The following is a 72089-nucleotide window of genomic DNA, read 5'->3' as shown; positions in this document are numbered from 1 at the left end:
TTTTTCCTCAAAAAAAGAGGCTGAAAATCTGGGTGTGTCTTATATATTGAATACCGCATTTTTTGCCTCCCAAAGCCTTGCCTCCTTCACCAAAATGGCCGTGCATACACTTATGGAGGCTTTCAGAGACCTCCTGGGGGCTGGGGAGGGCAGAAATGAGCAAAAGACAGTCTGTTTTTGCCCCCCCCCAGCTCCCAGCAGCACTTTTTAAGCTTCCATAAGGCTGTGCATGCAATTATTTTGACAAAAAACAGGCCTGTTTTTGTGAAAAATGGGCCATTTTTTGCTCATTTATGCCCCCTTCGAGCTCTCTATTCATGCCTTTTTTTAAAAAATGGGCCCGTTTTTGCAAAAAATGGGCCATTTTGGGGAGGTTTGCAGAGTGCAAAAACTTTTGTTTTCCTTTTGGACAGATATTTAATTGATTGATGAGAATTACATTGATCAAGTGCTGTCCTAGCAGAAACAAAGTCTTAGGTGCTGCAGAATGTCAGTGATTTCCTTCTCCAGCACATGGATAAATACACCTGGAAACATCTACCTACCTACCTATTCTCTCTCTCTCCCTACCTATCTACTCTATTTCTCTATCTCTTCCATTTCTCTCTCTCCCTCTACCTACCTACCTACCAGGGGTGGGTTTCAACCGGTTCGCGGCGGTCCCTGCGAACCGGTTGGTCGCCGAACCCGGAAGTAAGTAACTTCCGGGAACGGCAAAGCCCCCCCCTGCGCCCGCGCGCGCCCGCGCGCCCACACCCACTCCTTACCCGGTTTTGATGAATTCTGCACTTCCACCCATGCGCAGGATGCATACAGCGCCTTCGCGATCCTCCAGGAGCAGCTGGAGCATCGCACAGACGCTAGTATGCATGTGTGCGCCGTGCGCGTGCACGCATGCACCGCACGCGTGCGCGAGGACGCCGCACACGTGCACGAGGACGCCGCCAGCCTCGTTCCAACCGAACCGGTTGGAACGGGGCGAGAAACCCACCCCTGCTACCTACCTACCTACCTACCTACCTACCTACCTACCTACCTACCTACCTACCTACTCTCTGTCTCTCCCTACCTACCTACTGTATTTCTCTCTCTTTCTCTCCCTCTCTATCCTTCTATCTACCTACCTACTGTTTTAAAAAAATTGCCTCTTCAAACCTTGGTGAGTCTTGTACTCTGGTGCGTCTTATACTCCAAAAAATACTGTATCTCTGGGTTCTCTCAATTGAATTAATGTCTGATATGCAGTGTGGGTTCCAGACAAATAAGCTGTATTCGACAATAGGTCTAGCGAAGGTTTTATGTGCCCTAATTTGCAATACAATATTACAGGACAAGAAGCTTCACAAGATTAGGTTAACAACTCTTAATGCCTTTTTGGCAATGCTATTACAGTGTTTATTTTAAAAATCCTCCCTCACCAGGCAAACACCCCGCAACTATTTTTATACCTTATTTTCTTCACCAGTGGATAATTATGATTCTGATCCAACTCACTGAAGGAATATCAAACCAAATAATTGAATTATGTATTCAATTACCTATTTGTATTCAATTAATGATTTTAAATTGACAAACAATTGATTGATAGAAACAGTAAACTTGGGTAGAACAGAGCATTTATTTATTATTATAAAGGACTTTTTAAAAGAGCTGAGCAAGATTAAAAATTCATATAAGATTTTCTAACTGGAAATTGACTTTGGTATCAGAATTACTCAGAGCTTAGGTGGTCGTTCATTCTCGATCTGACCTCATTTCTATTTTTATCAGAAATCTGTGAAGAAGCAATGCCATCTAGTGTACCAAGTCATTTTTTTCATTGGAAATAAAGGCCGAACTGGCTGTAAGAAATTGCAACCAAAATCATAATAATAATTCACAAGTCGTCTTCACTTTGGTATTTAATATGTTTTATGATTAAATTACATGGTAATTTAATTACATAGTAATCATGTAATTATTAAATATTAAATATATTAAAAACAGTTAATATAAAAAACAAGTCTTGAATGATGGGTGAAAAGGAGAAAAGAAAGAGGCAAATTCATGTGTAATATTCATGTAGAAAAAAGATCTGTCTGCAGGAGTGCCTAAGATATATTGTAGACTAGTGGTGGGTTCCTACCGGTTTGGACTGGTTCGGCCAAATCGGTAATGGTTTGGCAGCCTGGGCCACGCCCTGAACCGCCACCATCTTGTTTTTCACTTCTGCGTATGCTCAGAACACTTTTTATTGCACTGAGTGCACACGAGCAATCCAGTAGTAGTGCCACCCCTGTTGTAGACCCCTCATTGAGGAAATTATACAAGAGAGCAGGTTTCATCATAAAGAAGTTGTAGCATAAGGTAGACTTTTTTGAATGATCGTAGTGATCAGTGGTGAAAGAATGGTGGTTGCAAGTGATTTAGTAAGCTGATTGGCAAACATATAATGGGGTGTGTGGCCAGATGCTCTCTCAGTTTTCTGCATTCCACCCCAGCTGCAGCTTTTGGACATGATAGTCCTACATACAGTACATGACAGTAATCTAAAAGCCAGATTACCAATTTGCAAATAACTAGTAGCTAAGGTAATAACCACCAGCTAAGCCAGCCTTGTCCAGCAAGATAATGTTGGTAGCATTTACTTATTTACTTTGTAGTCTGCCATATCAAAAGACTAGGAAGCTGCTTTTGGATGACTAAATGATGCAACAAAAGTCCAGTTGTGGGTTTTTGGGGTGCTCTCTTAGCTTATTTTTTTCGTGCATTACTCAAACTAGGTAATATCATCAGTGGTAGTCCAGTTGGATTCCTACCAGTTGGTCCAGTGGACTCATACCAGTTGGGCTGTAGCTGTTTCCTAGTCTGTTCCATTACCCAGAGTTCTTCAGAAGACCAAAATTCACAGCACTGAACCGATCTGTTTCTGAATAAGACTCTAAGCACAATGTCAGGCCTGGAGGCCATCTTGGGCATTGGATCTTCAAGCCTGCCACATTTAGTCTGTGAGAAACTGGGAGGGGGGATTGTATGGAGCTGGGGATATATATAGTCATAATAACATCTCTTTCTCCGAGAATCAAGGACATTCTGCCCTGCACCTGGAGGGGTGTGATTGGGAGGCCAAGTCACACCAAGACAGATTTATCTGGAACAAAGCTTGAATATAAATTAAATGGAACCCAGAGAGATGATCGTTTCCCATATAATATTTCTTATATTTATATTAAATATGAATAAGAAACTTCCTTGAATATGGACAGATGAGAGAATGTAAGCTATACAGTTTGAAATAAAATAAACAATCTCAAGATGAATAATAATTCCCAGGTCATTTTCTATTTTACTTACTACATACCAGTGACGTGCGGTGAGGGATACCGTTGGTGAGGCAAGAGCGCGGCAGCGGCGAGAAGCAATGTCCCCGCCGCTGTGTCCGACAGGCATCTCTCGTTTACACATAAACGCGAGATGCCTGTCGGACACAGCGGTGGGGGTGTTGCTTCTCGCCGCTGCCGCGCTCTGCCGCCTCGCCCCCCGCCTCCTCCGTCCCCGCTGACATTCTTGGGAGCAGGTTGGGTGGCTGGCTGGCTGGGAGGAGAAGAGCGGTGAGTCTTTGTGCTGGCTGGCCGGCCAGGCAGGGAGCAGGTCGGGTGGGGGTGGGTGGCTGGCTGGCTGGGAGGAGAAGAGCGGTGAGTCTTTGTGCCGGCCGGCCAAGCAGGGAGCAGGTCGGGTGGGGGTGAGTGGCTGGCTGGCTGGGAGAAGAGCGGTGAGTCCCTCCCCAGCCAGCCACAAGGGCTCACCGCTCTTCTCCTCCTCCTCCTCCTCGTCCTCCCCGCTCGGTGCTGGGCTGGCTGCAGAAGAAATGGCGGCTGGTGAAAGAAAAACCTCTCCAGAATCACCCCTTGCACTTGCGCAGTCGCTCAAGTGCAAGACATGATTCGCTGCTCCCAGATCAGGATATTAAATCTTTTGCTTTTTAACTCCACCTTAACTTTTAAAAGGCGAAAAATTCCTTAAGCAAAAGAGGCCCCGAGTTCTCTGGCCTCCTCCTAGTTAACACTGAGAGCAGACACCAAGCCACTGTGACTTGAAATCTGGTAGCAACTATCCTGGCTTTTTCATTAAAAAAAATATTTAAAACTCTTTCCTTTCTCTCAGGAGACTGGGGAGGCTCCGCCTCCCTTGCCTCTAGTGACTGCACGTCCCTGCTACATACATACTGTATCTAGATGATATTTTCAAAAGTTCAGCTTCTATGGGGTTCTTCAATTCTGAACATTTCTTTGAAAATGATTAATTCTTTGTTATAAAGTTTTTGTTTCCCAAATCTTGCCACTGTAGCTATCTTTTGACTAGTATTAAATTTTGGGTGCCTTTTTTGTAGTATAAATTCTTCTTCCTGCTTTTTTGGAATAATCATACATAGCAACTTCAACTAACTGGACTGTTTGGGATCCAACAGGTCTGACACATTTTTTCTTAATATCAGTCTGAGTTTGATATCAGTATCAAACTCAAGTCAGTATACTTAATATCAGTATCAGTTTGAAAATTGCTGTATGCTATTTCTGGGAAATTGTATTTTCTCCTTTTTCTCATGTCCGACTGAAGTTATATGGAATATTTGGATGGATGCTGAAAATGTTACTTTAGAACATCTCTAAAGGATGACAAATGCTGAGTTTTCATTATTGCCCAATGTTAAAAGAAAAATACTATTTGTCTGTTGCCACCCACTGGCAGAATTTATAACTACAGCATTTACTGACATCTCAATTTAGATCTGAGCCATTTTCTGCATCAGACACACCTAATTTCTGAGAAGTGATCACTTACATACAAAAAACTCCCACAGTCACAGAGATCATAAAACCTATATGATACCTATTACAAAATAAATAAATTTGATAGGCAAATTAAAATGTCTGTATGGAATCAGAAACTGGAGATTCTCATTTTGTCTAAATACTAGAAAACTGTTTAATATACAAAGTTTTGATAAAAAAATTAATTGCAGATTATTCAACTGAAATTCAGACTTATTTGATTCTTTTGTGTTTATATAGAAAAGGGAATCAATAAATACATTACTGGTGAAGATGCAGTTTTATTATAACTTATCTCATGTCCTAAAAGAATTATATTCTAGGAGAATAAATTGCATATACATGTAGTCCTCAACCACAATTGAACCTAAAATTTCTGTTGCTAGGTAAGACACTTGTTAAGTGATTTTTGCCACATTTGATTACCTTTCTCACCATAGTTGTTAAATGAATCACTGCAGTTGTTAAGTTAGTAACATAGTTATTAAGTGAATCTGGCTTCCCCATTGACTTAGCTTGTTGGAAGATTGCAAAAGGTGATCACATGATCCTTGGACACTGCAAACGTCATAAATACATGCCAGTTGCCAAGAATCTGAATTTTGATCATGTGCCCATGGGGATGCTGCAATGGTTATAAGTGTAAGTCATAAGTCACTTTTTTCATTATTATTGTATGTTTGAATGGTCACTAAATGAATGGTTGTAAGTCAAAGACTACCATTATTTTTGAGTTTGATAGTTATGGCTTCAAATCTTCTAAATTACACACCTATTACTTGGAAATTGATGCTGGGACACAAAAGTGGTAGGTTGTATCCTTATTGCTAAGACAGTGATCCTTCAACAGTGAAGCATCCCACTGCGACCCTGCCCTGAATTTTAATACATAACATCAGCTTCAGCTCATCCTTAGTTCTAAAATGGATATGATTTACTTTGGCTGGCCTGATTTCAGATGGTACTTTCCCTCTACTTGTAGCAAAAATTGTATCATGCAAATGATCAATAATCAACTCAATTGTATAATTGAATTAAATCATCTCAGCCTGGGTAAATCTAGCATTCATGCCTGCAAAGCTGCAGCTTTTCTTTTTGATGCCATTCCTATAATATATAATGTATGTAGATTTATATATTTAAGTGTGCGTATGTATGTAAAACACTTAAGAGACAGGAATATGTAATATATTATAATATATTATATAATATATATTGTGCTTGAAGCTTGTTTCTGTCATACATCACTATCAATTAGATCGTTTTTAATGTTAGTGTCTATTCCAGAAATCCCAGCTTTATGGCAAAATGTAGTGCCTTAGCTGTGCCATCACTCTCTCTCAGCCCTACTCACCTCACAGGTTTTCTGTTGTGAGGAAAATAAGAAGAGGAAAGTATGTTGGATATGTTCTTTGCCTTGAGTTATTTGTAAAAATAATAAAACTGAGATACAAATAAATAAATAAATGAAAGCAAGCTGATTAGATGAATCAAATGATTTGATCGTATATATATTAGACTTTTTAAACGAAAGGGGTATGAAATATAACTTTGAAAGAGAATATGTCAAATAGAAAAAATATATTTTATTATGGAGTAAGTGTGCACTTAAACCTACATCTCTCCATCCCACTCACTCACCTTTGTTAATAAAGGTTGAAATATGTTTAGCGTAAAATAAATATGTATCTTTCAACAGATTTGCTTGTTTTTGTGAGAATTGATGGTGGGTGAAAGAAAGGAAATAAGCTCTTCCACATAAGTGATGTAGGTACATGCCCTTGCAGACTTTCTGATGTTCCCAGTGTCTGCATAGATAAAACCAGTCTTCATGACACAAAAATGACTCACTAAATGGACTTTCTAATAAAAATCAGACCTCTAAACACTAGAGGTGCTGCCATGAGATTAAACAGGCATTGTTATTTTGAAAAGTATCACCTTTGTTAATTGTTATAAACAGATAATCCATTCAGGTTTATGTTTGGACTATTTGCAATATTTTTATTGTTTGCATTTTTTTTATTTCTCTCTTCCTTAAGCAAAAAGTTGGAAACAAGGTGCAATGTAACATCAATTACTATTATTAATAGTAGAGCAGAGATTTTTCAGAATATGATCTTTGGAAGAAAGGCAGGATGGGAATTGTATAATCAATGGTAATCACTGTTCCCTCTAAGGTGCGCGGCCGCGCGGCCGCGCACATGGCAAGAAACCCCCGCACAGAGGTTTCTAACTCCCGCGCAGAGGTTTCTTTCAAAGCAAACGTGGGGGAGTCCTTTGCAGGCGGCTAGAACTGGCCGCCCGCAAAGGACCTTCCCAAACTTGTTTCAGCGGCAGCTCTCAGCCTGGCGGCAGCGTCACTCAAACTATGGAAGGAGGGGGAGGAGGAGGGAACTAAAGAGAGCTTTTACCGAGTCTGCGCCCCACAGCCAGGACCGTCCTTGCGCCCCTCAAGCCGCGTTTCTTCCTGCAAAGCCCTTCTGGCGTCAAGCGGGTTGCCCGAAGGGCTTTGCGGGAAGAAACGCGGCTTGAGGGGCGCAAGGACGGTCCTGGCTGTGGGGCGCAGACTCGGTAAAAGCCTCTCTTTGGTTCCCTCCTCCTCCTCCTTCTTTCTGGAGCCCCTTCCTCAAAGATTTGGTACCAAAGCAATGGCGGTGAGGAAGTTGTGTCTTTTGGATTTTGCACTGTTGTCTTTTCAATGGTTCTCAGACTGGTTGAACCTTTAGCAGCTGGAGTGATATTCTTTACTGTTAAGGTTACAATTGGATGTGTTGGACAAATCTTAAAAGATGAAACTTTTATTAAAACGTTTGACTTAACTAAAAACGTCTTCCTTTTTCTTCTTCTTCTTAAATATGATTTATTTATTTATTTTTACTTCAGAAGTTTGATGACCGTTGTACAAACTAATCCAACCTAAATGTAGAGGAGGAGAAGAAGAAGGGGGGGGATTTAAAAAGAGCAGAGGAAAAAGAAAAGAAAGCATGAAGAAAACATAAAGAAAGGGATGGGAGGGAGGGAAGGAAGGAAGGCACTTTATGTTGAAACAGAAAATATTATATAAGGAAGAAAATGGAAATAACTTAGGAAGGAAGGAAGGAAGGAAGGAAGGAAGGAAGGAAGGAAGGAAGGAAGAAAGGAAGGAAGGAAGGAAGGAATTGCACTTAATATTGAAGGAAAAGAGAATGAAGGAAAAAGTATTGGAAGGATTGAAAGAAGGAAGGAGGAACAAAGAATTACACTTAATATTGAAATGGAAAAGAAAATATAATGAATGAAAGAAGAAGTATAGGAAGGGAAGGAAGGAAGGAAGAAAGAAAGAAACAAAGACTGTTGAAACAGAAAAGATAATATAAGGAAGAAAATGGAAAGACGTATAGGAAGGAAGGAAGGAAAAAAAGGAAGACAATGTTGAAATGGAAAAGAATATAAGGAAGAAAATGGAAAAAAGTATAGGAAGAAAGGAAGAAATGTACTTAATATTGAAACAGACAAGGGAATGAAGGAAAAAATATTGGAAGGATTGAAAGAAGGAAGAAAGAATGGAAGGAACAAAGACAATGTTGAAATGGAAAAGAATATAAGGAAAAAAATGGAAAAGTTTGATGAAAAGAAGGACTAGGGGAGACATGATAGCAGTCTTCCAATATCTCAGGGCCCAGGGTTGCTCCAAAGAAGAGGGAGTCAAACTATTCTCCAAGGCACCTGAAGGCTGGACAAGAAGCAATGGATGGAAACTAATCAAGGAGAGAAGCAACCTAGAACTAAGGATAAATTTCCTGACAGTGAGAACAATTAACCAATGGACCAACTTGCCTCCAGAAGTTGGGAATGCTCCAACACTGGAAGTTTTAAAGAAGATTTTGGATAACCGTTTGTCTTAAGTAGTGTAGGGTTTCCTGCCTAGGCAGGGGGTTGGACTAGAAGACCTCCAAGGTCCCTTCTGTCATTCTATTCTACGATTAGGGGACTGGAGGCTAAAACATATGAAGAATGGTTGCAAGAACTGGGTATAATGAAAAGAAGGAATTGGGGAGACATGATAGCAGTCTTCCAATATCTCAGGGGTTGCCACAAAAAAAGAGGGAGTCAAGCTATTCTCCAAAGCACCTGAGGGCAGGACAAGAAGCAATGGGTGGAAACTAATCAAGGAGAGAAGAAACTTAGAACTAAGGAGAAAATTCCTAACAGTTAAAACAATTAACGGAACAGCTTGCCTCCAGAAGTTGTGAATGCCCCAACACTGGAAGTCTTTAAGAAGATGTGGGATAGCCATTTGTCTTAAGTGGTGTAGGGTTTCCTGCCTAAGCAGGGAGTTGGACTAGAAGACCTCCAAGGTCCCTTCCAATTCTATTTCTATTGTATTCTCTATATTCTATTCTTTCTCTGTTCTATTCTAATCTCTTCTGAACTAAATGTTTATCTAGAACTCAAATAAATAGCTGCTTTTTGGTTTTATTTTTTTAATATTTATCAGTCTCTCTTTTATTCCATACTTCTGGTTGAAAGACTATTCTATGTCATGCTAAACAAATGCATATTCTAGTGGCGGCGGGAGCTCGTTGGCATCTTCAGCAGCAGCCCTGCCTCCTGTGAAAAAACCGAAGATGGAGCAGATCCACGCAGATGACGTTGCTGCAACATGACTGGAGGAGGAATTCTGGGAGTTGAAGTCCACAAGGCTTAAAGCTGTCAGGTTTGAAGACCCCTGGGGTTTTTTTCCTAAAGGGTTAGGGGTGCGAGGGTCTTGTAACTTGACAGCTTTAAGACTTGCACGCTTCAATGCCAGAGTTTCTGAGCCAACATTTTGGTTGCCATGCAGGAGCGTTGTTAAGTGATACTGATATTATATAACATTTTTAATTAAGCGGGTACCTTGAATAAACATAACTTTGAGTTTCAAATAATACTGATTTCGTTGTTGTCTTAGGTGACATCTGTGAAAAAAATTCAGGTGCTCAGGCATGAAAATGTGCCGCTCAAACACTATACTTTTCCGCTCACACTGAAAAAAAATTAGAGGGAACATTGATGGTAATGATAATCAAATCCACTTCATAGGTATAATGAAAGTAGCTTCTGTTTTATTTATCATTAGTATTTAGTTAGCTAAAAAATATGAGCTAGATTAAATATTTAACTAAGAAAAGACTTCATATTCTCTTGATCCCAATATAATATTCTTTTTTAGTGATAGGTCTAGAATGGCTGGATGTCTGGATTTTTAAGCTTGACTTCTGTTCATTTCTGCCCACCGATGGACTCACTTTTGGTCTGACATTGTTTGCTGTGCTTCCATCTTCTTTCACATTATCATATCTACCATTGGAATTTTCTGTATCCCTTTGCTGCTATCTGGATTTTCCCAGCCTGTTATGGCAGTTCTACTGTGAGACCAAATGATTTAGGAGAGAAGGAAAGAAGTGAGGTAAATGACTGTCACTTGTAAGTCTCCCAGAAGCTCTGGAAATCTTTCCTGATACAGAGCACAGATGAAATCTTCAGAAAAGCAGTTGCTCTTTGTTCTTTACACACCTTGTATTTGCCATCTTAAATCTAACCACATTCAAGTATACACAACCTGGCAATGCCCAATAGGTGAATGGCCAGGGAAGCTCTGCTCCCTCTAGTGATGTCCTTGTAATATTATTTATGAGCAGGCATCTCACATATGGTATGTCCATATATGTACCATACGGATGTCTATTGAGAAGTCTTCATGCATCCAAGTATATAGGTTCTGGCTTCTGCATCTTCCTGAAAGATAATGACTTTAAACAGTCAATACACACTGAAGTACAGTTTTCACTACAGACACCCATTGGCTCATGTTTCTTTTTAAATGACATCATGGTGAACAAAATCACTGATGATGATGTACTGTAGAGAGTTTTGCCCTTTTTGAAATGAATACCTGACCAAGGCTTTTGCCTAATAGTATTACAAGTTAAAGGTGGCTCCGTGGCTAATACGCTGAGTTTGTCCATCAGAAAGGTCAGCAGTTTGGCGGTTTGAATTCCTAGTGCCACATAACAGAATGATCTCCCATTACTTGTTCCAGCTTCTGCCATCTTAGCAGTTCGAAAGCATGTAAAAATTCAAGTAGAAAAATAGGAACCACCTTTGGTGGGAAGGTAAACAGTGTTCTGTGTGCCTTCAGCATTTAGTCATGCTGGCCACATGACCATGGAGACGTCTTCAGACAGTGCTGGCTCTTCAGCTTTGGAAATGAGCACTGCTCCTGGAGTCAGGAACAACTAGCACATATGTGCAAGGGGAACCTTTACCTTACCTTTTTACAAGTTCATATTGTGTTATGGAAATCAGCAAATAAAGACGATGAAAGTGAATGTCTTCAGAGGGCTCCAGAGTTGAAGTTCAGATCCTGAAAGGCTTCTTTGTCTATCAGAATGCTGAAATAGCAGTACAACTAAGAGGAATGAGCAGTAGAATGGGAAATCTCATCTGAAATTTCATCATATAGAATTCACTTTAGGTAAGCCCCTTAGCCTTATTTTGCAGGATAGGGATATAAAAATTACAACTGTCTTATTATAATTAATCAGATCTTCAAACATCACATTTTGTAAAGCAATGCAAAAATATTAAACCATTTTAGTTTGCAAGATTTCTGCAATGTTTCTTTCTTAACACTCTTTAAAATCTCAAAACACAACTCCACTAGAAATCAGATGTTTCAGCCAACCACTTCTAGCATCTGACTGTATCTCTGCCCAACAAAACAACTTTATATCCTCTTATAATGATCTCCATTGTTCAATTCTTGTTCTTCACTGGACACAAAATTTTGAGAAGCAGCAGCAAGTGCTGCAATTAAAATATACACATCAAACTCCCCCGAAGATGGATGAAAACATACCTCAAAGTCAAATGCAGAACAGAAATCTGTGTTAAAGGGATTTTGTATAATAACGTTCCAAATGCCAAGGCTAATGTCCGCAAAGCTGAATGGGTTTTATATGTAGAAAATGGAATGGAGCTGTGTTGTTTCACTGTATGTTTTGTACTTGTGCACAGTTGCTTTAAGCCTGCCCCTCATTCAGAATATCACCAAAATTAGAGATCTTCTGAGCTTTGATGCTTGCTTCAACCAATAGCTAGAATAGATTTCCAAATGATGTTTTTTTTTTAAGGATGGGAATCAAGCACTGTAATTCTGGATTTTACACCAGTTGTGGAAGGATGGTTTTAATTACTCCACAGGGTTGCTGTACTGGTTGTCAGACTCCCTAATAAGCAGCTGGCTTTGTGCTCCCACCCACTGGGAGACTGTCAGTCAAAGCTCGTAGCAGTTATATAGCAATGAGAAGCTCAGTTAAGATCCATATGTAGCAAATTGAGACACCTCTCACAGAGGTTCTGTATTATATAAGGCATCACCGATTTGTCTTAGCCGCAGTTGAACAAAAGAGGCAGAGGAAAACAAGAAGAGGCACATCAAGACCCATCAACGCTTACCAGCACAAGGCTGCTTTCAACATCATGAACAGCTCTCTGACTGAACCTCTCCATTATGCGGGGGGCTACCAACCCCAGGACTCCAAGGAATGGAAGGTGATCATCCCGGCTTTCTTGGGGGTAATTTGCCTGGCAGGCTTTGCTGGGAATGTGTGCGTAATTGGAATCTTAATGTACAATACAAAGAAAGGGAAGCCTTCGATGATTCATTCTTTGATCTTCAACCTCAGCCTGGCAGATCTGCTCCTTGTTCTTTTTGTCCTGCCCTTCAGGGCAGCGGCTTATTCGCAAGGAGTCTGGTACTTGGGCTGGTTTCTTTGCAAAGCCTCTGACTGGTTCCAACAAGCTTGCATGACAGTGAAGAGTCTAACTATTGCTGTGGTGGCCAAGACATGCTTCATGTATGCAAATAACCCAGCGAAACAAGTGAATATTAAATGGCATGCCATCTGTGCAGTGCTGATGGTTATTTGGCTGGTCGCCTTGGGAATCCCACTACCTTTGTGGTTCTTCAACAGCCTTTGGGAGCCAGAGATAGGCTCATCTTCGTGCATTGTGATTATTCCAGCCCAAGCTCATGAGTTCATGTCAGCCTTTGTCAAATTGTATCCCTTTCTGGTATTTTGTGCCCCTCTCACCTTTGCTTTCTTTTATTTCTGGAGAGCGTATGGTAGATGCCAGAAGAGGGGGACCAAGACTCAAAACCTAAGGAATCAGATTCGATCCAGGTGTTTGACAATGATGCTTCTGAGCGTTACCATTACTTCTGCTGTGATGTGGTTTCCTGATTGGATATCTTGGTTCTGGCTCTGGCACCAGAAGAAGGATGGACCTGCTCTCCCACAAGGTTTCATGGCCACTACCCAGGTTTTGATGTTTGCCATCTCTTCAGCAAATCCTGTTATCTTTGTCCTCATGTCTGAAGAATTCAGAGAGGGTTTTAAAGGTCTATGGAAATGGTTTACACTGGAAAAGCCTCTACCTCCTACAGAAGATCTGGAGGAAGCAGCAGTTGATAACTTGGAGGGAATCTCAAGCAATGCTCCTTCACCAGAGGCAATGACTCCTAATCAAGAGGAAGAGCCCCATTCTGTCCCTGCTACCTCAGAAGACTTGGAGATGCCCGTTTTGCCAGATGTTGAACAATTCTGGCACGAAAGGGAAGCTCTTCCTGATGCTCAAGACAATGATCCTGTTCCTTGGGAAAATGAAGGACGAGAGATACCAGGTTGTGATCAACCAAAGTGCAATTAGGAAGCTGGATACCAAATTTTACTAGGTTGGATTCAGGCAGTCATGTTTAGGGTACATTCACTGAAATCATGGGATGTTTCTTGGATAACTTTAAACATCTATTAATGTTAGTGGATCTCATTCTAACATGCTTAAATCTGATTACAACACTACATTTCTTATTACTTAGGTGATGTTGAACTGGCAGTTGTAGCATGTAGAAGTTATTTTCATTACTGTAGTTTTTGTCTTTTCATGTGTCTTCACATTTGGAAGTTACTTCTTCAATTATTGTGTGATGCACAGATACAGCTGTCATTCTCATTACTCTGCTGTTAAAGAGCTTATTGTTTAAAAATTACGTTGCATTTCTGAATGCTAATTTAAAGTTTCAGAATATATTTTTTTTTGTTAAATTTGCAAAGTAACACTGCTTACAAGCTGGTTCTATGTGATCTATGTTTAAACATATATGTTTAAACATAAATATGTGATCTATGTTTAAACATTTGAACAAAGAATTGCAAAGGAAAAGGTATAATTTGATTTTCAGTAGTGAGAATATTCATTATACATTTTATCAGTACTACAGAAAATGTATATTAAATATACTGAAAGAAAAGGTGGATCAAGTTATTATATTAACTGATAACATTTCTGCTATTGCTGTACCTCAGTAATTGAACTGGATTTATATTTTAGTGTTCCAAGGAAGTCATTAAGATCATTTAGTAACATAAAGGTTGTAGCTGGCAGTATTCTATTAACTTGTATTTTAGTCATATCAAATAGACAAGAATTTCACATTATGCAATTTAGAAGTCCCCCCCCCAAAAAGCTGTATCGGTTACTGATGTATAGAAAATATATTGACTGTATGAAGTTGGCATTTTCATCTTACTGTTTTTATAACTTTTGAAACAAGTTAACTGATACAGGTTATTATTCAGATGTGACAAGCTGTGATATAACCATTTGTGATTTAGCAAGCCTTATTATGATGTCCAATCACATACACACAATATATAACAACTGTGGAGTCATACAAACACATTAAGCAAAATTAACGATTGACTTTTGTTTTCTAAACTGTTTTAATGAATCCCCCCCCCCCAATGAGCTACAAGTTGTATGTTTCATAATTTGGAAAATAATTAAATGAAGAGCAGGTGGTTGGGGTATGCATATTTATTTCATTTCAGACAAAACTCCCCCCCTTCCCCCGAGGAAACTCTTACCTTAATATTCTGATTTCACCTGTGTTGGTCATTTATTTGCGCAAAGCTTTGTAATTCAAGACGCTAAATTTGAATAACCACATGTTTTTGTTATTCTTTGAAATGCATTTTCTGCACAAATATCATGGAATCACAGTAACAATTTCTTGTCTTCATTTATTTTCTATTTGAGATATTACCCAGTCATGCCTTAATTTAACTTTACTCTATGAGCATTAATTGTATTGCATAAGTATGTCCTCACCATTTATATTGGAGATTTGTTGGCCAATACAATTAACTTAAGTTAAATTTACAAGATATTACATAGTCAGGCTGGTTAATTTTTTTTTAAGAAATAAGAAAACTGTGGTCAACCAATTGAACTGTTATAGAAATCACACAAACATATAAATTCATGTATAAACCCATCCAAGGATAAGCTCACACTTGACTTTTTAACCAAAATACCATGAAAAATATACCACCCAGAGAAGCTGGCGCACATTTTTCATGGTACTCTGGTTAAAATTATCTAAGGGTTTGCTTAGCCAGGAGTACAATACACACACACGGGCAAGTCCACCTGTGGATAAGCTGCACCAATTTTTAAGCTTTATTTTACCACCTAAATTATTGGATAGTTTCCAAGTTATATGGTTTTAAATATTTTAAAATAGTTAAAAATATTTTTTCTAAGACTATAAATTTGCATTGAGATGCATCTAAACTGTATGTATGTATGTATAATTAATGAATAAGTGAAAAACATTATTGCCATGATAAACAGCTCATTAAGAATCAGACATTGTTGGTATATTGCAAATTATGTGTTGTTCCATCTGTGAAATTCACGATATAAATGGATTCTGATTCATTTTGAATTCAAGAGATGTAGTTAAATTAAATTACAATTTTGGACTATTTGAATTTCTTCCGTTGTCCAGGTCCCAAGATAGTTAGAATTAGCCCTTCGAACTTAGTGAATTAGTGAAGTTGGTAACAACACAAAACAGTTCTATTCACCAACAATTGAGTTCCTGTTGGAACTTTAGATGCTGTTTTGTATCAAGTATTTTTCAAATATAGTCCCATATTTTGCAAATTATCACCATCTTCAGAAGTGGACCTGGTTCCAACCTAAGCAAGCATAGTCTAACCAAAAGTACAGCCTAACTATCCTGGAATATAAACACTGTCCACAAACAATTCTTGAGTGCTTATGGGATTCGTTTGAGAGGGTTGCAATGGCACTCAAAACATGCAGGACTCTCCAACAATACAAATGTTGTATTGTTGAATACAAATACAAAGAGAATTTTGTGTGGTTGTTATTGAATTTCAATCTTCTGACATCCAGCTTACTACTGATCTCAGACACAAAATTAAAATGGAGTAGAGAGGAGAGAAAGCAAAGCCAAAAAGAAAAAGAAAAGAGAGAGATGAGGGTGATTTTATTGAATGACACCCACTACCAAACATGTGGATAATTTTCTAAAGTAATGTGGAGCACTATGGGGGACAAAAAACATTGACGATAAACGGCAAACTAAAACTGGAAATATGGTGAAATGCTCAGCAAGTGTTTTCTGAAACTACTGTTCTGGAAGCACTAAAAAGATCAAGAAGCATCTTTCCAAGCTTCATTCTGGTTAGAAATATGAGAATATTGGTTGTTTGTACCAAAAGTCATAAGGATGGCTAGCCAAATCCAAAGGACACATGCTGCCAACCCATATATGAAGATAAAAAGAGGTCTCAAGCATTCATCAACTGTTTTAAAATGTTCAGAGACAAAATTAAATAGAATGCTTTACAGCTATACTATTAGCTATTAATATAAGGATTACATGATCTATAAAGCAAAAAATAAGTATATATATTCACAGCAGTTTCAAATATAATTGATTTCCTCCATTTTAATGGAATTTCAAGTGATTATATAATTATATCTTTAGAACGTAACACACAATTACTAATATGTACAATGCATATATAAAAAGGGTTGGTTTATTGTCGTTCAAATACATAAACTGAACAATCCCAACATTTCAAAATTAAACTATAGAAACACAAGTTTAACATTCAAAACAGAAACATAGTTTACAAGAAATATCCAGAAAAAAAATCCATATTCTAATCCAAAGCAGATAAGAGACATTTTAATAGTAAATAAAAATGTTTTTGTACAACCATGCTGTCCTGGCAATTTTTTCACCCCTGTGTATTTTCATTTCAGAGCAACACATTACCAAACTACCAGGGAAAGCCACTTGATTGTGCCTAACCGGGGGGGTGGGGGGTGGTGTGCAGGTGGGGGGGGGGGAGGGAAGGGGGACAGGGAAGAGAGCAGCCAATCAAGGCAGGCTTGTTAACTAGGTCAAATGGTGTTTATATAATTTGGTCACTGCACTTTTATTTTCCTCTCATGCTGTATTGGACATTAATGAATCGGACATTAGTCCTGATTTATGCAGGAAAAGTCACACATGAGTAAAAGATTAGGCCCTATCTTTCCAGGTTTACTGAAGGGCACTATCTCACTATGGTCTTCTGCACTCAATAGATTAATCCTGAGTGCATAACCTTAACTCTTCCATTAGGACATCTGGGGTATTTTTACAGTTCTCAACTTTAAGTCATATGTCAATCTTCCCATGGCTTTGACATGTAACACTATCAGCAAGAACACTTCCAAATGCTACCAATATCCAAGCCTTGTACATAGATATTGTATTATTCTAGGATTGAAAAATCACTGGAAATAGTTGCATGGTTAGAATATTTGTCAGTCATGCAACAAAGAGAAAAAGCATAAATAATGCAAATATTCTCTCTGTACAGAGACTGCTTAATGTTCATAAATGTTGCTTCCTGGATGGTTTTGCAATAGGTTCGTGGTAATGCATATGACTAGACCTGACAGATGGCTCATGCAATTTTCTTGATTTAACGTAAACCTTTTGTTCAAGAATATTTTATAATTATTTTGTTGTTCGCCTTGTAGGTTCTGAAGCTGTAGGTGGTGGAGGGGGACCTCTGCGATCTAAGTCATCAACATAGGATACGATGAGTTTTCGCCTTTCCTCTGGCACACAGTCTAGTACCAGATAACGTTTGTCATTCTGTAATATCTTTTCTATATCTTTCAGGTGTTGGTCAGATTCCTGGATTAATTTTTTGGATCTGCAATTAAGTATAAAGATTATCGTTATCATCAAATGAGTGAACGTTACACAAATGAACTAGAATTTGAGGGGGAAGAAATATTAGGTGGGTTCACTGCCTTGAGTTATTTATAAAAATAACAACATGAGGATTAAAAAATTATCTGGGTTTCATTTAGGTAGGACAAGTGCTGACAAAGACACAATATCTAAACTATCCTAAAAGACTACCTCTTCAGACCTGAAGTGAATTAAAGTATTAGGAGGGTAGGACTGTTTAAAAAATTGCTCTGTCATTGTTAATGCTCTATATACAGGATTAGGCTTCAGTTTTGACAGCTATAAGGTTTAACATTAGCACTAATTTAAGCTGTAAAAATGTAAATAGGGAAAAGATTTGTCACTTTGTAACCAAACAACACTGTAGGAAACACATTCTCATAACCGTTATAACCAACCCATAGCCTAGTCCAGGATAACCTTTAGGATCAAACTGATCTTATTAATATTTAGGCAGCATTAGGTTGATTTTTAGAACTGCTGATCTCTTAAACTTGAATGAAAGCAGAATACAATTTGTCTTGAGAAAGAGATTGTGTATTCCCATACAATGATGTCATAAGGAAGGTTTAAAAATCGTAATGCTTGAAGAAACTCTTTAGGTGTGGGGCCATTTTTTACTTACAAGATTGTTCTTCAGGAAGCAGAACACCTAGATCTAATTCAATGGTCACATATAAAGTACCTGCCTTTGTCTTCTATTAAGAAATAACTCCGTATCATGCTGAATATATATTCCTAAACTTTTGTATAATTAAAAGTGATTTAGTTCCCACAACACACACAGACACAGACACAAACAAGTTTCCTTGTGTTTCAAATGAAGTATTAAATTCAATTTTCAGAAATATCAATGTTAAACACTCAATAGTGAATCACTATCACTAACTCATAATCTGGTACTTTTTGGAAAAGAGGATAAACCAAAAGTCCTGTTCCCCAAAACTACAATATTAACTAAGTATAATCCCATATTAGTCATTTAAGATAAAAACAATACAGAAATGAAGAAAGCCATTCATGTACTGTATCTTATAACATACCTGTATGTTATAAATTTGGTCTCTTTCAAAAGTGTTCTGAAATCAGCTTTGGCTGTAATATATTTGTCTCTGATATATTCTTCAAACTCCCTTTGCTTTTTCTGCATTTAAAGAAATAGAAATAATCACTAGAAATTTCTGCCGGATTATATATTTTTTTCTTGAGGACAAAAAAAATACAAAGAGGAGGTTGTTATATTTACTTTTAAACAGTAAGATAAAAAGCCAGGGCAAACCAGTACAAGTTTCTTACTCTGTCACTGGAAGAGAATTTAATGCACCTCGGATCTTCTTTAATTATCTTCTTTACTTCTTTCCACGTTGACGTTAAGGTAATCTTTGAAAGAAAAAAACAGAAAATTGCAGGTTTAATGAACGAAGTATTTAAAATTTAAGTGTACGGGGCCATGAATAAAGGATTATCTGCAATTTAAAGCAGATGCATCCCCATCTACCCGCAATCACAAACCTGTCATGCATCCCAGGAAAAAGCATGACTCTTTTAAAAAGTTGTGAATAGGCACTACACTTGTTCCAAGTCCTTTTAGACTTAAGTCTGAACCAGCACTAGTACAGGACTAATAAATACTGACTATGGTGTCACAATAATAGAATATTTAAATAGTGCAAGATACAAGAACTCCCTGTTATGTGAAGCCAGCTTCCACTGCATGGCTTTTACTTTGATACATAGATGTGCTGCCTATTTTATTACCCAATGTTCCCTTTTTATATCTCCTCACTCCTTCATTGATGGAAAAACATAGATGGTTCTATTTCATTCAGGAAGAAATTACAGAAGGTACTAACGGAGCTCACAGATCTATGAATCTGGTAATTTGCATGTTGAGCTGAATTTTATTTTACTGTCCAAACCTTTTTAAAAGGATGATAATCTGGGATTATTCATTAACAGTATTTAAAATAAATAAAATGTGAGGCATTTACCTTGATACTATTTATATTAGTATATGCCACTGCACCTATTGGTAAGTTGTTTTAAGTATAGCGATACATACAGGATCAAATCTATTCCCTCTCTTGCCAGTGATTGGTTCATACATTCCTGAGATCTCCAGCCCTTAAAACACTAAAAGGGAACAAAAAAATGTTTACACAAATCCCTCAACTACCTTTTTCCTATGGTTTAGCTCTAGAAGTAGAAGTGAAGTATAGGCTTGTTCTAATCTATCAGCAATGGTTTCCAGATTTTGTGACTCTTAAAATAATGGTTAATTGGAAGACACTAATTTCTCTGAAGAATAACGTCATTAAGATACAAACATAAATTGAACTAAGGAACCACAAAATTATGACATTAACATTCGGGGAAAATATAAGATGTATTAGCCTTACTGATGAAGTTTCATCTAGAAGTTGCCGGAAATGTTCTTTTTTCTTCTTTGTAAGTGCCTCAATGTGTTCATTAAAAAGTTTTTCCTTCTCTTCTCTTTCCAAAAGGGAGCCAGATTCCCAACGATGATCTTTTCGAAGTGTTCGCCTTGTATCAGACCATGACACATCTGAAGATCGTACCTAGCAGAGTAAAACAAATATTTCCTTACCATATACTGAAAAGTGCTGATACTATATACTAAAGCAACAGCTAATCTAGATTTGTCCCCCATGCGATACAATTGAGGAATCCATGTTCACACCAGTGTTGTCAGCATTTCAAAAATTACTTTCAGTTAAAATTGCACAATCAATTTTAATGCAAAGAAACCTCACCATATCAGATAAGAGCGCTTTGAAATTCTGGATAGCCTCTTCTCGTTTGTGCTGTTCTCGTTCTCTATCAATCTCTTTTGTCTGCTCTGAACGAGCTTTTTGAACTTCTCTCTCTCGTTCACGCAAGCTTGCCTCAATTCGTGCTTGTCTTTCCATTTCCTTTTCTTTTTCAGAGTCTACATTCTGAAATACAATCCAAAGCACACATACTGCATTTATATTAGGCTAATAGATAAAAGTACTAACAAAAGTAAATTCAAGCAAAAAACCCAATATACTTAAAGTATGATACACAATGACAGAATTATGATATTTGTGTTGCATCTTCTACAATCTTTTTCTGACTTAAAAGAGAAAATATACACAAAAAATTAAAAAATACCCTAACATTAATATACTAAATTGATACAAATATATCAAATATTCATTAAATAATAATAATAATGCTTTACCCTTTCAGAATGCATTCTTTCATTTGAAATTGTTATTTATTCTAGCAAAAATAAGATAAAAACACTAGTCTGAGAATACAAACAATGCTGACCACTAATCAATTGATTTCTAAAAACAGCATTTCACAAAACCGTACTTCAAATTCTATACCAATTAATCCAACAATGAAATACTAAAAAAATGGCAACAGTGTTGTCATTGACATACATACTTTGGCTATTTTTTCAATATATTGTTTAAAAAGATCCTCTCTTTGCGAAGAACTATCCACGGCTTTGTAGCGAGGGTCAGTCTCTACTTTGTCCTTCACTTTACTCCAGCGAGACTGACTGTCCAAGTGATGATTAGATAGCAGTTCAAAGAACTCCATTTTAATCTATGATTTCAATTAAAAGACAAAAGAAAAAGGGGAGGAAAATAAAGTTACATTGCTTACCAAACATTCCAAAAAAATGTTAAAAAGCAACAAACTTACCGCAATGAAAAATTAGTTTAATTAGAAACTGAGTTATTAGAGTATTAAGGAACAGAAGTAATGGCTATGTTTACATGTATGTCAGAGAACTACTTCAATACTAGGATATTTCTTAACAAGTTTATACTATGCTGGTATACTTTACTATTCTGTATTAGCACTGGTACAATAACTGCACAAGCAAGCCAAGCTGTGAAGACAGGCCAGCTAATCTATATAATTACTGAAATAGGCCATATATGTGCATAAGAATAAATACAGTGGGGCAAAAAATTATTTAGTCAGCCCCCAATTGTGCAAGTTCTCCCACTTAAAAAGATGAGAGAGGCCTGTAATTGACATCATAGGTAGACCTCAACTATGAGAGACAGAATGAGAAAGCAAATCCAGACAATCACATTGTCTGATTTGGAAATAATTTTTTTTGCAAATTATGGAGGAAAATAAGTATTTGGTCAATTCATCTCAATACTTTGTTATATATCTTTTGTTGGCAATGACAGAAGTCAAACATTTTCTGTAAGTCTTCACAAGGTTGGCACACACTGTTGCTAGTATGTTGGCTCATTCCTCCATGCAGATCTCTTCTAGAGCAGTGATGTTTTGGGGCTGTCACTGGGCAACATGGACTTTCAACTCCCTCCAAAGGTTTTCTATGGGGTTGAGATCTGGAGACTGGCTAGGCCACTCCAGGACCTTGAAATGCTTCTTACGAAGCCACTCCTTCATTGCCCGGGCAATGTGTTTGGGATCATTGTCATGCTGACCCAGCCAAGTTTCATCTTCAATGCCCTTGCTGATGGAAGGAGGTTTGCACTCAAAATCTCACGATACATGGCCCCATTCATTCTTTCCTGTACACGGATCAGACGTCCTGGTGCCTTTGCAGAGAAACAGCCCCAAAGCATGATGTTGCCACCCCCGTGCTTCACAGTAGGGATGGTGTTCTTTGGATGCAACTCAGCATTCTCTCTCCTCCAAACACGACGAGTTGTGTTTCTACCAAACAGTTCTACTTTGGTTTCATCTGACCATATGACATTCTCCCAATCCTCTTCTGGATCATCCATATGCTCTCTAGCAAACTTCAGACAGGCCCGGACACGTACTGGCTTAAGCAGGGGGATACGTCTGGCACTGCAGGATCTGAGTCCCTGGCGGCATAGTGTTACTGATGGTAGCCTTTGTTACGTTGGTCCCAGCTCTCTGCAGGTCATTCACTAGGTCCCCCCGTGTGGTTCTGGGATTTTTGCTCACTGTTTTTGTGATCATTTTGACCCCACGCGGTGAGATCTTGCGTGGAGCCCCAGATCGAGGGAGATTATCAGTGGTCTTGTATGTCTTCCATTTTCTAATTATTGCTCCCACAGTTGATTTCTTCACACCAAGCTGCTTGCCTATTGCAGATTCAGTCTTCCCAGCCTGGTGCAGGTCTACAATTTTGTTTCTGGTGTCCTTCGACAGCTCTTTGGTATTCACCATAGTGGAGTGTGGACAGGTGTCTTTTATACTGCTAACAAGTTCAAACAGGCGCCATTAATACAGGTAATGAGTGGAGGACAGAGGAGCCTCTTAAAGAAGAAGTTACAGGTCTGTGAGAGCCAGAAATCATGCTTGTTTGTAGGTGACTAAATACTTATTTTCCACCATAATGTGATTGTCTGGATTTGTTTTCTCATTTTGTCTCTCATAGTTGAGGTCTACCTATGATGTCAATTACAGGCCTATCTCATCTTTTTAAGTGGGAGAACTTGCACAATTGGGGGCTGACTTTTTTGCCCCACTGTACATATAGCAACTTTCTGCAATCTGGTTTTCATTTGGATAGGTGGAGTTAGAACTTGCACAATTTTCTAGTCACTGCTGAGAACTGCAGGAGTTTAACTATAATTGGGTTAACTATAGAAAATAACTATATTAATCTGGAAGGTGCATATATTAGGGAAGGCTGATATAAATAAATCATGTAATGAAAATATATAGATAAATATTATTGTGCATTTTCCTCTTTAAGGAAATACAGGGAATGCTGCCTGAGTATCCACACTTGTACTGAGTTTCCTAGAATACATGGATGGGCAAACAGTACTTCTGAATACCAGCTATTATTTCACAGAAGCAATATTTGATGGGATATATAGCCTTGCCATATTAATACATTTTTAAATACTGCATTCACCCGAATTTCTGGTTTAGGAATAAAGCATCAACATTTATATATGTGCAATAAAATCAGTAAGTTCATCTTTCATGGACATTGGGGATAATAGAAGCTGGAGATTTAGTTTAAAAATCTGTTCAACGGTTACAGTTAAAATTTCACTGAAAGCTAATAAAACAATATGTGGCTGACTGAAGATTAAAACAAAGAACATAGGTATATTTCTATTGTATTAGAATTTGATAATCAAATATTTGCTTTGATATGGATTTGCCATAATTTTTAAAGAAAATATGGGTAAATTATGACACCTTCTTTAATTGGTAAATAATTAGAAATCAGTAGATACAGAGCAGAATTCAGCCTACACTAATGTGTTGCATAAAATAATTATTTTGCAAACAAAATATAGGTTTTCTTCTTTCCTATCCCACACTCTTAAGAATTCAAAGGATTTTCATCAACAGAAATGCTTGCAAAATCTTAGGGTCTACATATGTATGTAATATGCATACATCTATCTATACACATATGCACCAAACATAAGATACATAATGGATGCTTCTGATACATCTGCACTAACTCAGTTTTGGGTTATGGGTGCAGGGATTTTAATTGCAGTAGAGCAAATAATTCTTTTTTAGTGCATTGCAATTCATATAGTTCCTAATCACATGAATAGCTTATTCACACATAATAAAAACTATGATCCATAGGACAGAGCTTTTTAGTGAACTCAGTAATTTTATCCTGTTAATTAGCAATGGTCACCTTTCAGAACATTTACACTTTTTTTGGTATAAGAGAGAAAAGATTTTACCCTAGCTGCTACGTTCAATGAATTAGCCTGACTACACTATGCCATTTCTAAGTCCCCCATACATCCAGAATTATATAGGGATATAATGATAAAGGTAAATTCCGTTTTTAATGTAATAATTTCTCTCACTGTAGTATCCTCTAGATTTACTGGGCTTTAATTTCTATTATTCTCAACCATGTTGACTAGGAATGCTGAAACTGTAGTCCAGTACATCCAGAAGCGCAAGGCTGGGAAAAGGCACATTAAGAAAACCAAATCTTGTGCGATTATTACCGCTTGATGCATCTTTACTGGTCAATTAAAATTTGCATTTGTGATTCCTTTTATCATTAGTTGTAATGTCTACATAAAGGGCATAATACTAATAGTCTGTGGATATTCCTCAATATTGACATTTGGTTATTGGCATAGTATCCTCACATAAAAGTACATCAATGAATTTTTTGCAGTAGAAAATCAAATTAAAGAAGAAAATAAATGCCTTATTTATAGCAATTTGGTAAATTGTCCATCAATCGCAGAAGCATAATATAATTAAGATTTGCAGCATCCTTATTTTTTATGTGGCTTGGGTCCAGAGATATCTTGTTTTTTTGTGTTAGGCAATTTTATTTACTGTTCTTGATTTCACTGTCCTACTATAGCATTGGAAGTCTACCACACACAATTGGAAAGGATTCCTTGATCCCCAGATTGAGTTTTTAAGAGAGCATATAGTGCTATAGTGGGAGGGAGAGACCAGGAAAGTGTTGTATCAGCAAAGTTCCACTTTTCTCTCTCTGGATCCAACACAATATCTATTATTTCAAAGTTGAACTTAAACATATTAGTAGTATTGAAATATAAAGCTTTCTAAGCCAGATGTAAGAAAATTACAGTTCTGCCCTATCTTTAAAATAAGGATAATTGAACAGGCACACTCATGAATAAATGCTACTTCTCTTATTTCTTTTTATATCAGCTCTTGAACTTAATATACTATGTCGGTAGTCAAATCAAAATAAAATTGGGAGATCATTTTAGAAAGGCTTGGGATATTACAACTATAAAGTAAATCTTGTCCATCATTCACCCAGCATGTATCCCTGTTTCTATAGAAACAGAAGCTCTCATCTCCTAGCCATGTTATTTTTGTGACTCTGTTCCAAAAGAGAAGGAATAAAAGGGTGAAAAGCAGCTGCAGTATTCAGATCTAATAAAGGAAATCAATTCTGACAACTAATATTTTAATTTAGTATCATTGCTGAAAGCTCACAAAATGTGTAGTTTTCTGCAAGATATGTTACTTAAAAGCTGTTCCACTTTAAGATTAAAGGAAAAGCAAAGCAGAAATCACACACAGATATATATATATATATATATATATATATATATATATATATATATATATATATATATATATATATATATACATATACACACACACACACACACACACATATATATATACACCTGCTTGGGGAAGAGAGTAAAGTGTTTCAAATCAAAAGGATAGACTATGAAATTGTTTAGACAGGTATTAATCTGATAATCCTCTGAAGTAATTCCGTACTTTAAATAAGAGTAAGGGTCACATATTTTGAGAGGGCACATAATGGGGTGGGTATAATAATGAAGAGGTTGACGCAATCTTTGCTTTCTCCACTTTAAATCCTAATGTTTGTTGGAAAGGCAAAGATGTTTCTATGATATGTGGTGAGCACCTCATTGCTGTCCTCTCCCACTCCATAAGCAATGTGCTAGTCTTCTTTCATATTACCCAAATCCTATGGTTAAGCAATAGAAGTTTTCAATGAAACATCTTTAATCTATTTCAACATAAAAATCTGACTGCATGATATACTATTTTTTTATTTCACCTTTAATTATTTTCTTTAATTTAAAGATTCTCTAGGAAACAGAATTGGAAAATATCGATAAGCAATTAATCAAAGTGTGCTGTTTCCAATCCTTACTTTAAAGGGTTTATGGAGAAATCATGCAATAAAATTCTTTTCTGATAAACTGGCTGAGAAAGCTTCAAACATTGTGGGGCACATTTCTTGTTAACATTTAGCTATTCTTTGTAAAATAAGAAAAACAAGGCAGAAAATACTGTTGTGTATTTAGAAGGACTGGGGTTTTTTTTTTTGGCAGATTACACATTCTGGGTACAACTCTCATCACTTCACAAGGAAAAAAACTGAAAAAAATGTAAAGTACCGGAACTGCGGGAGGCTAAAGTCACCACACAGAGATACCAATTCTTTCCTCACTAGGGAATCCCATAATACTTTGCGTGTCAGTGATTGACAGCTGTCAGACTGAACTGATTGACAGGCCGCACAGCACAAAACTGTAAAATCTATCCACTTGTTACAAAACAGAATACATAAAATGGTTACAAGAGGTTTTGGGAGAAAAGAAATAATTAGTTTCAAATACAAAGATAAATGCAATATTTAACACAAAATATTACTGATGTTGTTCATGCAATATTTAAGAATTTATTGATGATTATGGCTAAGATGCAACAGTAATTTTTAAACTATAACTATAGAATAAAACAAACTATAGTTTAGGTTGAGGTTTCAGATTTTACATATTCACCTCTAGACAGCTGATGACTTCGATATTGTATGAAGACTAATTGCTATATCTAGCATTGGACAAAGGATTGATCACTGGGCATTACTGTTTTCTTGCTTTTCACCCACCTGAAGATCTCTAGGTGTACCCTCCTTACACAAGAGGGCTCCCCAACTCTTCAGATCAGAGTGAGAGGAGTACAAGAGGAAAAGAGAATCCATTGATGGACACTGATACTACCATATCAACAAAGTAAAAATATTATTTTTATAAAGTAAATTGTGACTAAATTCAATAGGTTTTATTCCTAGATATGTGAATCTATGGCAATGCATCAGGAAATTTTCTATTTGAATCTCTTATCTTCCATAAACTAAACCACAACGCCTTAAGCTAGTCATTCTTACTCCGAGTTCCTTATTTGCAATATCTTAACAGTACTTACATATCCATTTATAAGGGTTAACTGGAATACGATGTATAGAGCACTTCTGAACAATAGGCACAGCAGGAATAACAATTACAGTAATAGTAGCAAATTAAGAGAATGAAGTATAACTATTATGAAATTTATTTAAGACCTATAAGAAAATTCTTTTTTTTTTTAAAAAAAGTTGAAAAACAGAATATGTATCATTTTAACTTACGAAATGTTTATGAATGACAGCTTTTGCATGATATATCACATGTCTTTTTGTTACCAGGAACTTATATTGATTTCAATTAAAGGTTAGTTAGATATGTTTTTCCTTAATTCACCCAGTTAGCTGGGGTTGTAAAGAAAGCTTCTATACATTTTAATGTTAATACTGTTGAAAACATGCATGCATCTGCCTTCCCCAGTGATATGCACTTTGTCTCTTCAAGTGACAGTGCAGACAAATGACATTTGGAATTCATTAATTTTTGATAGGTGACCTTTAATTTTGATAACTAGCCAAACGAAAACATATTTAGTGAATTATATTTTAAAAAAACCAACAACAGTAAAATATTAGCATTTAGGCAGAATGCCATTTAAAATCTGCCCACAAGGAGGTCTCAGAATCTGATATACAGAACTAAAGATTTGGTTAGCAATGGTTTGATTAGCAAGATGGGTCTTTACCTCCAGTAATTTAAAAATAAGTTCTTGATTCTGAAAGAAGGGGGCAAAATACTACATCTTCTAGGAAATGATGTTCTTCTGAGTTTAGATGCAAAATTCTGAGGCCAAAAGGCAGAAGTAAGTAGTGGGAATGGGACTTCCAGCAATGAGAACCTGGAAGCCTAGCATGAGTCCCTCTCATTCATACTGCTTTTATCATCTTCATATGAAAATCTTACCTTCTCTCCTCTGGTCTTCGAATCTTCTTTTTCCTTCTTTCTTGCTGTTGTGATAAATTCATTAAACAAGGCCTCTCGGTCTTTCATTTTTTCAATTGCTTTGAAACGTGAATCTTTAGCATGCTTGAATGCAAATTCACTAAAAGTAGTTCTGTAAAAAATGGTAAGTGTACTGATTTGGCAGCTTTCTTAACTGGAAATGTATTCTAAACACAACTTTGCATTCTGCTGCAAAGTATGTGCTAAACACTATTACATAATTATCTTCCCTTCAGATGTAAGACCAAGAGGTAAAATATTTATTTTCATAAAAAAGGGCAGCCTTTTTGATTTCATCAAAAATTTGCAAGGGCAGCCCTGCAGATTTTTGATTTATAAAGAGTATACATGTAGAATAAAATTTCCAGCAACCACACAATACTCGTTGAATGGAAATTCCTTATTCACTGGTCCTGAAATTCAAGGTTATGAATTAAAAAATTAACAGTACTCATTTGCCATCCAATTGTACCAGGTGTGAAATTAGTAGCAGCATCTGCCAAGCTTTACACTTTGTCTTCTTGTAGTTTTGCTACAAGTTATTCTCACCTTCAGGGCCAGATTCCAAATTTCAGACGTGCAGTAGATATAATACTGCCACTTACCTTTAAAAAAAAACCATTATTGTGCTTTTTCCAAGATCTGATGCTAATCTGACCCCGAGATTACGTGAGACATTATAATCCTATGAATGTTTTCATCACAGCATGGAAATAATTAGACTTGGGAAATCCCGCCTACTGTTGCTGTAGGGTAAATTAAAACAAGAGAAGAATTTGGTAGCTTGTTCTATTATTTAGAAGTGAACTTAAGCCTATGCTAAAGAAAATGACCTGCAAAAACAAGTCTGGGCATAAATTTGTAAGCACAGAAAATATAGAAATGACTTTCAAGGAATGCAAGTGTCCAAAGGGACATCATCATTACCTTGAACTAAAAGGGGGCAGGGGAAGCTACACTATAATGACAAGACATGCAAAAGTTATCTTATTTACTGATTATAAAAACCAAACAATAAGTATATAGTAATAGATTTGATGCAGACTACTTGCAGTGAAATTCTCCTACTGGAAGAAGTTAACATTTCCTTATATTTCCTCTTTCCAGCAGCAACCCCTCCTTGATTTGGGCCCTTCCATCAAGGAAAGAAGTCTTTCTATTCACAAAAGGACAAATCAGAGCTAACTTATTCTACACCCTTTGAAATATAAAAGGCAATTTGGAATTACTGAGATACAACTATACTAAAACAATTATATTCAAAATCAGTAATACAGCTATTCCAAATATTAAACTATTAAAAAATTACAATTTTATTGTATTCCAGAACTTCAATGTAAAGATATGCTTACTGATTCAAAATTCAGTTCATCTGTGTTCAGTGGAGCTTAATCCCAATTAACAGTATTAAGGATCAGAAGCTTAATGAAAGATGTCTTTGAGGATAGTAAGTCAATTCAAGCAAAATAAATGCAACAACTGAAAATAAGCCAGTAGATAGCAAACAACTGAGAGTTAATGCAAACTAATTCCTAACCAGTTTAGATAAATAAAATTGAACAGTTCTGTAAAGTAATAATTATATACAGTCTAACAATGTATTAAAGGCATCCTGTGTACAATATGACGTATTTGAAGAAACCCACTTGGACATTAACAATAAAAGACTATAGCCAACTAGCTGAATGATCACATAAGTCTTTCCCTTTGTTGACAATCGGATGGCAAAAGGATCCAGGAATGTAGTTTGTGAAGTAGATCAAATAGATTTTTAAAAAAACACTATAAGGTATCATCAGCAGTTCTTATAAGGTATTCAGTATTAATACTGTAACAGGGGGAAAGTCCTCCATTGCATCATATATTTTCTATATTAGGATTGTCAATGGTTAGCTAAATTTAGGAAACATTACAGTATTACAGGCACGGTTTACTAGAGTTAGTAAATTCATCCTCATGAAACAAGTCAGGATTCTTTCATTTTCTGAAAGTCAACATGCATAAAGAGTTCAGGTTACAATTAAAACTGGGTATCTTATAAAAAGGGTGTGTGAGAGAGAGAAAGACACTGACTTACCTAGGATTAATCTTTCCTTCTTCCATCATTTTCTTGAAATCTTCTTTGGCCTGCATAATTTTATTTTTCTTTTCTTTGCGTTCTTCTTCTGCCCTGGTTTTTACATACTGATCAAATACCTGAATAAATAGTAAATATAATTTTGAGCATTATTTCAAGAGAACAAAGCAAAGACTAGGATTACTATTTGCGATGATGTAACAAAATATCAAAGAATATAAAAGGTCTCCGTGAATCTCAAACTCACTGAAATGAGTATCTTTCAGTAACAACTTTTACACCAAAGCATTCTATAAAAAGCAGTTTTACTGCTATTTTTTAATGCGACAAATTATAGTAAGAGAAAGAAACAGATATAAACAGATGTTTGCTTTCAATAAGAAGAATTCACGTAAGTGTATTTGTCAAGGAAATTTTCCAAAGGTAATTGATTCCAAAGTCAGATGAATGGAATATGCTCAAATGAATACCTCCCAATGGCCGATAAGAACTGACAGGTTGGGCCTCCTCCGGGTGCCGTCGACCGGACAATGCTGGCTGGCGGCCTCTCGGGGGAGGGCCTTCTCTGTAGCTGCTCCGGCCCTGTGGAACGATCTACCCGCAGAGATCCGGACCCTTCCCATTCTCTCGGCCTTCCAAAAAGCCACCCAAACCTGGCTGTTCCGGCAGGCCTGGGGCTGTTGACCCATGAATGAGGTCCAGCCCCCATCTAAGTCGAGTGTATGGTGTGTTCCTTTTAAATCTGTTCTCATCTTTTCCCTATTTTTTTATTTTTTGTTTTATCCTTGTATTTGTAAGCTGCCCAGAGTCCTACGGGAATAGGCGGCATATAAGTTTATTAAATTACGAATTACAAAATGTTCCTTCCTTCCTCTACTATCTGAAAATATTAAGAGATATCACAGGACCCTGACCGATGGAGTAGGCTGCAAAGCTGGAGATCAACATGGAAGCAGACTATCTAAAACCTGAGCAGAAATAATTAATTCTGTAATGCAATAAATAATTGTACATTTATCAAAATAAATACTAGGTACCCTTAGCAAGCTTGCACAACTGCTTCAAATGCTGTCTATAGTTATCTCTGCACGCATACATATGCAAAGAAAACACTCCCACTGTACCTGTCAATGAAAAAAATATGTTCCGAATGCATTCATATGAAAAACCTTCAAAGCAACTGTTTACTTTTTGGGAAGGTCACAGCAGTTTTGACACTTTGAGAGATGCTCCTTTTGCGTTAAAGCACTCGTGAATTATCTATTTTCATTGCTTTGCACAGTCCTAAGATTCTTCTTCTTCCTCCTCCTCCTCCTCCTCCTCCTCATTATTATTATTAGCATCATAAATAGTTGGATAAGATAAAATTCCTTCTAAGATAGATCATATGATTTCGCATGGAAGATATACATGAAACCATCTTGATTCTGAGGTGGCTCTATTAATAACTTTTAGAGTGCGTGTACACACACTCACGTTATGTATGTATGTTATATATGTTAGAATATTTTTGAGATGCAGACAACAGACTCATCCCCAATAGCATGTGCCTGCCTTTAACAGGAATGTAACACGGCAGAAAACATCCTGCAGCCTATATGGCTCCATATGCACCACTCAGGTGACCCTGAGGACAGAGATAAACCTCTCTAAAGGAATGCAAATGGACAGCTGTCTGCAAGGAATATAAATCTTTCCATCCCTCACCATCCAGTCAGAGCTGAAGAAACTTCTTGAATGAGCAGCAAAACATCTTCAAAGAAAAAACAAGAAAGTCCAGCAGCCTCCTGAAAAAAGCACTCTTGGAACAACCATGACCTGGATGACTGATGACTCCATAGACATATGTTAGAAAAATGTATCCTTCTTTGGAAAGTTTTTCATCTAACTACAGTAATTCAGCATCTTTTGTAATCAAGAATTTGTTTCGTGTTTTAATTTATTTCTATAGGTATTAGTTTGATGCAATTTATCTGAAATAAGTATTTCTTGTTTGTAACTATTCAAAGCAGTACCTATGTAATTTGTTGAAGGATGAAGCTTCTATTTTTCAAAAGAAATACTGTTTTAGAAGTTTTCCTCCTTCCTCTATATAATTGAGAACTTCAGTCATTTAAAATCTTCCAGATATTAACAAAATAAATCCAACTGAAGAATAAACTGTATTGTAAAGAGCCTCAAACATTTCCAACCTTTAAAAACCCTGGTTTTGTATTTTATTATATGAATATAATACATAATTTATTTAAAAGACCTTTTCTTTTACCTGTTTCCTTTCCTTGGGGTTAAGAAGGAGGTACCGGGGATCAAAAACAATTTTGTGTAGCTCTTTTTCCCATGTAGAAAAAGCAGAAACCTTTGAGAAATAAAGTGGGGAAAAGTAATGATTTTGCAGGCAATTAAATTCAGGCAAAAAGATACAAGTTGTGCAATTCTGCTTGAAATCTACAGGGCTTCTATTAGAAAGAAGCTATAGCTGAAATCTTTACAGCAGTTTCATCACTAATAGATGATGAACTGCAGGAAGTCAGCAGGGCCAATTTCCACACTAATTGGCTCTGAAAAACGTCTACATAATTACAGAGAACTAACACATATCTAATTACTCATTAAAATGACCACTACTGTGTGACATTTAAAAACTGCTATATCAAAAGAAAGCCTTGAAGTTTTGTTCTGACTTTCTTTGCTTTCTTAGGTCTCTGCAGAGTGATCAGAAATTCCACTTTCTCCTCATAAATTGAAGTACTATGCACACAATCAACTCTGTAACATGTAAAAGGGAAGATTCTGAAAGCTCAATTAGATTTTGACATTTCATAGAAAGTGCACCAAAACCAGATGTTTCCTTACAGTTCTTAATCAAAGTGCATGTAAATCTTTCAAAAATGAAAATTTTATTTATTCCCTAACCGCAAACACTATTCAATAATCAAGAAGTACTAAATGTGTTTTTGACAATGGTAATATGGGTAAATATGAATAAACAAGAGTGACTAATGTGTTTTGATTTCTGGTCTAAATCTGGACTGAAAAGAATCCAGATTATGTTTCTTTTAGTATTCTCTAACTGTAGAACAATCATTTTCTCAAAAGAGGAAAGATTGGAGGCCAACTTTTTTGATTATTTTATATTAGAGCATATGGCAATTTATGTATCTCATCAATTTAGGAAATAGTCCTCAGTGATTGCATAAACAATGAAATACTTTGAAAAATTCATATAAATGTAATCTGAGAATTATTTCTGACCCCTCTTTCCAAGAGCATATCTTTGAACTGTTTCATTCGAGCTTCGAGAGGGACGATGGCTCTTTCTCTAGCAGCTTTAATTTCTGCCTCCATGGCAGCCTCTTTTTCCGAATCCATGTCTTTGTTATCTTCTTTCCTATAAAATAAAAACATATGGTAGAATTTATTCATTTATTTATCAAAGTTGTATCCCACCAATTTCATCATTTTGGACCAATATTACAATTCAATGATCTGTTCTTTATACTCAGACTACTACTACTTCATTCCGAGTTCAGAAATAAGAAACAGTTAACTTAGCTTTATGGTCATAGAAAAGTTGATCATGTGCATTCTTCCTTTCAAATAGAAACTTACTTCCGCTTCTTTGTTTTAATAGGCTCATCATCATTGGCTTCTTCTAGCATTTCATGCTCATCTTTCACTGTAAAAGAAATACATTTTTTTTTACTTTGTAGATCATTCAAATGTATTAGTTATGCCTAATTAACATCCACATACAAATTTTAATGAACATTTTCTTCCCTCCATTAGATCCCTCCATTAGATCCCTCCATGCAGATCTTTTTTTTTTTTTAAATTATCAACCAGGTTTTGATCCATTGGATGCGATAGGAATTGACAGACCAACTTGTCACCTGTCTGATGTTGTGGGCTAAGAGGCTATGACTAGCCCACGTCACCCAGCCAGCTTTCATGGCTAAAATTTGACCAGTAGTCATCTCCTGGTTTCTAGCCTGGTGCCTTAACTATAATTAAATCCCACATTATAAATATATCCCATATTATAATTAAAAGACAAAATACTATTCTACATTAGCAGCTTAGTATCTTAAAATTCAATATATTTCTTCAACAACATACAGTTCCAGTTAAAGTTTAAAAATCCACATACATTTTTTTTAAATGGATAGCATAACTTCCAGAAGCTATTATTCTTTCCAAGAAAGATCCAAATCGATGAAAGGACTAATTGATACTACCTTTGAATTGAATTATCACTTGAACAATACAGAACTATTTTACAGGATACAAGGACCACCAAAGAACCTCAATGAAAATACTGTAGAAGACATGGATTTCAGGAAATAAAAGACTTAATTAGTGCCAGGCTAATTAATACAGGTAATCTTCACCGGTTTATTAATCTTCACCAATTAATACAGGTAATCTTATGACCAGTTGCTTAACGGGCGTTTGAAGTTATGGCAGATCCTCCAAAAGCTACTTACAACCTGGTCCTGAAGTTACTGCTGCTGCAGCACCCCTGTAGTCATTTACCTGTATGTCTGAATCTCTCCTACTAGATCCCTATGGGCCTTGGCCTGGCTTTCCACCCTACCAGGACCCATACTCTCCTTCTCTCTTACCTTTCGAAGTTTCTCAGAGCTTGGGTTATAGAAGCATAGCAAGCTGCTTTATTGCTGGGCTTTACGGAAGGCCTCCATTTTCCAAGCAGCCACATTGAACTGTGGTAACTTGGAAAATGGTGGCCACTTCTGGGATCACACCACACTGCCCAGCAACAAAATAACTTGCTATACTTCCTAAAAAGAGCTTTGCAGCCTTCTGCAGCATTCCACAGAAAAATCAGGTTTATCCTTTAGAAATACTTCTATTTTAACTTCTAAATATAAGCGCCAATTTTGGCACAGACTTCTTTTAGTCATCCAATGCTAACTAGGTCTGTTCCTTATACCACAATACAATACGATACTCTACATAGGCTAAATTTGAAGACATTTCAAAAAGGTCTTACAAATACATTAGCCAAGCTATAATTTCTTTAGATTATGATTTCCAGTCATAACTGAGAATATTGTTTATAACCAATATAGCAACTTCAAAATCAGTGTTATTCTGCAATGAAGATGGCTTTCTCACCAGTATTTTGAAACAGTTGCAATTTCTGAATTATCTCCATATAGATAATTCTCCACTCTATTTCATGTAAAATGTGTTAACAATAGAGCAAATATGTGATCAATTCAATTACTGTAGTTTAGTAACCAGCAAAATCTGGGAAAACCAAACCCCAGATATAATCTTCAACTGCTGCTTGAGCAGGATCTTTCAAGTTCAGAAGGATAATCAACCTGGGCAAACCAATGCCATTTCTGTCCCATAACATGACAGTATTAATGTTACTTTTAGGACCCTTTGTAGACGAATCACTTCTTTCTGAACAGACCTCCATAAAAATGGATGGCAGAAGATTAAGCAAGGGATACTGAGTAGGATGGTTGTTGTTTAATATAAACTATTTTAAATGTATGTGTTAATCTTTACCTCAGAAAAGCTTTAGCAATTTCCTGAATCAAGATGCTAATGCTATGCCTGGCTATCTGTAGGAGCCATAAAGGGCAGAGATCTAGTTTACAGGTATTAACAATTAATCTTATTTAATTTCCAAAACTGCAGACCATTCACAACTATTTCTAATCTATATTATATTATACTCCTTCATATCAAATGCAAATTTTAAAAAAGTAACCTGTCAGAATTAATTGAACAAATAAGTGACTTTTAGCCTTACTTAGTTTTTTTCCTTCATCCATTCCTTTTTTATGGGGAGGTTCCTGAATAATTTTATCCACATCTGCTCTTCCTATTAAATCATCTGGTCGATCCCACATTGATAGTCTAGTGGTAGGGTTATAAAAGAAAACCCGTTCATCACCTGTCCACACCACACACCTAGAAAAAAATATAGAATATAGTATATAATTGTTGCAGGGTTTAAATAATATTTAATTTTATGTGAAAGTTAACAAGCAAGAAAATGCTTTTTATTTTAATAGACTATGTAGAGTAGAGCTAACAGTAATTTTAAGAACATTTTTCTAATAATAAGTAAAATCTCCTTGAAGTTGAGTTCAACTCTTGGAAACTTGGCACACTTGACCATTTCCTTTCCAACAAAATCAAAGTGGTTGGTCACTGCCTTCTCCACACAATCAATTTGAGAACAAAGGCTACATACCAGGGAGTACCAGGTATAGGTGTAGTAGCAACGGGTTTTGCTTTCTGAGCAGCTTTCTCTTCTTCAGTCATTTCTTCTTCTTTGGGCTCCTGGTGAGAAATATTAAGATTGAACATTCAGTCATTATTTATACAACACTAGCAAAAGAAAGAACAATTACTTTTTTCCTACTATAGAGATGGGAAACATTTATCCCACCACCTCAACATGTAATCTGTGAAATTAAAAGTTTCTCTGTTATCTCTACCAAAATACCTTGTATCAAGGACTGCATCTTCATTAGATATTTTTAACTTTTTCCACTGGAGAAATGTGGGATTGCAATGAAACAAGAAATTAAGATGGTAGTTTCAAAATGCAAGTAGTCCCCAGGACTGCCTTTCCTCCACTTACACAAAAGATACCAAGGTGTTGTTTTAGGAAGAAATCCCTAAATCTAAACATTTAACATTTAACATATACATTTGCGTCTATACAAACTCTACATCTTGCATAGGATTCAGTTCATATTGCTATAATAATGATTACATAAATGTAACATAACTTGTGCAAGATTTAGTGTAGTTACAAATAAAAATATTGGATCTGATATATGTACAACAAAAAATGCTTTCACAAACATTGCAACCATTCTAAATTAGGTTAGATTAGTTAATTTATACTGAGACTAAATAAAAATTAAACACATTTTTAGAAAATAATGAGTTAGAGCTAAGCCTTCTTTCCATGAAGGAAACAAGTTCCCCCACATCTGGAAGGCTTCCAATCCAGTCCCCAATCATCACTAATTCACCACTCTTCTAGGAAAGAGTGCTGGAGTGCTTCTCGTCACCATTTGGTACATTATAGAATGTACCAAATGTGATGAGAACTGATGAGGAAAATCAGTAAAGGCTGATCCACAGGAATTTCTAAATTCTATTTAGATTTTTTTTAAAAAAAATAAGTAACCACTTAAACCAACCCACTATTTATTAAAATCTCAGCAATAAACCTACCAAAGACTTAAATAAATTTAATAAAATTTAAATTCTGTGCTTCCAATATTCACTTTATTTGTACATTTCAAAATATAATTGGCAACTGTTCTATATATAAAGTACTGAATATGTACTTTAAAATATACTCCCAATATCTGCAATTACAATATTTTGGAACAAATCTTAACACTGCTCTTTGTTTCTTCATATAATCTGTAATATTAAACAATACTTCTAAATAATATAATAATATATAAAAATATGCAGTTAGCATTAGAAACCATCTAAATGGCAAATAAGTTCACTAAGTTATTTCAAGGTGGTATTAGTTTATATTTATCTTGATGTCACTTTGTTATTAAAAGAACAAACAAATATCAAATTAGACTTTAGGTATATCAGAGCTTTTACCTCCTTTATAAGTTCCTTGATGGGTTCAATTTTGGGTTCTTCTTCTTCTGTTTCCATAGGCAAAGGATCTTCAACAGGTTCTTTAATGCTATCCTTCATTTTTTCTTCTACTTTTTCTATGAAAAATGTATAATTTCTTTATTTACTTTCCATCGGTTGTACATACTTTACTTTCCACTAATACATTCAACCTCATTTTCTGAGCAAAATTATCAAAATCAGCTTTATACAACCCTCCCACCCCCAAGTTAAAGGCAATGAAGATTATGCTTTCAATGAGCAAAAATTCTTTAGGACAGAAGTTATATTGCAGGAAGCTATAATAACTACCTGGAAGAATCTATTTCCCAGTTCTGAATGCTGCAAGTATTGTAATTGTGTCTTTTTTCATAGCCTTGTGTAGTTTGCTTTCACTATTTTCAATCTACATAGAATGCAACTCTCTTGAGTTTTCCTACCCTGTTAAACTGGTACCTTAGCTTTTAAAACCTGCTTTTAAAAACAGATTATTTTACTGAATGAAGAATGAGTTATAAGATTTTAAGTTTCCTTACAGGAAATCACAGAAGAAATAGAACCCAGGAAATCATTATAGAGCTACAGTTACACAAATACACAAAAGAATATTAGATAGCTAGGTAGCCAGACAGACAGATGAAGAAAAAATAGCAAAATCATGAGACAAAATTATTATTTTTAAATGAAGAGGAATATAGGACTAAGAAAATGTTGGTGAACAGGAGAAAAACCTAAAAAGTTACCTTCAGAGTACATCTATATATTAACAATACAAAATAATTTTAAAATGTCCAAAGCAAATTAGATTGCTCTACTATATGCAGTATAGTATTTACCAATGGCAATTTGTCATTTGCCAATAGCAGAGCAATCCTTGAAAAAAATTCATTACAACTAATGTATTGACTCCAAATTAACATTATGAAAAAAAATAACATTTTGAAGAATTATTTTTAAAAGTTGATGAATGGAATTGGCTAGACCTTTACATTCACAATATCAATTCAGAATTCAAGATAATCACAGGAAAAACATGGTTTTAAGCACTATTTCAGATACCGAATTTAGGACCATATTTAATCCCCTCAGCCAACTCATTCATTTTCAAATTGCAATGGTAATGATTCTAGATAATGGGTTATTTGCAATGATAATAAATACCAAAGTTACATTAAAAATAATATTCAGTTGTAAGCAATTATATATATAGGAATGGCCAAATTAAGTCTATTAGAAATGTATACATACAAATTTGCTATATATTTCTATGAGGAAAATTTACTGATGAAAAATAAATATATTCACCAAACAGCACTCAGATAAGTATTAGTATAGCAATACATTTTTTGGGAAAATCAAGGAAGGAATACAGAAACACAAATTGAGTTTACTTATTCTAATTGGTAAAACAAATATTCTGAAAAAATGGTCTTTTATTAGCATTGCAATGTAGTAAAACATCAAACTAGATAAACGCTTCTATAGTAGTTGTTATTGGCCAAATTCTTTATTGAAGACAATCTTCAATTGTGATGTCTCTTTCCTGCTGCTCGTTAATGCTTTGTTCAGTTTCCCCTTTGCAAATCATTCAGTTACTGCAATCATTACACTACCCAAAAAGACATACTATGTTTTCTAGCTCTGTGAATATTTACAGCCGTAAGTCATACATCAAAAACAAAGTGTCTACTCTAAGGACTGCAGATTTTTTTTTTTTAATGGTGTCATTTACTTGTGTCAGTTACAAATTTTTTTCACGGCAAATTGAGATGCTTTGAGAAATAGTGAGTGGCATCAATATTTTTGCCAGTGTCTTGTGCGAATTCTTGCAGAAAAGTACAAATATATTAACCACTATACCAAACAGTTGATTTTATCCACTTTCTAGATAAATTTTGGATTTATGAGACAAAAACTGAATTTCAAGGAAGAGAGGGATAAATGCTTAGCAGTAAAATAAATAAATCTGAAATTAGGCCCCAAGAAAATATATGATTTTAGTACAGGAAAGTGCTAGACATTGCTATCTTCAATTGGAGTGGACCAATTGAAAATAAATTATAAAATCAAGTGATGAATAGCTTTGTCAATTTTGTGAACATAATGAAATTGTTAACAAACTGAATCATCAGTGAAGCTTAGAGTGCTTCAAGAAAGAAGGCAGAATCATCCAAGATGCATTAGACATTTTCTTCAAACTTCTCACTCATCCAATATCATTATAACTGTAAACCAGTAAACCCGCCCCGTTCTCTTCCTTGAACTAAAGGTTATTGATGGGTTTTCTTTTTACAAGTGCATTTTCAGTTTTGAAACCACTTATTGTACATTTGGTTTTAATAGATATCTTATCTCAGAGTCCATAAAACTGAGGGTTCGCTGCAATTTGTCTTAATTTTCTGAACCAACTTTCATTGTATATACAAACCAAAACTAAACACTGTACCTTTCTCTTTCAGTTCTTGAGGCTTCTCCCATGTTGATTCTAAGGTCCTATTATTATAGTAGTATGTCTTCCCATCTGCTGTTTTGTACTCTGTCCATTCAGAGACTGCTGTTGCTCCAGCCAATGCAGCAGGTGAAGCGGCAATAGCAACCTGAGGATGGATCATAGGTACAATAGGAGGAGCCATTCCTGGCAAGACACCTACATAAGAAGGAGCAATAAAAAGGCAAACACTGATGAAAAGTAACTCTATTAATTAAAACCACCAACCTAAAATCAATATATAAAGCAACTGAAAACTGAGCCATTACTAATAGTTCATATATTTCTTCTAAATAGTAAAGTGTGCTTCCAGCACAAATTCTAATTACTATCATTCCTTTATTTCACAACCACCAACTTCTAACACAAAGTGTAGTCAGCATTCGACATACCATGTGAAGCATTCATGTTTAAACAGTTTTCTAATGTTTACATTATTTTTTAGCATTAAGCAAGTAACAATAATTTACTCTCCTTGAAAAGTAGCACTTTCAACATAACTAAGAGTAGTAAAGTTTAAAAAGCCAACCACTGCACAGTGAATATCAGTAAATAATCACAGTGCTTTTTTTCCCTAGCTAAAAGTATGTGATCTACCCAGTTTTATATATGAAAGGACCATGAAAAAGAAGAAACACTTATAAGTTTCATTTCCTACCAATGGTAGTAACCATTTATAGGAATTGCTATTTTTTCTGTCTTTTCAACTTGAATATTCCAATTTTGATAGATAGCTTCTTTATAGTCATTTTTAACAGGAAAAATATTTCTGTTGAAAATTAACTTTACAGTATTTTATTTCTAGATCTGATCTTTACTTAGAACGATTTTGGAATACTTAGTAGAATTTAAGATAGCTGTTGGGTTAAACAGTGATAGTTTAATTTGATGAATAATATTATGGTTTATTTATAACCGTGTTGCCAATTAAGAATTTTTCTTTTATGTACCTCAATATAAAGTATATATGTTAAAAAAAATAACAGGCTTAGTGCCACATAAATCTATGTTTATGTTTATTTATTTTTAATGAAATATAGGTATGTAGCACAACCTTCATAATATTGGTTTAAACTCAGACATATACATATATACACAAACACAAACACACTAACATGCAAACAAGATCTGGTCACTGTACAAATGGCAGGAAAGGGAAAACCAAGCACTGTATCCCCATAAAGAAAAACAAAAACAAAACATGGACATGGAAGAGATTCACATGAGTAATTTTAACTTGCAGAAAATCCATACTACAATAATAAAACTAATAATTTCAGTTAATTGGGAGAGTTTCTTGCTGGCTGCATGTGAAATCTATACTTATAAGTATATTTTGAAAATAAAGATAAATATTCAGTTATTTGGGAAAAAGCAAACAAAAGGTAAAACAACAACATTCACTACCATGCCAACTTACAGACAAAACAGACTAAGATGTTTTTAAAAAATTACCGGTCTTGGTGGTAGCGACTGTCTTTACATACGGGCAGCTGACTATTTGCATCATTGCTACACCTGTAAAATGGATAAGCAAGCATGTTGGAAAGCTGCCACTGTATGTCAGCTACCACTGGGAATCTGAGCAGTATCAATTTTCTGCTAGAAATTTAGCATGCCATTTTTTTCCAATGGCAACAAGAAATAAGTAGGAAGATTTAAAGTCAGTTTTGTGATAGTATTTTGTTAAAGTCATGCCAGAAAATTACTGGTTTTACAATAATCTTGCTTTATAATGAGCAAGATTTGGAAGACACCAGTCTTTCTTAAAAAAAAAAAAAGCAATGACCCAGGGGTTTAAATTCAATGAGGACACACTTTTTCACCTCCTTACAAAGCAATGCTGAGACTAAATCATACTTATTCTGCTCTGTTTACATAGTTTTAGCAAGTACTTAGGTAAGAACAGCTTATACAAATCAATTCTCTGCATGATTACTTTGAAATAAGTGCCATATGCTCAATAGGGTTGTTTTTAAGTGTTTACTGAACTGTTTTATATTTAACAAGAACAAAAAACGTGGTGAGAAGCCAAAATGTGATTAGAAGGTCAAGAAATATCAGTTTGGAAAGGGGGGGGACACCAGATTGAAGGCAAGGAAATAAACTGAGATAAAATGTGATAAGATAAAAAGGGCAAAATAAAGAAAGAGAAAAGCTGAGTTGATGGCTCATTAGCAGCCTACATTAGCTCTGTCTCATAATTTTTTTCACCTCAAATATCTCATCTAAATTTCAAATTTCCCTAAAATATGGGAGCTTCTGCGAATTACTGAGCAGTAAAGATAACTGAAAAGATCTGGTTAAGCATATTTGTTGAAAGGAACAAAGTTGATAAATGTTTTATATTTAAAAAACTGATTGGCAGATCACATAACATTAGGCATCCAATAATAAAGGGAGGAAATAATATACATGATGAGTTTCCACACAAGAGATTATTTAAAGAAGATAACTGCAACAGAGGTATAGTTATTATATCTCCTAACACTTATTATGAAAAATTGGGACTTTCTGAGTCTTGTGAGCGCCCCCCCCCACATATTTTCACTCCCATCCATTATTTAATAAACAAGAAATATTCAGTTCCAGCACATACACAAAAATAAAACTAAATGCTTCTCCACAAGTGTCCAACAGAAAATGTTAAAGTATCATTAAATTGATCCAGAACCTGTATTAACTGCTAACTATTTTTTCTAATTGTCTATGGGGATTCTCGGTCATCCTTCAGTTTACTGAAGAAGTTTCTTGGATGAGAAGCAAAATATCCCAAGAAAAACAAGGCCCAGTTATTTGGGATATATTTGGGATATTTTTGGGGACATTTTTTCTAATAAGATGCAGAACCTTTACTTCTGTATAAAGCAAAACTGTAAAGATTTTGAATGTATGCTAAATTGTTTGAAAAACTCTGAAAATAAGGCCTATACACTTTTATTAAAAACAAGCCCTTCTCATTTAGAGGAAATTATGCCCACGTACACAACTGTACTTAAAGTTATTCCAAACAAATATGCATGGAAGGCTATTGAATCTGTACAAGATTTTTAAAAAAAAAATATGTTTGTCATCTTTGGGATACTATAATTATAATTATCTTTTACAAGAAATATTTGAAGGAAGAGCATTTACATTTATAAATACTAGTATAAACTATCCTACACTAGTTTTTAAAATCTGCAGTTGTAATTACACAAAAGAGAGACCGTCTGATATAGTGGTTAAGGCACCAGGCTAGAAACCAGGAGACTGAATTTTAATTCTAGGTGACCTTAGGCTAGTCCCTCTGACTCTCAGCCCTAAGGAGGCAAGAGCAAACCCCTTGCAAAATCTTGCCAAGGAAACTGCAGGAACTAGTCCAGGCAGTCTCCAGGAGTCTTTAGTGACTCAAAGGCAAAATATTGTTTATTTCATTATTCAACATATCAAATATGTATTCCCCTTAATTATGATTAAAAAATAAAGATTCCAGTTCTTATGATAGCAAAGAAGGATTTTAGGATTACAAAAAGTCTAAACTGGGACATCTCAATTGTTTATTACTGATTTTATTTATTAGCAAAATGAGAGAACATTTTTCAATATCCAACCCTGTATTTTTCCCCTCAGTGAAATAGAATTCTAACCTGACAGGACTTCGAAGTAACAGAGATTGAAAAAATGAACCACAGTGGCATGAACAGCTGTGAATGACTTTTTTATTTTAAATTATTTTAACAGATGGAATTGAAAACTATTCTGCTTCAGTTGCAAAACTGCTATTCTGAATATTCCGGAAACATTTCAAACTTAAGGATAAATTATCATTCATGCTCATATTTTAGAGAATGCTACTTTATAAAAATCACTTTTGTATGTTATAAAGAGGCCAAATTTCCACTACAAATTCAAAAATTTTGGCAAATAGCACAGACCACTAACAACCATTCTGAAATGTGACCTTATCTCTCAGCATGACACTGATGATGTCAAGGTAGGAAACTGGCATTGTATATATCTATTCTAAAAAGTGTTTCCAAGCAATTGATGGTTGCAATATTAGCAACCATTTTCATAAAAGACCTAACTCTGCGGTTACATCCATTTTCAAATATATTTGTATGATTAGGTTACTACTTGAGAAGAGTAAGAAAGCCAAGGAAAGCAGCGACGTCTTTATATTAGATTCAAATAAGGAAACTATACCTGATAGTTTCCCAAAAAGCCAAGACATAAATTTATAATTGGACTTTTAAATCTTGGCTTGTCAAAATGCAGTAGCCACAGCTAGTAGCTTGCATGCACATATTCAGAGCTTTCTAGCCTGTACCCATAATCAGGTAAAAGAAGGAGTAAAGAAACAAGGACTTGAATAAAGAAACATGTTAATTAATAAAAGATTTAATCCCATTAACATAGTAATCAGTTGCACATCTCCCTTTAAGTGCCACTACCTGATGCTTGATTTCATTTTGAGATTAAAAACTTTACATTCTAGTAATTTAAATGGAAGAATGGATCGATCAAATGAAATTTAAGATATTATGTTCTACTCTGAAAAGCAATCGTCCTTGAAATTTATGAGAAATTTATGGCTATAATTTGAGATGCAGAATTAAAGTCTATATCTCTTTCCCAAGTCTTATATAAACGGCTTTTAATTTCCCTGTTCTTTCTCTCTGTTTTTAACTGAATGAATTATTTTATACTATTTTAATCTACTGTTTATATTTTGTATTTTAATTGATGATTATAAATTATTTTATATTTACAATAAAATAAATGAGTTAAAAAATATTAAACGGCCAATATGTAATTGAAAATACTAATGATCTAATAGAGACTTCAGTATATATAGTGTGTACATATCTAAATATCTGTCCATAATTATGAACTTTCTTGGCCAAATCATATTTCAGGAACAGCATTAGAAAGGAGTAAAAAAGAAAGAATGGGAGCCAACTACACATGCTATCATGTATTGTGCTCCTTGTTTTTAATCATACATTTTACCTGATAATTACTAGTGAGCAAAATAACTCTTAATACTTAAAATACTCTAAAATTTTATAATTTATCAACTTAATATTTATCAAGTGTGTGTATGCATAAAGGGCCTAAATTAGTACACAATGCTGAACTACACTTCTCAGCCTCCTTCAATATTGGGCATGATGATTCAGGTTGTTGAAAGTTATGATCAGATAATATATGAGCTCAAAGGTTCTTCTGTTCTCTAAATAATACATACTGCTATTACAAAGTATAGTTTAAAATCATTTCTGACAATATAATGAACTTTTAAAGTGATTAGTTAGTTTAAAACTCTGAATAGAGTTTTGTTTAACATAATTTTTTTCTTCTGATTCTTTTCAATATTTTATTCTTATGTTACAACCCTGCATTGGCTACCCAAAAGCATTTTTAAAATAAAATTTAAGACCACTTATTCATAAACTAACTTAAGTATCACAGAAAAGGTAAATTTCTTCCAAATATTAGTTGAAATAAATACATTTTAAAACATAAGATGTTTTAAAATGCTCAAACAAAAACTATGGCTTCAATCTAATAAAAATAGATATTGAGAGCTGGGGAGGGTGTTTTAAATAGCCTATCTAAAAAGTCCAAATTTTAACAATAAATTTTAAATGAAGAGGATTCAGGCAAATTGCATACACAGTGGACACATGAGTGCAAACAAATTGACAACATGGACATGTGGCTAATAAGACAGTCATTGTTTCCCAATTTACCTGGAAGTGGAATAGGCATGCCAGGAAGGGGAACACGAAATGGAGGTACCATTACTGGTGGAAAAGCAGGTATTGCTGCTGTTGGCTGAGGAACAGCATGAGGAACTGCAGGAGGCAGCGTCTGTGGGATTGGCTGGGGTACAGTCTGCACAGGTGTAGCAGAAGGAGCAGAGGTTGAAACACTGACTGAAGGTGTGGCAACTGAAACAGCTGAGCTGGGGGTCTGGTCTTGTGTTGTAGGTGCTGATAAAGAAAACAAACATCTGAAACCCTGAATCATATAATACAAATCGTATAATTTATAGGGTTCACTAAGACTTCCTTGCAAAGCTGGGTATATTTATAAATATATAAACAATTTGGAAAGAGACTGCTTAAGAATTTAGATACTTTTTTCATTTTAGTAAAATTTTGCTTAACAGGTTCAAAAGTTAGAACTAACATCCTCAACTTGCTGTTCTTTCAAAGGCATTTCTACTTGAAAGAATAAATAAGTATTCTGGGTAACTCTAAAAAGATAACTTATATCCATATATTCATCTCAAGAGCATAAGTGAGCTATACTTCTGAATATAACTAATACTGAGATTTTTTTCAAATGGTTGTATTTCATCTCCACATTTTCTATGTAAGTTACCTAACAAATCTTCATAGTAATAGCAAAATATGTTTATAGGTATATTTATGTTGTTTTACTTGACTAAATAGTCATTTAAAAAAGTGGATGTAATAATATAAATATATACCAAGATGATAATTTCCCTGTTGCTTAGACTATTTGAAAATATGAAATACAAATCAAAACATTTCAAACCAAAAGGAAAGCACTACAGATGTATAATGTACAATTTTTCAAGCTTGAATTGAAAGAATACAAGTTTAGAATCCTATAGCACCTCCAGCTGGCACTAAAAGTTAATACTACATTGGATAGGTTGACATATTTCGATACTGTATTGCATTTAAGAAAATAAAATAGATCATACTGAATGAAATCAAGAAAAGCAGCAACTTGGATTAAATTAAGAGTTATTTACTCAGTACATTCTTATTTTTATATGGATCTAAAAAGAGTAAAGGGGGAAACACACATTTAGTAATTCAGAAGTTCAATGCCTCCTCAAACTGGAAGTGTTTAATTTTTTAGCAGGTCATATGCATTTGTCATTAAAAAAATGTAAATCTACAATTTATAGAAGAGCCTAATAACATTCTCTTTGCTTCCAAAGTCACAAATATAATCAATTATTGCATGAGAATTGCCACTTTTTACAACTTGTCTGAACTACCAAATATTTATACTTTAAAGACAGATGGAAACAAAAGTATACTAAATAAATATATATACAAACTGAACCCTAGTGTTTTTTTCCCTGTCTTCTCCTTGATTTACAGATGGCGAGTAGGAATGAATCCTGGAGAGATGTGTATAAAACTACACTTAACCACTTCACATTAAAACATATACTTAGACATCGTAGAAACTTAATATGTTAAATTTCTTATGAATTACTGCCATATATTCATCATACTACAAGAGCAATCAGGCATTTATGATATAGGATGAATATGGTTAAAATACCACAATATACAGCACTTCTCACAAGTTCAAACCATTCTTCCTTGAATTGCCATGAGTTTGGAATGCTGCAGAGTCATCAAACTCAGGAGAAGAAGAGAGAAAGAAGAAAGAAATACATTTGAAGAGCCATAGGGGCTAAACATATGGAATAATCAAGAATTTTAGCTGTTCTCTATTTTGTAAGCTAAAACAGCGCTTTGGAATAATTAGCTGTGGTTATTTTGGAACAGATAATTATGTGTTTTTACATTATTTAAGTGTTCTTATTGATCTTACACGTTCCAACTGGATATGTATACATACATACAATTTAACAGATTAGAACTATCACCAGCTGATCCCTTAATAACAAAGGCCAACAGAAGTCAATATCTGTTTGTGAAATATGAAGATCTTTGAAGCAAGTAAGCATGCAGGTTTTTTCCTCTCTTGAGTAAAAGTGTAATTAGCAATTCAGTTAAGGAATTGAAAGGGACAGTATTTTGAAATGTGCTTCAGAGCAAACAGAAGTACAAATATAGTAGTTTTCAACAACTTAAAGCAATTGTGCTTTTCCTAGGAGCATGCCCAGGTGTTTACAAGGTGTTGCAAATCAGTGCTACATTCACATATTGTAGTGGTTTCTGAAGATCAGATTCAAAGCACAGTGCAAGCCTAGAGATTACTGTCACTCATTTTTTTACTAATGACATTAGCTGTAATAAGCAAACAGGGAAATCTAGAATTCTACTTTGAAGTAGAATTTCAATCAATTACATGGTTAAGCTAGCAAGGCATGTGAAGATTTTATTACTTATATTACCTCAAATTTAGTATCTGTATCAAAAAAGTAAACAAAGTTGAAAAAAACTTTTGAAAATTTACATTTCCTTTTTTAAAGAGGGTTTTTTCCTGTTAAAAGAATAAGATTATTTTAAATGTGATACAAATGACCATAGAAACTGTGGAGGTGCAACAATATGCACATAGGACAGGTGTACAACTTAAATAACCTAACTCATTTACAAAGGTACCCCTCAAAAAAGCTAGATTGCTTATATCCACATGCAGATATACTAAACAATGATCCACTTAACTGATTTACGACATAAATGATAATCCTATGTGTACCAAAGGCATATACATGAAGACCTACAAAATTATATTGATAAAATAAATTACATAATAAATTATTTCCCATGTTTATAAGCTTCCCCAGTTCTCTATTTTGTTTCATTTTGCAAATTTTACTCACTGGAAACTGTTTGTGAAACCGAAGTTGCTGTTGTAGTGGTAGATGTAGTCGAAGACAAGCTACTCGATGATGTAGATGTAGATATTGCTGATGCAGGACTACTAGTAGTTGGTGTTGAGGCACCTACAGCCTGTGCCTGTGCCTGTGCTTGTGCCTGAGCTTGAGCAGCTAAAATTGGGGTTAATTCAGACTGTTGAATAACTTTCACTCCATCAGGTTTAGTCCACGCTGACTCACGTGTCCGTGCATTATAATAATAAACCTAGCAGAAAATTACATCTTTGTTATTCCACATAATTTTCCATTCAATCTATACTATCTAGCCATTATAACTTTTAATTTAGCTTCAAGCTAAAATTATGGTGGTTTGTATAGGTAGCACATAACACCCTACCCCACCCCCCACTCACCCCCAGGATGAGGTCTATTCTATACCCTTCTGTCTTTCTGTAATTCTGAAAATGTGGCTCTGCTTATTGGGGATCCAATGGGGGAATACCATTGGTTATTAATAGCAGACCGGTCTTACCCTCTTGTGCATTCTGCTCCCTACTTGTTCATCTTTTAAATCATATTACTGTATTTTCATATTTAAAAAATTGTTTGTTATATTTACATTACACACACACACACAATGTTCTACTGTTGTAAACACCCAAAGTAAGCCAATAGTTAAGATGGATAACAAATAAATTTAATAATAAAAATAAAATAAATCTGTTCTTAACTTCTCTTTCCATAGTTTATGAGAATTTAAAATGTGATTTAATATAATTAAATGTGCCAATTGTCCAATTTTAATAAAATTGATTAACCATGCCAATCAACATCTTTGAGCAACAAAGGGTGGTTTTCAGTTATGACTGTTCTCAAACATTTAGAATATAAAACAGAATTCACTGATTGGAATTGTTTAGGCTATGCAAAAAAAAAAATTTCCATTTCATTTGCTGACATAACAATTACTGTTCTAATTATTAATAGATATAACTCTGACCTTTCCATCTGGAGTTTTATTTTCTACCCATATCTCTTCATTAGGTGGCATAGTTGGTGTTCCAGGAGCAGACACAGGTGGCATCCCTGGAGGAAACATCATACCAGGAGGGGGTGGCATAGGAGGAGGCATAAAAGGTGGTCTCTATAAATAGAAATAATAGTAATACATCAAACACTCTTAATCCAGAAATGTTATTTCCTACAGAAATATTAAATATGTTTGTTCGTGTAAAAGAAGCAAGGTTATCATGTAAAAAGGAAAGCACAGAACAGAAAAATGCATTTCATATTACAGGAAAGCAGAACTTGCCCAGTATAGCTCCAAAAAACAACTGTTATTTAACTATTAACAACTATGTTATAGTTATATTCACACTAAACACAAAACATAGCAATTCAATGTGTGAAATTTGTTCAATTTCAGTAGGAATGAACTCTGGGGAGCTATGCATATGTATATATACACATGTACAAAGACACAAAACTCCGAGTCACTTGGGATCTTCCCAGTAAGAGTCTAACGCTGAACAACTGGTCAGATAACATGAATGTTACTCACTGTGCCCCTATGGATATTCCTAGGACCTATAGCTTCCCAGGAGGCAATAGATTATCCTAACCAGGACTGCAAGGTGGTTACTGCCAGATGCAAAAAAAAGGTGAAAAAATAACAGCATTTTCCAGCCCTTATCATCATAAAATACTATAAGCCAAAATGTGGGCTGTTATCTGCCTTCAGACAGATTCATTGTTTGTCTTCTGCAACAGTGATCTAATCATTCCTTCTGATGCTTCATTTCCGAGAATCCAGAAAACCAAGATGCACCTCTGGATCTGCACAGAAAGAAGCCTCACTGGAGCAATCCAGGCTATAGTCTCATCACCTACCTCAGCACCCACCCAGTCATCAGCTGCCTACCAGATTCTCAGAGGAAATGCTGTCAATCAGAGAGTGATCTGATCATAGCAACAGACTGATGGCAATTCTCTCCAAAAGTAGACCATGTTACAAAACCAAAACTAGCATGCAACCCCATCCCCCATGCATTAGGGCCTCATTTACTTGGTGCAAGCCCATAACTGACAGAGGCCATGAACTCCTGTACCATCTTGACTTAAAATCCCCAGGAGACAGGTTTAGTCCAAAAAATAAGTATTTTAAAATGTAATTTTACTTTATTCACATTTGAATATATTTGTAAACTACTTAAGAGACTGTCAAGATTGAGGTGGTAGATAAATTGCACAAAATGAATAAAATTAGAAGAGCATTAACCTCAAGAAAAAAACTTAATTGTACCAATTTAAACTTCTGCTAAGACATAGAACTAAAAAGTCTGGGAAATGTGTAAGACCTTCATTACATCAAACCAATGTGGATGTCTGGCAAGTCTCTCCATGAAAAAAAAATCCATAGTTGTGCAAGATCTGGATATAAACTTTAAACTTTTTTAGAAAATAAATTATTTTCAAATAATCCAGTTACTTGTGCACCACTGTTCCCTCTAAGGTGCGCGCCTGCGCGGCCGCGCACATGCAAAGAAATCCCAGCGCAGCAGTTTCTAACTGCCGCGCAGATTTCTACCAAAGCAAACGTGGGGAAGTCCTTTGCAGGCAGCTAGAACTGGCCGCCCGCAAAGGACCTCCCCAGACTTGTTTTGATGAGCTGCCAGTCCTCTTGCTTCTTCTCCTTCACCAGCAAAGCTCACCGCCTATGGCAGTGGCAGTGGCGCCTCTCCCTCCACGCGGAGCACCTGAGCTGGCTCCCGCGTTATCCCTCCCCCTTCCTCCTCTGCCGTGCTTTTGAGGCCGCGGGAGCTAGTAGGAAAGCGGCCGAGGTGGAGGCGGCAGCTGGGCTCTGGGTTACCCCTGCCGCCGCCTCCACCTCGGCCGCTTTCCTACTAGCTCCCGCGGCCTCAAAAGCACGGCAGAGGAGGAAGGGGGAGGGATAACGCGGGAGCCAGCTCAGGTGCTCCGCGTGGAGGGAGAGGCACCACTGCCACAGGCGGGGAAGCCAGCGGGAGCTTTGCCGGTGAAGGAGAAGAAGCAAGAGGACTGGCGGCTTTGAAATGCAACCCCCTGGTCCCGCCGGCCGCGGATTTGATTCGGCGTAAGTGGGGGCCGAACACATGCTGAGCCGACTTTGCGCAGTGAGGCGGAGTAATTCAACCCCCCCCCAAAGAACGTGTGTGTGTGTGTGTGTGTGTGAGAGAGAGAGAGAGAGAGAGAGAGAGAATTGGATCAAAATTGGTGGCCAAAGGAGTGGAGGGAGGGAGGGAAGGAAGGAAGGGAGGGAGGGAGGAAGGAAGCCCTACCCCCTGTGAAAAAAACTGAAGATGGAGCAGTGAATGAATAAACCATAAAAGCAACAAACAGTTAATGCGTAAGTAAGCTGAGGAGCAAGTTCTCAACTAAGGAAGAAATAAAAGAAATATAAAAAGCTCAATATGCCAAAACACTTATTTTAGTCTTCATTTAATTACTTGTATTGTAGTCTGATGTAACATCTTTTTAAAGTTAACGTTAGTTAGAAAAGATAGGGTAAAAAACTTAAATAATAAAAAAATTGTACATTCATTTTGAAAAATAAATGCAATACTTGATTAATTTCATATCTTTATTTAAAATAGTTTTGGCATGGCATATGATTTTATTGACTCAGTTGGAAATGATGTGGATGTTGTATCTGATTCTGAGGTATATATATTCTTAAGTAACATAACATATAGCATATTGTCCAAACTTGCTAAGACTATTTAATTGATCTTACTACTTTAAAGGGGGAGAGTTTCATGATAAATTATTTTATTACATTTATGTTGCATTTATATATTATATTTATTACATTTATATTCCACATTATATATTTGTATTGTTATTTTAATGTATATTGTCAATTTCGATAGATATTATATTGATATATCAATACTGATTTTAATCATACTAAATAACAATTACTGCTATTATTTATCAGCATTACATATTTACAGTTTTTAATATTGAGTTAGTCATATTTTAGAATAATAGCGTTATCTTTTAATAGGATAATTGGCAAAATCTAATTCACATGTGATGGGTTGCATTCCAAAGGAATGTGAGAGGACAGGTTGCCTGCAAAATGCCAGGACCCAGGACCCTGTTGGTGCCATGTCTCTCTCTAGCCAGTCTAACAATCTAAAAGCTGAGCAGAGAGCCTTTCTTTTTTCAGGGTGAGCGGAAAAGTATAGTGTTTGAGTGGCACTTTTCATGTCTGGCATTCATCGGGCTGAAACCTCGCTCGCAATTGGCGCTTGACGCTTGGAAGATTGCGCAAATGTCCAGCAGACGCGACAGCAGTTCAAACTGTGGCTCTCTTAGGTGCTCAGGCATGAAACTGTGCAGCTCACACACTATACTTTTCCGCTCACACTGAAAAAAAATTAGAGGGAACATTGCCGTGCACATGTTATTTACCCCAAAATTATATTGTAAGTTCTCTGGCACTGACTAAGCTTACTGATATCATACAATAATAAACACTTTAAAAGTTCAGGGAACAATTAAGCAATTGTGAGGGACCAGTCTGCCTGGAAAATGGGCCTCCTATACCTCTAGCAGATATGGAAAAGAACATTTCATTAAAACCAAACAGTTGATAAGCCAAGAATGAATCAAAAATTGAAGCACAGTTCAGGTGACAAGCCTTAAAAGCACACTCCTGAATGAAGAAGACCTAGTTGGTACAGATAGTCCTTGACTTATGACTAGTTGCTTAACCACCAGTTGACATAATGGCGGACCCCCTCAAAAATTACTTATGAGCTAGTGCTGAAGTTATGATCACCATAGCAACCATGGTCATTTAACCTTAGGACCGACTAGAGGGATGCCACAACACACACACCCTCCTACTTAACTGCTCCATCAGGTCCCAGAGGCTTTTAGTCCTTCTTTCCATTCACACTTCTTTCCAGGTCTATCTCCTCCACACTTATCTTTTAAAGATCTACAAAGCTTGGGTTAGAGAAGCATAGCAAGCTGCTTGATTCCTGGGTCATGTGATGCAAACCTGAAAGCAGCTGCATGGAAGTATCTTTGCTCCTGGGGTTGTCCCCGTATGGCCCAGCAACAAAGCGATGCTTTCTGGGTCCTTAATGTGGTTTGTGCAGCACTGTGAAAAGCTCCACAGGACTGTTTCATTGCTGGCTGTGCAACTGCATCCTGGAAGCAGCTGCAATTTCATCATTGCCACAAGGAATTGTGGCCATATTGAAATGGGACCGCTTACAGCATATGGACAGACAACCCAGGGATGATGAGAGATGAAGTGGCCAGCCCTCCTTCCCTAATATGACCTACAGGCCTCTAGAAATAGGTGTGTGATGGGTCATGGGAAGTCTAAACCTTGCAGGGACCCAGTGTAGCGGCAAGAGCAGTAGGGACCCAGTGTTGAGAGGATTCCAAGGGGCAGGAATCAGAGTACAGGGTATTTTGGGTGATGCGGGAAGCCTTTGGAAGATAAAAGACTATCACTGCCATGTTAATTTTCTTTGTCAGGTAGCAAGCTGAAATAAAAACAAGGTGGGGACAGCCAATATCTTGTTTCCTGTTTCAACAGTAACCAACTTGAAATCTTGCAACATATCCAAATAGAAGGACAAAAATTGGAACTCAGTAAGAACAAAGTCTGCAGTTCAAAACATATTACAATGATTTTTCAGCAGACAGAATAATTACAAAGAATTGAGCAATAAAACCCATAAACCTTTTACCTGTAAATGTGGAGGTCCCATAGGAGGAGGAATTCCTCCAGGTGGTGGCATCGGAGGCATATTTGGATCAAATGGAGGACGTCCAAAAGGAGGTCGAGGTGGTGGAGGTGGGCCTCTCATCATACCAAAAGGTGGTGGAGGACGCATAAGAGGAGGTGGGCCTCTCATAACAGTGTTTGGGGGAGGAGCCGGACCACGAAATCTCAGTGCTTGTTGTTGAGCCATTCTGTCAGCAAAACCAAAAGAACAATTTATTTATCATCAAAAGCATTGCTGTTATGCATGTAATAAAATAAACTCACAGAAATTCTCACCAGTAATACTATTACTAAGACTCCAAACTGTTTTCACCTTTTCAATTACTATGAACCAGTAGCTAGGCAGGAATTACTTAGAATGAAAAGACACTATGCAACTTTCCCTCCTAACGCCAAAGTATCTCAGACATGAGATAACAATCACACACCCTTCCTACAGATATCTATGATTTCAAAATCAATTATCATAATACGAAGACAGCCAATAATATCATAACATGAATGGGTATGAAAACATGGCTGCATGAGAATATCTACATTATTTTCACTTGTTAGTAGAGCAAAATTTGAGTACAGTATACTAAACCCACTATGCAACCTAGCCTTCTATAAAAATACTTTAGTAAATGTGTCAATGTGTGTTCAATTTTTTCAAAATTGAAAACTAAGGTTATAAGGTAGTAAACAACAAACACATATTTAATGCCTTCTCATTTCAAATTTGTCCAAATTCATATTCTTAAGAATGTAAATGTCAATAGTAAATTCATAATTTGACATGCAAGATGAATATGTAAACATTTTATTATGCTTTTAACATTGAGCCGAGGTGGCACAGTGGTTAAATGCAGCACTGCAGGCTATTTCAGCTGACTGCAGTTCTGCAGTTCGGCTGTTCAAATCTCACCGGCTCAGAGTTGACTCATCCTTCCGAAGTGGGTAAAATGAGGACCCGGATTGTTGTTGGGGGCAATATGCTGACTCTGTAAACTGCTTAGAGAGGGCTGAAAGCCCTATGAAGTGGTATATAAGTCTAACTGCTATTGCTATTGGTGAAGCCAATGTGATTCCCTCTACCCATTTAAACTTCAAGCCCATAAATTATAGCTAGAAATAGAAAATAAAAATGGGAAACAGCACAGCATCTGGTTTGTGGCATTTTTAAAATATCAGCAATGCTGACCTAACCCTTCCATCTGTTATCCACGTGTCTCATTAGATCTCCTTATGAAGTTTAATTATTTGCTTATAGATAAGTACAATTTGCTTACAGTAAATATAATCCCTCTGAAATCTGATTGGGTTAGCTCTTCCAAAGAGTAAATGCATTTACAATCATAAAAGATAAACATTAAATGACATGAACTCTTTGAAAAGGCAAGTTTAACTCCTGAACCAAAATTTGTATAAAAAATAAGATTTTTCCTGTTTGTCATTCAGATACAGAACAGAAAAGTAAATTCTCTCATGACTACCATTTTTATACAAACTGGAGATGACCAGTGAAGCAAGTGTGTTCTGCAGCTTCCTCTAAATCAATCATTGGGGGAGGGAACAGCGAGCCAAACGACATGACATGACAAATTCAACGGAACATGTGGCTTATTCTTTTCTATGTTTACACATATTTTCAGTTTAGTTCATAGTAGGCATTTAGAAAAACATCTTCAGGCTCAGAAGGGACAATGTAATCTCAACGAATACAGTGCTTTCAGAAAATAAAATCCTCCATTACCTTTCTTCACCAAAATCTCCACTGTTCATTGGACATAACCACTGCTCACATTCTGTCATTAAGGCAAATAGTGTAAGCTACTGTATCTTATATTGAAGGTTTTTAATTATTGGATACAATATTGCATGCATGGTGCAATAGCCATTGTAATAAGGAACAAGATTTGGGCCAAGTCTATCATAGCTGGCTTGCCTGCATAGTCTAGGTTTTTCCCCCTAATTTGTGATATTTAATACAGGTAGCCCTTGTCTTACTACATTCATTTAACAACAGTTCTAAGTTATGATATCCTTGGAAAAGTGACTTACTCGCTTTTATGACCTGCATGTATGACTGTCTGTGCACATGGTCATCTGATCATGATCCAGGCATGAGGCAATCAGCTTGCATTTACAACTGGATGCAGTGTCTTGCAGCCACGCAGTTGAAATTTGTACGTTTTTTTGCCAAATTTCAAGGGAGGGGGACCCCAACCATTGGGAAAACCTGGATTTGTTTAACGACCCTGTTAAAATTGTCATAAAATTGGATCCAACTTGATTCACAACTTCCACAAAATGGAAATTCTGCTCTAAATAATAAGCTGAGAATTACCTGTAATAACACTATTGTTTACTAATCTCAAATACTATATGTAAACCTGAGTAATTGTAATCTGCTACCATAAAACCTAAAGCTGCATTCATGTAAGACTTTATACCAAGTTATTTTGAGAATACATTTTTAAACTAAAGGCTTGGGCAAACTTTTACTTAAGAGTTGCTGTTGGGTAACATATCTTAACCACAGTTATCTTGTCATCCAGCTTCAAAACATTGGGTTACTTTGATATAAACTGATTTCTAGCCACCAGACATAGACTGATAAGGCTATAGTAATCATAAAAGAGACAACTCCAGTTATATTTGTTTTCACTCTTTTTCATTTTCCCACCATGATGCACTGTTTTCAGTGCTCTCCATGGACACTATTTAAAATGATAACTGTTCACTTGTCACTCACAAAGATTTTTGGAATAGTGGCCAAAATGGCTGTTATAAGTCACCTGATTTGTTGAAGTGTATAATGCTACACTCACTAGGAAAAAAAACCCAGAATCACCTGCATTATAGGAAAGACATCCTAGGAGTTAAGATTTAATTATAATTTTAATAAAATTATGTGTGATTTTTTTTGGAAGGACAATTCTCCTATCATAAAAGTAAACCCTGGATAGCCTTTTTTGCCACGTACACAAATCATAACCCTACGATTATAGACCTACATGTTGAGCAACCTCAACTGCATCTTAAATATGAGTTATGAGTTATGAAAAGTTATTTATATGCCGCCCTTTTCCCTGGGGGGACTCAGGGCGGCTTACAACTCAAGGGGGGGGGGGGAACAAACATTTAACACATGAGAACAATACATAATTAAAAAAGCACAACATTCATACCATTCGGTCGGGTTACAATCTTTAGCCCCAGGCCTGACGGGATAGCCAGATTTTAAGGGCTGTGCGGAAGGTCTGGAGGGTGGTGAGGGTACGAATCTCCACGGGGAGATCGTTCCAAAGGGTCGGAGCTACTACCGAGAAGGCTCTCCTCCGTGTGGTTGCCAGTCGACACTGACCGGCAGATGGAACTCGGAGGAGGCCTAATCTATGTGATCTAATTGGTCGCGTGGAGGTAATTGGCAGTAGGCGGTCTCTCAAGTACCCAGATCCACTACCATGAAATATGCAAAGGAATTTATTACAATCCAACAATAACTGCACTCAAAACATCTTCATGGTTAGTTTCGTAATATACTGTACTCTTTTTGGAAGAACATTTACTATATGGATGATTAAATATTTTCCAACGGAAACAATATTCATTCTAATAAAGGGAAGTTTAGTAATATTTTCTAATGGAAATCCCGGTGTGTTACCTTATCAGACTACCCAATAGTTGGATAACACCATTTTGTGTTATGTGGAGAAGCTGCAGCTTTTCCCCACCACGAGATCGCACATCGTACCTAAGATCGCATTTACAAATGGGGAAAACGTGCTTGAGCTACTTGACGGGTTGGAGGAAGAATCCTTGCGGGAGGATTTGTCTGGGAAAGATCCTCAGACGGAGGTGGGATATATACCTACTACCGTTCGACACAGACGACCCCTGACCATCTACAATCGCCATCTGTGCAACCTTCCTGTATCCATACCAACGTCTCGCTCTGTGTCCCTGCTGAATGACCCCGGATCCAGTCAGTCTGCGGCTCCAAAAGTCTTCGGGAAAGTTTTTGCGTCCGGCACTCCCTCAGACATCTGGGCTGAGCCCACCGCCACCTAAGTGCCCAATGCGGAGCCACGTGCCAGGGCTTCGAGATCCAACCATGGAGGGCGAGATCTCTCTTCCACCCCCTGGTTCCGCTTGCTTGACGAGGTCCTCGAGCCCAGAAGCAACACCCCCCTCCCCCACGGGAATCCGGCCCTGAGGAGAGCAAACGCTCCGTCCGTCCCCGAAGCCTTTTCCTCGAAGACACCGGAATAGCCGTTAGAAACAAAACAAAAAAAAGCCCACACCTAAACGACACACTTTCGGCAGCGACGGGAAAAGAACTAGGGTAACTAAGGTACGGGAGGGCAAACGGAGGAAATCCTCTCACCGGAGCTGAAGCGAAGACTGAAGAGGGGCGGGCGGGGGCAGCTGAACGGCCGCTTCCGCCTCGCGCCGAAAAAAAAAAAGTGTGGGGGGGGGAGGCGAATGAACCACTGAGGAAACAGGGAAGCCGAAGAACGCTCGAGGTTTCGGCGCGTCGTGTGCGCATGCGCACGCTCGTAAAGGCCTCGTGCTGCCGGGCGACCGCTTGTTGTCCACACCTTCCCGCAGTGTTCTGAGCGACGTGATTCAAGCGGGAGATGTCCCCTTACCTGATTTCATTGTTGTACCGTTCCGCTGCACCAGCATCTCCTTCGCCGCCGCCGCCAGGACCGAGGCCGCCGCTACCACCACCTCCTCCTCCTCGTTCCGCCATCACTAGCCGACTCTGGTTTTGTTCACGCCCACGGCCGCCAGGCCCATCTGTTCGCTACTGGCTGCTAGGAACATCGATCGTAGGACGAAAGGGCTCAGCTTTTCTCTGATTGGCCGTGGTCGCCGCCGATTTTGAATGAGGCGGAAAGCGCGCGATGACTGGCCATTTTTGTTCCTAGACCGTCAGGAAGCGCCCGTTGTGTGCGCCCTCTTGTGGACCGGTCAAGGTGGCGTCACGTGACCTGTAACCCGGAACAGGCCTTTTGAAAGAAAATATAGTGCTATACCAAAATCTCAGAGATAGAAAATAAAGAAATGCATTGTAATCTCGTACGCGTATGTCCGATATTACATTGTAGCCCAATTTAATACATTTTGAGGTCGATGTGAATAAATTATGGTTTATTTTTAAACGTGCCACCGTATTACTAATTCCAATTTCAATACAGCCAGTCAGATTAACCCTACCAATTCTAAGTGACGGCATGCCAATTTGCCGTGTTTTAAGAGAAAATTCGGGAGAGTTTAGATTTTTTATAAAAATCTAAAGAAGGCATCCGTTTTTGTCACCGTCTTCGTATTAACGTTTTTAAGGTTTTTTTTTTAATGGTCTTTAGATTTCTACATTCCTTAAGGTATTTAAACTGCAATTTCAGCTGTTTCTGATGAACTTTTATTGGCGGACCGTTAATACCATACATTACGCGTTTCAATTAATTAAAATTATATTAATGAGCTCTTTTAGAGATATGAAGGGCCTTTCTTTCTAGCTACCTTGATTAACCCAGCTACTTAATAACTGGATAACCTTGGATTTTGCACTGGGTTTCCGTTATAAAGAAAGGGGACAAAAGCGATTTAAGTACAAATCTTAAGCTTCTGATAAAAAGGCGAGTTTTGCACCCATTTAAAGGGCATCTGCTGTAGCAGCACATAATACCAAATCACATACCAATTTAATGGGCACGAGGGAAGAGACGTTTGAGCTGAGAGATACAATCCGCAATAGCGCAGTCACTTTTGGAGAAGATGCGGTGGTGGAGTTGAGAGGGAAATTTTAATTTCAGCGAGTGTTTGAGTATTCAGGCCCCTGCTCTTTACAATGTATACAATAGAGCCTTTGGGGAGGTATTCAGCAATAGCAGGAATCACTTTTTCTGCAGCTTTGTTGAAGTTAAATATAGTGCGGGTCATTTAACTTTCAAAAACTGTATATGGGTTTTTTTCCACCTTTAGCACTTCTGCCCATGCCAAGAAACAAGATGGATGGCATGCAAATTAATTAATAAATAAAATAAAGCAAGTACTGTACAGTGTCAAACCATTTCCATTCCATGGGCAGGATTTTAAAAAAGTGGTTTCCATTGACCAATTTCTTCTACTATATTGATGTATTGATTACCTCCCTTGGGTAAAACTGGCAACATTTTAGTACATTTATTTTTTAAATATTTTTTATAGCAAAACAATGCTTAATCTTAAAAAGGAAGAAACCTAAAAAATTAAAGATGCAAACTAAAATTACCATCAAAGGAAAATAAAAAAATGTTTATCAATAGTCACTAGTTTACCAATAAATTTACTACTGTAATGTGAACAAACAAAGACATAACTGTAAGATATCACAGAATCTGTACTATAATATATATTGCTGCAGCCTTTGGCATAAAATATTGTCATTTCCAAAACAAATCACAGGTTGAAAACTTTCACCTACATTCAACAATGAAAATAAAAAAGGGAAAAAAATCACCTTTGTGTTTTATAATTGAAAATCTCTAAACAGAACAACAGCATAAAATCCACAGAAAATATCCACCAGTATGAAACAAAAAAGCAGGCATTCACTAGTTGAGATAACTTCAAAAATACTGGCACTTAGCCAATATTTTTCATAGCAAGAAAAGGTTGGAGAGATTACTTTCTAGTAGTCTGAGGTCAGGTACAGGATGATGTGAATTCCTGCCTCCAGAAATAGATTATACTCAAACTGGAAGAACTTGATGATGCAGATCAGATTTCTGGGTGTATAATTTGTGTTCCAAGATACTGTAAACCAGGGCTAGACAATTCATTAGTATCTCCTTCATAAAATGCAGAAGCGTAGCACGGGAAAACCGGTAGTAAAAAATATGGAAATCCACCACTAGTGCAGTCATAAAGTTAATGAGATTGCTTCTTACCCTCTCCTCTAAGTTCCTGGACCAGTTCCCAGAAAAAAAAAAAAAGTAAGAAACTTCCAGGGACGTAGTGGGATGATAAGAAGCAATTTCATTAACTGCACAGATTGAATAGTGCAAACATTTGCAGTCTGTTGTAAACCTAATAGCTATATTATCTTTACTGTGTTCCTTATATTACTTTTTCCCAAATGATGTATTTATTATGCTTTTATAATTTCCAAATTATATAAGCATAATAGTTTCTAAATAATTCACAGAAATTTTTGATGTATTAAACATAAAATGAGAGTCAGGAAAAGCTGCTTTTTCATGCTGGGGGAAGGAGGAAAGCCCTACCTTCCTTTTCTTAGAATATCCTATAGAAAATTTTCTCCCTGTGTTGATTTTTTCATTGCTAACCAGAATCATTTTCTAAGAAACTTGAGTCTAGTATGGGTCTTCACACAAAATATATAATTATTTTCTTCCATTCATTTGTTTCTGATTGGCTCTCATATAATAATGTAAATAAGTTTATTGTTTATTTAATAAAAGCATAAAAGTTAATTCCAATATATGTTATTCAAGATCAGTTCTGTCAAAATAAAATTTTAAGGACAATATTTTTCTGCAGATCCGAATGCATACTTTGTGCTCACATGTTGCTACTTTCAGGTTCAAAATAATAAAATTGTGAATATGGCAAGTGCAGATATTTGACAATTTTTAATCAGTATTTTGAAACATTTTCTTTGGCCAAAATAACTGTTGCTGTATAATTTATCTTGCCAATGATTACTTTCCCCCCCCTATTCTTGTGTTTGGAAATTTTAAAATTCTTCAGCCATGTTCATTAAACAAATCAATTCTGGGTTATTAATTAAGGCACATATGACCAAGCTCAAATTATAATACTTTGGACACATTATAAAATGATATAGAAGTCCATAATGCTAAAAGATAGAAGGAAAGAAAAGAGGATGATATCAGCAAGGTAGATGGACTTATAGTAATTACAGAGATCATGGGTGCATTCTTGGAAGATCTGAATAGCCTGTAAGGGATAGATCATCCTGAAGTAATTGTACTTATCTGGCCACTAGGAGTCATATCAATTTCATAGCACAGAATCATTAATAATCATGGTCTTAACCTAAACAGAACAAGTGTACATCTAATTTAGGGGTTTGTCTAGTCCTACTTAAATGTTTTCTCCTTGTTTTCAGCACGTTTGTTCCGTCCCACCAAAATTACCCCAAATCCAGTCCTGTTTCTTCCTTTTCACTATGTATTTTATTTGCTTGTACGAGAGTTTTCTTTAAAAATATGCTACATATTGTGAGAAGAATCCAAATGATATCATATCTCGGTTACACTAACTCCCAGCTGTTTGTTTATTAGTCCATATTTTTCCCAGCAACAATCCCAAGGAACACATATCTCTATGACCCAGGTAAACGTCATAATTTTGCTACATAAACACAAAAACTCTGACCCTCTGAAACTATCCTTTTAATTCCTAGCACTTCCTTGGCTCTGCTACATTTTCTAGAATAACTTGCTCATTGTGTCAAAAAGTCAAGGCAATGGTGACCAAGATGGAAAGCCGAACTACACATCTGTAGAGCACTATCAGTTTGAGTTCATACGTAAAGAAGGTAAAGAACAATCTCCCAATAATGAATCAATCTTAAAATGTATGTACAGCAAATTCTAGTAAATAACAATAGCACCATTGGAGACAATCAAATTAGTTTTACAAGAATTGAATCCCAGAGATACAGTGAATAAAAATTACAACTTCTATTTCATCATGTCCTTAGTTTTTTTTATTGTTTTCATTTATTTTCATTCTTCATTTTGGCCACTAGGAGATCCCCTTCATCAGCTTTAGCTATTATTCTATGAAGGCGCATTTTTCATAGATGTAATAATGCAACCCTTGTTGGAAGTCCTTTACTTAATTCACCTGTCTCGCTGTGTGATTCATCCAGTATAACACCTGGAAGACTGCATAGAAAAAGACCCTCATTTAGTTAAACCTATTCTGATAGTTACATCTCTTCAATTCTGAATCTGGGCTTTGGACAATTTTATTACAAATCTGATGATAAATTTCAGTCAGCCTTGTTTTTTGGGGGGGATCTTCTGGTCCTTGGGTAGAATAACATTTGTTTCTGGGCTAACACACAAATAACATATAATAACCCCTCTCTCATTTTCCCATAAACAGATATTTAGTACTAAGCAAGGTGAACTTGCTATTCACAAACAGCTATGACCTATGACTTTCTGTCTTTCTTTCTCTCTCCCTCCGTCCTTGATCGCTCTAAAGACTGTCACCACACCAAATGGCTATGACTGCTTAACCACGCCAAGAAGTTTGTTTTAATTGGACTCATAACTCATTTTGAGTTTTTTTTGTAGGTAATTACAACAGATATTTCTAAAAAAAATTCTGAATTGAGCAATTTAATTCTCATTCTTTCTTTTCTTCCAGGTGGTGTGCCGGTCAATTGATTAAAACAAGAAAAGAATGCTTGCTTATTAATGAAACTCTACTTATGCACTGCATTCTCTCCAGTGGTTTTTAGCTTAGAAATATGATTGTTTCCCCAAATATCCACGTTTTAAATGTTCTCTACCTGCATTTGATAAGACACATGTACATATACTACACACAGAGCAATCATATGTTTATGTTGCTTGAAAAACAAGCCTATTGGATATATGTGGACATCTGTATAGGCTCATGACTTTATCATTGTTGTTACTGGAATGCACGCTCTCACAAGGCTCTAGGAAGAGAGACTGTTCAGCAACAGCATAATGATGGTGGGCATAATATTCTTGCTACTTCATTTAAAGATCTTTGTTCTGACTTCACTAGCAATAACAATCAGTTAACCAAATATTGGAGTTGGCAGCTTTTTAAAGTTATCACAGATTCATTGCTCTATTCAAGAGAAAGAAAAAATATTCATGGGAGTGGAACAAATGAAAACTTGTTTGGCCCTGCTGTATGCACTGCATGATGTAATGAATTTTCCTTGTATAAGTGTTTATTTCTGATTATAGCCCATTTAGTCTACCTTTCACCATTCACTGAGAGTCAGTTAGAACCAAAATTCATCTCTCTGTGACTCAATATTTCATTTTAAAGGCTCTATTCTATTTCTTGGTCATAGTATGGTAAGACAGAATGTTAGTAACTGAGAAATATCTCTACATACCGGTATGTATCTGTATATCGGTATGCTTGCCAATTTGTGGATAACTGGAAGGAGCTAGTAGAAGCACACCAACAAAGTCTATGGAAGTCAGAACTATAGATTATGTTATTCATTGTGCCATAGTTTAAAATATTATGTTTTTCTAAATCACCATTTTTTTTGTTTAATCTAAATAAGTTGCCCACCTGACTTTAGTGCAACTGCTTTTTTATTAGATTTTTATCCAGCCTTTATTACTTAAAGGTTATTTAAGTACTCCTGCCTCCTATTTTCCTCATAACAACAACCGTGTGAGATGCTTTATACATTATATCTGTAACAGTGGTGGGTTTCAAAAAAATTTCGAACCTACTCTGTGGGTGTGGCTTCCTTTGTGGGAGTGGCTTGCCGGTGATGTGACCTGGTGGGGGTGGCTTGCCAGCCATGTGTTCTCTCTCTCTCTCTCTCTCTCTCTCTCTCTCTCTCTCTCTCTCTCTCTCTCTCTCTCTCTCTCTCTCTCACTTTTTCTTTCTTTTTTCTTTTTTCTTTATTTCTTTCTTCCTTTCTTTCTCTTTCTCTCTCTGTGTGAGTCTGTGTGTGTGTGTGTGTGTGTGTGTGTGTGTGTGTGTGTGAGTGGTGGGTTTCAAAAAAATTTGTAACCTCTTCTGTAGGTGTGGCCTGTTTTCTGGTGGAACCTCTTCTAACCGGTTCAGTAGATTTGACGAACCGGTTCTACCGAACTGGTGTGAACTGATAGGAACCCACCTCTGATCTGTAAAACAATATTAACTCAGATTCTAGATGATGCAGGACAGGACGGGAGCAGCTAATAAATCATCAAAAGTTGTTCAAACAACTGAGTAAGGGAATATAAAAGAATGCAAGAACAATTTTGATAATAAAGATATATATTTATAGGACAGAAACATTCAGTTACTTTAGGTTATATTTTGCAGCATTTTTAAGGAAGTGAGTAACCTAACCAGAGAGCCTTGGCAATTGTCTAGCTACAAAATTAATGAAAATTGTTTTGTGTGTGTTCTTACACAAGAACATCCTTTGATGTTACTAATGAATGAGTTCTTTTTAACTTGCTGTGATGGCTGATCATCATGCTTTGGCTCCTGGGCAAAAGTTATCAGCAATGTGGGTTTGTAGAATGGCCCCTGGCATCAAATATTCATAGAGTCACAGATGGGAATCTACAAAGAGTTAGCATAGAAATGGAACATATTCCCAACCATTCTGTGGTGATCACGTCAAAACTTCAAGAGGAACTACTGAGTTGTTGCTAGAAATATATAGATTGATGACATCTGCATTTTTAGAAACATATAAGGCAGTTTGTTTGCCCACTGCTATTTCTAATGACAGTAACCATGGTATGCCAGGAAAATTAGAGGTGGGGGAAACACAAAATAACTCATAATGTGACAATTATGCTCCTGCAGTGCAATCCTTTCCCTCATTTATTTCATATGTCATCACAACTAAATCTCTCTGGGCTTGTGGATCCTAAATATATATTAGTGTTAAGGGTTGTTATAACAAAGCTCTACATTTGTGTTCATGTAATGCAAGAAGGAGCAATGTTTTACAGGCCGTGGACTAGATATAGATCTATAGATGTTCTTCAGAAATAGTGGGCAGCAAGATAAAAAATTATAATTTAATTTACCTTCAAATTTGATAAAATTAAATAGTTAATATGATGACTCTCCATTTTATTATTTAATATTTTCAGTCCTGTCAAATTAAATATTACAAATGGATTGTTCTTGGAAGTTCTAGGTGCTGACCCACCCACATGCCTTCTTGGAACAATGCCTATGAATTGAATTATTGGGTGTTAATGGTATCTTGAGATCATTTGGCAACTATAAAGGTGCAGCTCTAAGAAGCTTGCAGGAGTATTAGGTTGGAATTCTGTACTTATTCAAAAATTAGCCTCATCCCCCGCAGCAACAAAAATCCAGTGTGAAATATTAAAACCATTTAATTTAAGTTAAGTGCAGATAAGAAGATTCACATATAACTGTTTCCCATCATCTCCTATTCTTCCTTCACAGTCATCATGGAGAAAATAATTGACTTGTGGTTTCGTTATAGAAAGATAGAAAAAATGACAGCCGAAAGGCTTAGTAGCCAGTGGAGTCTTTGAGTTTTTTATAGTTTATTTATTATTTTTAATTATTATTTTTACATTTGATTTACATTTGATTTTTAATTTTTGTTGGATGATGGACATGTGTTTACCCCAAGCTTGTTTAAACTCATTAACAAACCACAATTAAAACAAATTTAGCATCAGCTATTAAGGAATATTAATCTACATATGTTTAGCTGTCTGACAGCTACTTGGAAAGTCCACTTCAGGCCTATCTAGAGAGCTGGAACTTACCTTTCATAATGTGGGATATGAATAAACAGATCCTTGAATTCATAGACAAAATTCTGTAACAGATAGAAAACTGCAAATGAGTCTAATATTTGTATTAAACAATACCTATTATGGACCTACCTTAGCCTATTGTAAATTATGAATATATATATGCTTAGAGATTTAACCTTAACTTCCAGTATAGAGGTTTTGTTTATGAAGCTGTAGTAACAAGTCCTTGTCAGGACTTTTTTTATTTAGAAATAAAAGAGCAGCAGGTAGAACAAATGCTTGCTCAGCAGTTAGGATTCAAAGTCTGTTGTAATTGTATAATGGTTGCTGAGATCAACATGAAAGTATGTAGGACAGAGAACAAACTAGGGAAAAAAACATTTAGAAAACTTCCAAATATAGAAAAACAAAACAAAACAAAACTTGCATTAGTCCTAAGATTTTTTTATTGAGAGGCCTGTTATGTTAATTCACCAGATGAAGATGAAGACTATTAATAATGTTTAATGGAAGATAACCCAGGAGGAGCTGAAGATCTGTGGGATCAATCCAAACATGACATAAAAGTTGGACTAAATTCTTAGTGGAGGCTTTTTGAGAAAAGTCTGATCTTTTTGAAGAAATTATGTGCTTTTAGGAAAGAATACCTCTTGTTGCTTCTTTCTGCCCTGCAGGATTCCTGAACATCTGATTATGTATTATATTATCAATGAGCTTAAGGCTGAAGAAAAAATATATGCATATTTACTTCTAAGTGTTTAGATCAGTGATGGCGAACCTATGACACGCGTGTCAGTGCTGACACGCGTAGCCATTTGGGGTGACACACACAGGATTTCATGCGATTCATCCTCGGCTCCTGCACGCCCACCGAGGATGAAAGAATCTGTGCTGGAGGAACGGGGGGGGGGCGGGACGTGTGATCTCCCCCGCCCACACTCACTTACTGTATCACCGCCGCCCCTTTCTGAGCGCAGGGGCTGCTGGTAAGGCGTGCGTGCCGTGCGCACACACGTCATCAGCGCGGCGAGGGAGGACCCGCACGAGAGGAGCGCGGGAACAGTGCGCGCCTCTCTCCAGTCAGGCCGGCACAGAGAGTCTACTCCTGGGACTGTCGGTTATGACCGCACCACACTTATCTCAGTTCACAGCAGGGCTGTGGAGTCTGCTGCTTCCAGCTCCACGTCCTCATCAACATGCCGCTCCGGCCCACCCCTGCTATGAATATTCATATTCTTCGCCCTCGCGTCACTAGGAATATTCATAGCAGGGGCGGGCTGGAGCGGCATGTTGATGAGGACGTGGAGCTGGAAGCAGCCGACTCCACAGCCCTGGTTCACGGCACCCCAAACAAGTTCAATAATATCAAGGGCAACATACGAAATTGACTGATGAACAAAGAAGTTACTAAGCAGGTATGTTAAATAATTTGTTTTTGGTTTATTAAATACAATTATATATTGCAATTATACATTTTTGTAGTTTAAACTATAAATTGCGCAAAATTATGTTTTTGTCGAAGTGACACACAACGCGAGTTATGCTCGATTTTTTGCCGATTTTTGACACACCACGCCAAAAAGGTTGCCCATCACTGGTTTAGATTTTCCTTCAGATATCTTACAGAAATTTCCTATAGAAAATAGAAGCATCACACCAAATCATACACACACACACATGCAGTGCATGCATGCGTATGTGAGGTAGTGAGAGAGGTTGTTTTTAAAAAGTGAAATTGGGTATTTCCTTCTCACAATTCATGTTCTACGAGAAACCAGTGCTTTCTGAAATGTGTAAATCTTATAGTTTTGTTTTAATATGGGAAATAACAGTTTCTAAACAACCACAGGTAGAATATTTCACTGAATTCAATTAAAGAAGCAGTGCTGTGATGAGAGAAACTGACATAATGCAGTCCAGCATTTAATCATTACACCACAGTACAGTAGTTATCAAATCATCGTCAACATCCATCATTGGAAATTTTAAAGAAGAGTTGGACAGCAACTTGTTCAGAATGGTATTATAGGGTCTCCTACTTGGGCAAGGGAGTTGGTCTAAAAGGCCTCCAAGGTCCCTTCCAATTCTATTATTCTGTTTATCAGGGTTTTTCAGATATATGAATCAACTCCCAGAATTCTACAACCATATGACTGTTACTAAAGATTCTGGGAATTGAAATCCATGGATCTGGAAAATAGGCAGGCTAGGGAAGTCTAATGCAGATTGCTTCATTCTTGAAATATTCAACATTAATCAAACAAGTTGAGTGTTCTTAGGTATAGCATTGTTGCAAATAAAGAAAGTGTGTAATAAGTATATGTGTTTAAAACTATTTTTTAAAAAATATCTAGACAGCTCCTTCTTTCAAAAATAGCTTAATAACAAAAAAGTCTCTTAACCAAACCATTTAACTCAAAATGGCATAGAAGAAGAGTAGCAGGTGTATACACATTTAATAACATTCTGAACAATGACATGGATATCAAATAATTTACTTTATCTATGTTGATGTCTCACACTGGTGCTAATTTATAGAAAAGCAAAACAGATTTTTTTTTTAAAAAATCATCTTTTTCTTTTTCATTATCAGCAAAGAGTCACAGGTGATATTCAATGAAGTAGCAGTTGCAATACTCTGAAACCACATAAATGCAAGGATACATAACTTTTCACAAACATAGTATGGAAATGTCTTGTGAAGAATTGAGTTGCTTAATAAATGTATCATCTTGAATATCATGGGCTAAAATAATACCAGTAAGCAAATCCTCTTGGAAATACTATATTATTCTCCAGAGTGGAAAGATTTTTTTTTTTTAAAAAACTTTTCTGATTACTTGAGAGTATTTCTGATAATGGCCTCATGCATATTTAAATGATCAAAACTATGTGGGAGATCGTTGTCAAGGTCATGATAAATAAATAAATAAAAACCCTTCACTTGAGCATTATGAATACTATGTCATAACTAGATCAGGACCTTGTTAGTGTCGTATGTAAGTTTTTTTTTGTCAGTATATTACATGTTTTGAACTAGCAGTGTTGTGAGTGATTGCTCTCCAGAGGGAATGTATTGGCTGAAGATTGGCATTAAAAAAAGGCACAAATTCCCTGTAATTCCTTGGAATTCTTTTTTAAAATGCTTTTATTCGTTTATCAAAGTATAAAATACAAAGAAAAAAAACATGGAAAAATGAGAAGAGAGGAAGGGAAGAAAAGGTCATACTAGGTCTTTTTTTCCCCTTTCAACCTCAAAATGAAATAACATCAAAGGATAAATATCTGTAGTTGATTCTTCAGCTTAATATGCTCTAGATGAGTCAGAATGACAAATCAGAACATTCTGAAAAATGACAGTCCTGGGTATCTGGAAGGTACCAAACTGGATAAAGCTACCACAAACTCCACAGCAATTGTGTCTCACCAATTCCACAGGTATGTGATTCCTTTTCTGTTACTGGTCTGCTGTCATTCCGTTTTCCTAGTTTACTGTTTCTCTCTATGTTTCCCTCCATGAAACAGCTGTCTACTTTGAATAACCACCCATTCCTAAGGGACTCTTTGGATGGACATGCATTAAAACAGACCTTGGTTGCTTTCACTTTGATATTATTGTTATTAATTTTATTCATATATTTATTTAACTGAAAACCATTGGTACTACATGTTTAGTGAAAGTTCAGAATGATTGTTTGTTGCTAGTGCAGTCTGAACAATCCACTCTGTTCCTCTGTTTTTATAAAAAGAGGCCTCTGGGGTTCCAGAAGGCTTTTTTAAAAAACAAAAGCCATTACTTCATGTACAATAAATGACATACTGCTGCCAAAGCTGGCTAGATCTCCAGATCATCCAGGGAATGATATTTAGAAAGGATCAGTAAATTTGTTAAATGTATTTGCCATCTATGCCTCTCCATGGGGCTTACACTCTAGGCAGCTTACAAAGATAAAATATATAAAATGAAAAGGTAGAACAGAACAGAACAGAATAACAGAGTTGGAAGGGATCTTGGAAGTCTTCTAGTCCAACCCGCTGCTTAAGCAGGAAACCCTACAGCATTTCAGACAAATGGTTATCCAATCTCTTCTTAAAAACTTCCAGTGTTGGAGCATTTATAACTTCTGGAGGCAAGAAGTAGTCTTTGCCACTGGCCAACAATTCAGTCAGGAAGTTCTGACTGATGCCTAACGTGAAGTTACTTTCTTAATAATTTATGTAGATTAGCTATTTATTTATTTAAATTACTTCAGTTCTTGTCTAGTCTAAGTTACATTTCCCCACTTGCCCTGGTGGCATAAAAAAAAATCTAAATTCTCTTATGAGAGAAAACAGATGCAAAAAGAGGCAAATAAGTTCTGTCTTTTCACCATCAAATGATTATTGATCCTTCACTTTCTCTTTACAATGGAATTATGCTCTTCTTGCCTTATTATTTCCAAC

General features: G+C 36.3%; 2 protein-coding genes across 4 annotated transcripts; one reads left to right on the top strand and one right to left on the bottom strand.

Annotated features, from left to right (window-relative positions):
* Positions 1 to 12234: 12234 nt before the first annotated feature.
* GPR151 (G protein-coupled receptor 151) lies at positions 12235 to 14610 on the top strand. The gene has a single exon (XM_014070208.2). The coding sequence runs from the start codon at positions 12318 to 12320 to the stop codon at positions 13545 to 13547; it is 1230 nt and encodes a 409-aa protein (XP_013925683.2). The 5' UTR covers positions 12235 to 12317; the 3' UTR covers positions 13548 to 14610.
* A 2127-nt stretch (positions 14611 to 16737) lies between these two features.
* Positions 16738 to 59899, bottom strand: TCERG1 (transcription elongation regulator 1). 3 transcript variants are annotated; one of them, XM_087709597.1, is made up of 21 exons: positions 59778 to 59899; positions 55103 to 55328; positions 50350 to 50493; positions 49353 to 49614; positions 46537 to 46779; positions 42254 to 42316; positions 40757 to 40957; positions 38293 to 38408; positions 36902 to 36990; positions 36455 to 36615; positions 34276 to 34342; positions 33919 to 34054; positions 32933 to 33022; positions 30667 to 30785; positions 28551 to 28701; positions 21409 to 21573; positions 20745 to 20927; positions 20370 to 20549; positions 19267 to 19350; positions 19014 to 19114; positions 16738 to 17929 (listed from the first exon to the last, which is right to left on the bottom strand). In XM_087709597.1, the coding sequence occupies exons 1-21, from the start codon at positions 59879 to 59881 to the stop codon at positions 17728 to 17730; spliced, it is 3087 nt and encodes a 1028-aa protein (XP_087565723.1). In that variant the 5' UTR covers positions 59882 to 59899; the 3' UTR covers positions 16738 to 17727. The 3 variants fall into 3 exon arrangements, with proteins under 3 accessions (XP_087565723.1, XP_087565724.1, XP_087565725.1); XM_087709598.1 differs by lacking the exon at positions 42254 to 42316; XM_087709599.1 differs by lacking the exons at positions 16738 to 17929; positions 19014 to 19114 and adding an exon at positions 19962 to 20103.
* Positions 59900 to 72089: the final 12190 nt, after the last annotated feature.

The sequence above is a fragment of the Thamnophis sirtalis genome, unplaced genomic scaffold (assembly GCF_051295495.1).
Source record: "Thamnophis sirtalis isolate CommonGarterSnake01/CBP01778 unplaced genomic scaffold, rThaSir2_p1.2 scaffold_3, whole genome shotgun sequence".
Taxonomy (NCBI): domain Eukaryota; kingdom Metazoa; phylum Chordata; class Lepidosauria; order Squamata; family Natricidae; genus Thamnophis; species Thamnophis sirtalis.
This window is presented reverse-complemented; position numbering and strand designations above follow the sequence as displayed.

Bases quoted from the DNA above. Each gene is read 5' to 3' on its own strand.
- GPR151 (XM_014070208.2), top strand. From the start codon at position 12,318: ATGAACAGCTCTCTGACTGAACCTCTCCATTATGCGGGGGGCTACCAA.
- TCERG1 (XM_087709597.1), bottom strand. From the start codon at position 59,881: ATGGCGGAACGAGGAGGAGGAGGTGGTGGTAGCGGCGGCCTCGGTCCT. The intron at 55,329-59,777 runs GTAAGGGGACAT...TTTTGCTGACAG, and splicing joins CGGTACAACAATGAAATCAG to AATGGCTCAACAACAAGCAC. The intron at 34,343-36,454 runs GTAAGGCTAAAA...TTTCTTTTACAG, and splicing joins GGATGAAGGAAAAAAACTAA to TGAAAGATGAGCATGAAATG.